At 43.5% G+C, this 57,820-nt stretch overlaps 1 protein-coding gene across 2 annotated transcripts; it reads right to left on the bottom strand.

The window, feature by feature from the left end:
• Positions 1-460: 460 nt before the first annotated feature.
• On the bottom strand, positions 461-44,229 carry ABTB1 (ankyrin repeat and BTB domain containing 1). 2 transcript variants are annotated; one of them, XM_065407298.1, is made up of 12 exons: positions 44,109-44,229; positions 38,509-38,571; positions 36,651-36,706; positions 31,043-31,187; positions 28,557-28,716; positions 27,367-27,412; positions 26,100-26,216; positions 16,912-17,027; positions 10,925-11,023; positions 10,169-10,336; positions 6,560-6,760; positions 461-4,728 (listed from the first exon to the last, which is right to left on the bottom strand). In XM_065407298.1, exons 1-12 carry the CDS (start codon positions 44,162-44,164, stop codon positions 4,522-4,524), a joined length of 1,434 nt encoding a protein of 477 aa, XP_065263370.1. In that variant the 5' UTR covers positions 44,165-44,229; the 3' UTR covers positions 461-4,521. The 2 variants fall into 2 exon arrangements, with proteins under 2 accessions (XP_065263370.1, XP_065263369.1); XM_065407297.1 differs by lacking the exons at positions 38,509-38,571; positions 44,109-44,229 and adding exons at positions 34,462-34,582; positions 36,830-36,940 and having other exon boundaries at positions 31,043-31,212.
• Positions 44,230-57,820: the final 13,591 nt, after the last annotated feature.

A 57,820-nucleotide genomic window follows, 5' to 3' on the forward strand; every position in this document is an offset into this window, starting at 1 on the left:
TTAGAGATGGAGGTGGATGTGGCTGGGATACTTCTGTGATCTTGAGGTTTCTTCTGTGAAATTATTTGTGCCTCAGGGAGAACCCCCAAAGTACATTGTTGTCAAAAATCATCTCTGGCATAATTCAATGGAGTTACACCAGGGATGAATTTGGCACAGGCAGTGCAATAGTAATAAGGCAAGACATTCCAGGGATGGGGAGAAGAAAGCCCATATGTGGAGAAAAAAATTAAAACATTCTCAATTGTTTGCTGTTGTGTTGTATCAGGGATTATCTGACTGGCCCACTCGGGAGTGGAAACACACGTTTTCCCCCATTGCTCGAGAGCAGAAAAAAACCTAGCTATTTGATGGGATGGGGAATGCAGGCTAAATGTACCACCTGGGTCTTTTCAGAAATAAAGTCACGCAGACATCATTAGGGTCATTAACAAACAGGCCGCAGCAGAGACAAGGCATAGTGAAATATACATTTTTTTATTGCTGCACACATGCTCACACATTACATTTTTAAATATTTTTATTATAATATATTGCTGCTCTGATAAACTTTACAATTTTCTTATTTCAACAAATTGCTAATAGTAAATGAAGAAGATGGGGATAGCAGAACAGAACACAAAAAAAGACTAACAGAAGAGAAATCCTAATTTTTCATCTGGCAATAAAATTATTTGCAACACTAAAGTGAGTTCAACTCATGTTACAAACTAGTTTATTTATTTTTCAATTAAGGAGCTTGTTCTGTATGTTAAGCACCTGCTTATCTGTTTTTCAGAGAGATGAAGGAGCCCTAGATACTCAGTAATTGGACAATCCAGTTTAGTTCAGAGATTTAGCCACTAAAGTACAGCTGGATAGAAAAGGTGTTCTGAATTCATCCAGCACGTTTAACAGAACTGCATTACCAGAGAGGAAAATAAAAAGGCCACACTGACCTTTAATCCCACAAGTTACAACCTTCTAAGTGGTTCCCCACTTAAAGGGACAGGAATGGACACATTTAAGAACAGCTGCATGGAAAATACTTACAAACTGCGTGGCTGCCATTTCACCCATTTTTGTACCACTGTCCTTTTTACTTTAAGAGTTAAGATACCTGCATGGAAAAAGGATAGTGTGTTTCTCAACAGTCCTGCTCCTGAATCTTACTTCCAACACACACAAAGGCCAAATTCACTGCTGGTGTAAATCCATCTAAGTGGTGGCCCGTAGTCTTCTGGGGAGGGGGGGGGAAGGAATGTCACAACAGTTGCTGTGAAAAGGAAGGTTGTGTTGCAAGAAGGGTGATTGAGAAATTTATACAGCAGGAGCAGAGAAGAGGTGATAAAAACCTGAGCATCGTGCTTATATACAAAGTCATCTTTAGTAATAAAGGAAGGAGAAAGGCAGGTGAATCGTACCAGTTTAGATAGAAGGGTGTTTCTGAATAACATGTTTTGCGGGATCTTTAAAGAGCTTACACCTCAGAGGGTGAGACAACACTCACTCCTTCCCCTGACACAAAATACAAGGGATTTAGCATTAGTCCAACCAGCCCTTCCTCCCACATCTTAAATTGAGACACGCTTCACCAGCTCAGGTTACTTTTTGGCTCTCAGAACTTCATTGTCCTGTCATTCTGTCCTTCAGCCAAAGTTAGTCTGTGCTCTGTAGATGGACACTGAAGTACACAGACCTAGGGTGTTCTTAAATACACACATTTACGGAGCAGAACATACAGTTCCTCTTTCCATGTCACTATTCTGATACAGGACCAGGCATGCATGCATGCACACTATGGAACCAAGATACTGGCACCTGCCTGCAAAAAGCAAGCCAGAAAACTCACCTGTTTCCCCAAAGGAATTTCTAATAGAAATAGAGGCAGATACTGCTCGAATAGCTCAACACCCTCCAGAGACACCCTCTTTCCCAAAGACGCCTGGTCTGCAGGAGACACCACATAAATATGGATAAGAAGAATCCGCTGGGGGTTGGGAGAGCCAGTACATAGCTGAAAACTCTCAGCTCTGACAACGCATCTCAGTCCTGACCTGCTACTCTATTCTTGGGCTTCCATGCACAACTCTGCCGATGTAGCTCAACCCCAGCAGGCAATACCCACTACTCTACCGACACTGAGCCTTTTTGAAGCACAGTCTCAGCCAAACTATGTAGCAACTTCATAATCATAACTAAACCAAGACCATCAAATGTGATTTCATTAGCTGTCCAAGCCACTTCAGAAGCCAGGCTAGCAGATGGGAAAAGGACACAGCATAAAGCCCACATAACAGTCCTTGCCATACAGGCGAACTTAAATCCGTTCCCTTATGTTGGAAAAATGCTACCAGAAGCATGGTCAGAGGAGCTGTTGGGGACCCAGATCACCTATCTGCATGAGCAATGCACAGGGCCAACACACGAAAGCACAGGTCACTGGGGTGTGGTTTTAAACCCCCTGTATCATACAGTTACTGTAAACAGCAACATCCACCAGTGACAGCAGCACCAACATTTTGATAGGATTCCCCATGCAATTAATACAGCCCAATTTTCTCCCTCCCAGGCCCCAAGTACTGCAGAAAGAATCCACTTCCCTTCCCCTGACAAATCAAGACTCATGTAGTACATAATTCTGAGGAGACTTAGTAACACAGAGCACGCGAAGTCCTTGGCAGCATTAGATTTCCAACATTACGATACTTCCTCTGTCTCCCACCATTAAGCCACCCGCTTTCTATGACTCTCTAAAGGGTCAGAGCAGTTAAGTCTCCATGCTTTGCTCTTTGGGAAAAGCAGACAGTGAATCCTTGGGACTCTGACGACAACTCTAGAAAGTCTAGCAACCATAGTGCATCCTTGTGACAAGAGGCAGGAGATTTAAGAAGAAAGAACAAAATCTGGGTGTAGGCAAGATTTTGTGACTGTAGATCCCCTTCCTTTCTTTGGCCAACACCAAGAAAATAGCCTGACCTCACTCACAAGTTAACAAAGAGAGGATGTAATTGTCCTGCACTCTGGCAATACTGTCTCTTTGGAGTATCACCCAGTATCAGCACACAGAACCACTGAATCCAACTTGAAGTCATTTCATAGTCCGAACATCCGGTAAAATTGCAACTTCCAGCCATGCTGTCACACAAAACAGAACGACAAGTAAAACTCTTGCTACACTTCCACCTCTGAGGGTATCTAGAAACAGGGCAACACTAAAGAGGGACATCTAGTGAGACAGGATGGGTTTGCTTACAGGGCAGGGCTGTAACAGCAAGGGAGCAGGGCGTGGAGAACTAGTCCATATGATTAGGTGTACTTAGTGCAAGAGTTGTGGCCTGCTGACTGATGCTGAGAAAAGAGGAAAAAACAGCACCATCCCTCTCTAAAAGCCAAGGGACACCGGAGTTCTAAAGATAATGATATCTACTGCAGAGGAAGAATCCTCAAACATTTGCAAGGATGAACAATTAGCTTCTTGAAGAACAAGGAACTCAAGGTTTTTAAGCCTGAGTAAAGTCAGAAGACGAAAGAGCAGGGCAAATGAACTGAGACAAGCCTTGTAAAGCTCCCTTTTCCTTGTCACCCACCCTTAAACTTTGATAAGTCTTTCCTTCATCCTGACACAACAGGCCAAAAAAAGAATACGTGGCAACTCTGAGAGGAAAGGAGTTGCTCTCCTGTTAGAGTGAGACAAGGGCAGTACCTCTGCATCAGTGCCTTTGAAAAGTTACTGGCTCTTTAGGAGACTGCGTCTCTCTCCTGCTGCTCTCTAATGTATTCCTACAGGTTTATATTTGGGACATGCATTAAACAAAGTATCCAGAAAAGAAGTCATTCAATTTAGCCATGTCCCCCTGATCAAGGATACACTGTCACAATCTGTCAGAATATGGACTTAAAACCTAAACTTTCACACTACACTGAGGGTGTAAATCCAGGTGTCAATACTTGGAGGATCCCAGTAGTTTGTGACTGAGAAACAAGAAGAGCAGGTGAAGTCAGCTAGTGCCCCATAAGGCTACATTCCTGTGCCCCATTAAAATGCCATCCTCTCCGCTAACTCCCCATAATACTGACAGCGAAAGACCAGCCAGTTTAATTCTAACAGATTCCTTTACACTCAGCATAATCCATTTTTGTTCCCTTGATAACTATACAAGAACCCTGGCTTGAACCAGTTTCAGAAATGCATTGCTGGCTAAGAGAGTGGGGCAGCTCCTGGGGCCAGATGTCACTGAGTCCGTTAATACAGCTCCATTAGCCACATGGTTGGCAGTTCCCTCTCAGTGCTGTATCGTACAAGCAGTAACTATCAAACTGGGCTGCACTTTGGGATCCTATTAACAGAAGGAAAAAAGCAAACATGTGAATGTCCAGCCATGAATGAATTAAAAGGAAACCATGCCCGGGGGTGGGTGGGAAGGAGGAAAGAAAAAAGAAAAGTCATTTGACTAAGACTCATATGTTCTTGCACTCAGAGGCAACCCACTGGAGGTCACACAAGCTGCTCTCTGCATCCAACAACAGGATTTACAGACTTCAGCACTCGAGTCCTATACTGGCCAGGAGGTTTTCCAGTGCCTCTAGTTTCTGGTTGGCCTCCTCGATGGCACTGTAAGTCTGCACATTGCTGGTGATGTGGAAGCGGATGTCATCCACCAGGGGGATGGAATCAGTCTCCTGCCGTTCCTCCACTGCCTCAGCATTCTCTTTCACAGCAGCCGCAAACTCCTCTAGCTCCACCAGCTGGAAGGATGAAGACAAGACATCAATTAGGGGAGCTGCAAGGCTGATGGGAAGTGGCAAAGTGATGTTCAGCCTTTTACCACTAAGTCGCCAGTTCAAATCTGGCTCAGGCCGGTAATGGGTGAAAGTCTGGAGAGTTCAGGAACCTGGGTTTGTGAAATGAATTCTCAGCTTAGTTACCACTGAGAAAATGACCAAAACAAGGTCATCCCCATAGTTGGCCCTTCTGATGAGACTTCCAACAAGGGGGATACAGAGTGCCAAGGACTGAATTCCCCTTTCACACTCTAGAGGGATCCTTCCAGGTTCAGCATGAGGCACACCAGCAAGGGGCAGCCCATAGGAAAAGTTTGACCTGCCAGTGCCAAGACTGTATCTGCTCTACGGATAAACACAAGGATCAGTCTTCAGGGCTGTCAATCCTGCACCTTTAACCAACAGGAAAAAGACTCAAACGTTTAAAGAGCAGATAAAACCTGTCAGTAGGCTGCAGCCCTCCCCCCCTCAGTGTATTATTATAAACACACACTGACCAAATGTCTATCACGGAGTGTTTGGGCACCGTTTACATGAACTCACAATATTTCCCCCAAAGCACAGAGAGAGAAACCAGGAAACAAACCCCTACAGGGAAAGCCAACAGCTCCTGTCATGGCAGAGACAGACAAGAGATGTCCATTTTGCAATGGAACTTTAGGCCTGGTCTACACTACAGTGTTTTGCCAAGAACTTCCCATCATTGCCCATACCAATTCAGCTCTCCTAGAGAAAGCACTACTGCAGACAAGGGGCTGACATCTGCTGGCAATCTAACTACTGGGTCATCTCAACTTGCTCTGTGCACCACTAGACGACACAGTTTGGGGTCCCCTGGAGCCTTCCCTGTACCCGCACTTCCACCGTTCTTAGCACTAGTAAAACAATGGGGGAATGCCCTAAAATTCTTATCCTACGCAAAGCCCCAGTGGCAAGAATTCAGTGTTCCCGATCACTGCTTCTACAGTTCATTCAGCCATTGGATAAAATCCCCTTTCCAGAACCCAGTTCTGGCCATATGCTGATCGGTTGGTTCCCTAATTTATATTGATCAATGGCACTTTTGAATGAGAAGAACTGTTTGGAAATTATTTTCTTCACCGTTTTCACAGGCAGGAAAGAGTTTCACACCTTTCTCCGAGCCTCTCAGCTGCAGGTAAAGAATGTTACAGCTCATGTGGGAGTGTTAATTAGAGCCATTTATATAAAACTACTGACCCCGCTAGGAACCAAAATACTTAGTAGAAGAACTGAACTGTCTGTGCCATATGATCACTGTTTCCCTGCAGACATCACTGGCTCCTGGACAGCCAAGCAGCCATCAGAGAGAACAGACAAAATAGCAGTGGGAAGGAATGTTCAAATTGATCCTTGTAAATAGGATTCCAGTGTAATAAGATTTGGTATTTAGCTAATCATCAGTAATAAGTTTTCCCTATGGAAGCCCCTATAATCTGCTTTTGGGGGGTTGTAATGAATTTGAGGTTACAGTACAAAAGAATTAATTGCACCAGGAAGAGTCATGTATGGAGATGACTACTCCCACATACCCCCTTCACACAGCACCCCAATGCACATCAGTCATGATCTGCTATTCCATACCCGCAGTCTTCTTCACCAGTCATGTCAAACTGCCAGGTGGGTCCTACTGAGGACCAAGGTGTGACTACAAAATTCACTTCACTTATGACCCAACATCTTCAGAAGTGAAAAGTGCATACATTAAACCATGGCAACACTTAGATGCACATTTAGTAGTCGCACCTGAAACATCTTAGGGAAGGGTTTTGCATACCTTCTCAATGATCTTCGCCATGTACTCCGTGCACTGGTCCTCCAGTCGGGTCAGCTGGAACAGCTTTGCAATCCTCCAGATGTTGACAACATTGTCCTCATCAAGTATCTGAGCCAAGGTTCTCCCGCACAAGCGTTTGAGGCCAGGCAACAGGTACATGTCTGCTACACACAGCACGTCATAAGCATTCTCAGGGGACAGCTGGTAATGCAAAGAAGAGAGTCACCATAAAGAAAGTCCTGCCTACACCACGTGCCTCTGGCACAGATAGATTGCACTGAGATTTAATTTCAGACATAATTTCTTGCAGTTAGGGGAAAACCACCAGTGCAGGAGTACTAACCCTGAGGAGAGTGCTCTATGCCACCATTCGAGAGACTGCGGTGTCTACACTACAGCGGCACAGCTACAGCACAGCAGCGCTGTAGCGTAGACACTTGCTATTGCAACAGAAGGGGTTTTTCTGTCACTGTGGTTAATCCACCCCCACAAGAGACGGTAGCTAGGAAGAATTCTTCTGTTGACCTAGCAATATCTACACCAGGGCTTAGATTGGCTTACCTATTTCTCTCAGCGGTGTGAATTTCTCACACCCCTAAGCGAAAATACTAGGTTGACATAAATTTTGTTGTTGTTTTTTTTAATTTATTTAGGAAGTTTTAACAAGTTTACAAACCCTTGCCATGTAAATATGGGAAACAAAACAATAGTTACAACACTTGTCTTTTTAAACAAAAGCTATTATACACATATTTAACAGACTAGGCACGTCAATCAAGATATTTGGTTACCTTTTATTCAATACTCAGACAAAATACATTCACCTGCAAAAATAAACCCAGCATACTGGTCTAATTTTTTTTTTTTAATTTCAAATACTTGATCGTCATGCCCGGGCTGTGTTAAATATGTGTACACAGAGTTTTCACTCAGTTTAATGAAATCTCTAGAAATGAAGTAAGTGTTGTTATGATGCTTACTCTGTAATATGGCAACAGATGGTTAAATAGCAAGGTCTGAGGACTATATTCCTGTAGAATGTCTTTTTAAACAAAAAAAGGTCACAGTCTTAAACCTTGTTCAGACTTTTCTCTCTCTTTTTTTCCTGGCTGGTCAAATCCTTGACATTTATTTTAATCAATCATCTATGTCACTAATCTGGAACTAGAGTTCTCTTCTGTGCAGTTTTGCTATTGCTAATATGAAAGGAATTGTGAAGAGCACTATTACCCATCTAGATTTGTGGGACATGGCATGCACATGCTTAAGAAGAGACCAGGTCATGTAGGATTCTGAGGAGAACGAAATCTTGTGTGTTTATGCTAAAAATCTTCACAGTTGCAAGCTGCAGTGCCTCCACACGAGCCATTCTGGGCCAGGTGCAGTGCAGCCCACATCCACACACAGATACAGATGATTATTTCAAAGTGGGGTTGCACTAGAAGGATTAATTGCACCATTGCAGCTGCAGTGCTTGCATGGCTATCCTCACTGGTACTAGAGTAAACAAGATCATTCAGAGCAAGTGTGAATTGGAATGTGATTGGAAAGATGAAGGCTCGTTTGCCACAGTGCACAACTGTACATAAGAATGCAAGGTGCATTAGGAGGCACGTCAGAGGCTTGCAACAGTTGTTAAAGTGCTGTAACAAAGCTATGCAGCAGCAGCAAGGTTGTCATGGTTATTCATCAAGTGCTGTTACAGACGCAGGTCTCCCAGATCTGTGCTCCCTCTCACTTTACTTACAGTCCAAAGCCATGTTTATACCTTTCTCAAGTTCATGACTTTTGCACATGAGGCTTGCACATCACCTACCCCCTTCCTTAGGAGAATTTGACCACACACTGCTTGAGTTTCACCCCCCCCCCCCAGTAACTGCAAGTCTCTCTACTGTAGCATCTAATACAATGCTTTGGGAACCTATAAGGTCATGAGCATTTGAATTGGATTGAATTGAAAACACCAATGCTCGATTGATCACTGTCCAATAAGAAAACAGAATCAGTTTGATGTTCCTTTTCAAACTTCCCATATATACACAAACATATACACACACACACACACACACACACACACACACAAGTTCCACTCAGCTGCTTATTTTTTCCACTCAGAAACCACACGAACACGGATAACATGGGCTGCTGTGATGGACACAACAGTGACAGAAATGTCAATCCTTTGAAAAAGGTGAGGTCAAACAGCATGGGGACGCTGGTTATGTCGACACTAGACTGGACTTAAGCTTGGGAAGAAAAAACACTGTACAAAGTACTGAACTTTGAAAATCTGCCAGGAAAAATAATAATTTTTCAAACAGATGGCTTCTTTCCACAAAAGCTCAGTTGGCTTGAGACTCAAATAGCCACTGGAAAATATGAGTAACGATTTTTTAATGACAGTAAATTGTTTTTACTGAGGTGGGCCATCAGGCATGTGCACTGAACAAACAGGTAGCATCCAAAGAGCCATTTGAAAGGGAAGGCTGCAGCTACCGCTCTGGTTTGGAAACACTTCTACTTAGCAACAATAGAGAGTTAGCCAGATTCTGGAGCGTCAAAGAGGTGCAGCGGAACTGGATCAGGCTGCAGGGTTGTGACAAGATTCTGATGTGCTTTAGGGCTCCTCACCTCCCACTCCACCTGTCCTCCAAAGCGTAGACAACAGGAGGCTGTGAGCAGAATGAGTTAATGTGAGGAAGTTCTACAGGGTATTAATGACAGCCTCAGCAGGCTAGCCAGTGACTTCCTGTCTGATAAATCATCTCCCTGCCTACCACAGATTCTATATTGCTGCCTGTAGCCAAGCTGGTCGGCAGGAATAAGGTCACAGCTGTGCAGGTGGTCACAGCAAACCAAAACCAAACGGTAACCCAGAGTAGGAATGGTACAGTCTCACTCATACAGGAAAGCCTTAAGCTTTGGAGAGGACACAAGCCAGCTCATCAGCATCATTAATCCCTTCAGTGCTGCCAAAAGATGTATAGTGCTGGCTGCACTTTTAATTAGATTGTTAGTTCTTTGAGGCAGGGGATGTCTTTTTGTTAGGTGCTTAGCACAATGGGTCCCTAATCTCTGAGTGGAACATCTAGGCATTCCAGCGATGCAAATAATTTTTGTTTTAAATGCAAAGATAGGCTGTAATGCCAATAGTAAATGAACAGGCCTCTTAACCTTAGCACACGGGCAAATCTGTTTTCAGCCGCCATCTAGTGGCAGAATTCTGACTGTGTGCCATTGAGAGCAGTCAGTGCTGCACAATAGCATTCAGTGGGGAAGAATACACAGCCACACAAATCATGCATTATGTATCTGGCCTAAGTAACATGTATCCTAATTTACAGGATATGAATTTAGGATGAAAGATACACAAATGGCATATAGGAGCAGTTGCATTGATATATTCAGGAAACAAAGTCCCAGCCTAGCCTACAACATGGATAAAATGGAGATACCAGTATTTGGGTTACTGAGGTTCTTCAAGCCAGGTGGGAGAATGGGTGAGTGATATTTAACAAACCAGCAGTAGAATGCTATAGGATGACACTTCTGCAAAGACATTTGGGCATAACTTGAAGGCGATGAAAGGAGAGAGTAGGCTGGTCTCACCTCAGTGTCATCGCTGTAGATGTAGTAGAGGACCCTGATGAAGATGTCTTCTGAGATGTTATGAAGGGTCACCACAGGGATGGTGGGCTGAGTCTGCAGCTCCTCGCTCTCACTGAAATGATCCTCAAGGAGGGCTTTGAAGTAATCACTGCGGCCACAGAAAAATGCCTGCATGGGAAAGGAAAAATCCAACACTAGCATCTCCCTTTCTGCTGCACTGAGCCAAACAGCACTAGGCAAGGGATCAACTTTCAGGAATTCATTAAGCAAGTTCCAAAGCACCGAGTCAGTAGCATAACCTATGCCGATGCTCTGTGTTTTTATCCCTAGACTCTGATAAACTTGTCTTTTTTCTTATTTCTTTCATGTCTTATTTTTACACATTACTGCCCTCAAAGCAAAAAAGAGATATTAACTAGAGTGACAGTTAATCTAGAGTAGCAATATAGTTCTAGTCAGGATTCCTGAGTTCTGTTTCCAGTTCCACCCTTACACTGAGTCATCCTGAACTATTAAGGATCCAACACTTCCAATGACAGGCTCAGATTTGTTGCTGACAGCATGAGACACAATGTAGATGCCTCTTACTGCAATTCACGAATCTCCTTACCCTGTAAGGGAGGCAGGCTGGGTTGTTTCATTAAGAAGAGTGCTTTAAGTTTAAGCTTACCCTTGCAGTATATCTAATTATCTCGTACTAAGTGCATGGGAAGGACATGTACATGGACCCTGATGTCTCTAAATGTATGCGCATACCTTATGGCATAAAAAGTTGTAATCCGTCACTCGAAAACACACATCAGGACAGCTGCTAAAGTTGTCAGTGCTGTCAAATGGCAACTCCCCAAAACCCACCTAGAAAGACAAGTTAAAAGATAAGAAATTTCTGCAGTTAGCATCCATGGTATAAACATTAGAGGTGTTGACATTGATCTATAAAGTCCTGTGTGTCTTGGCTATCTGAGACACCCACCTTTACCCATTTACGCCTCAGCAGCAATGGAGATCACCAGAGATGCCCTTCCTGACTGATCCTAGATATGCAAAAAGAACAGGAGTACTTGTGGCACCTTAGAGACTAACAAATTTATTAGAGCATAAGCTTTCGTGGGCTACAACCCACTTCTTCGGATGCATATAGAGTGAAACATATATTGAGGAGATATATATACACACATACAGAGAGCATGAACAGGTGGGAGTTGTCTTACCAACTCTGAGAGGCCAATTAAGTAAGAGAGAAAAAAAAACTTTTGAAGTGATAATCAAGATAGCTCAGTACAGACAGTTTGATAAGAAGCAAGTGTGAAAATACTTACAAGGGGAGATAGATTCAATGTTTGTAATGGCTCAGCCATTCCCAGTCCTTATTTAATCCTGAGTTGATTGTGTCTAGTTTGCATATCAATTCCAGCTCAGCAGTCTCTCGTTGGAGTCTGTTTTTGAAGTTTTTCTGTTTTAAGATAGCCACCCGCAGGAATCTGACATCAGGAATCATAATACTCAAAAACCAGTGGGAGAACACTTTAACCTGTCTGGCCATTCTATGACAGACCTGCGGGTGGCTATCTTAAAACAGAAAAACTTCAAAAACAGACTCCAACGAGAGACTGCTGAGCTGGAATTGATATGCAAACTAGACACAATCAACTCAGGATTAAATAAGGACTGGGAATGGCTGAGCCATTACAAACATTGAATCTATCTCCCCTTGTAAGTATTTTCACACTTGCTTCTTATCAAACTGTCTGTACTGAGCTATCTTGATTATCACTTCAGAAGTTTTTTTTTCTCTCTTACTTAATTGGCCTCTCAGAGTTGGTAAGACAACTCCTACCTGTTCATGCTCTCTGTATGTGTGTATATATATCTCCTCAATATATGTTTCACTCTATATGCATCCGAAGAAGTGGGTTGTAGCCCACGAAAGCTTATGCTCTAATAAATTTGTTAGTCTCTAAGGTGCCACAAGTACTCCTGTTCTTTTTGCGGATACAGACTAACACGGCTGCTACTCTGAAAACTGATCCTAGATATGAACATCTGGGAGCTCGATGCCTGGTATTCTCAGTGGAGAGGCTTCTGAACTGAAATTTCGCTTCCCAGTTTGTCCAGCAGAGCCAAATGACCTTCAAGCTAACACTGGCAGGCTCATAACTCCTCTCGGACTTCTAAATGAGGAGGTGGATTGCTGGGTGGGTATTTAGTTTACATCGTGGGATGGGCATCTTCATATTGACACCAGTCAAGGAAAGGCATGTTATTTTAACCAGAGTATACGTAAAAAGTCATTTTATAGCTTAAATAAAGGAATGCACAGATCTGAAACAATTTAATTGAAACTACAATCTCATTCAACACAATACAAAGCTTCCCATGCACAGTTCAATTTCTTGTCACTTTGCCGTCGAAAGAAATTAAAGTTAAACTAATTCACTAGACTATTAACACAACTCCCTCCAATCCAATGTGCCAAGCAAACCAGCATAAAAGTTTGTGGGCTTGGTTTTTTTTAAAAAGATAGCATTATGGACACAAGGGAATCAATTGTGTGAATCTATGTTCACAGCCATGTAACCAGAGCAATTATCCCCTGAAAACAAGAGTTTCCTCTGGTTTCTCCTATCTAGGTATATACCCTGAGCAGCCTGGGATGAAAAGTTTGATCCCTACCACAAGTCTTTCCTCTGAGCAAGTCACATCAAAAACTGGCTCTAGGTTTCACCAGGTGCAGGGGCTGGAAGCCAGGAAGTTCCACATCCAGTGGAAGAATGGCAAATATTATCTCCTACCGAACCGCACTAGCAGAGAGCATTGGGTATAGTGGGGAATTAGTGAGATGTATCAGGCTCCCCCTCCCTGCAATCTGACTCAGCAGGAAACAAACAGAGATACATGCTGCTTTCAGTACCATCAGGCAAGCTCAATTCATACACAGTGGGGATTCTCTGGCACTCCTGGTCCCAGGCTGTGGCGAGCCACTGAGCTAGCAAAGGCTCTGAATTTCACACTACTTCGGAGCATGGCAACCTGGCCATACTCTCTGGGCTTTCTGTCAGTACTCATCACGATTTGGCAGAGTGGTTTCTAATTATAGTACAACTAAGCCTAATGATAGTCACAATTTCTGGGTGATTAAACAGCAAACCCACCTTCCCAAACTCTGCAGCAACCCTGCTTGGTCTCTCTCGTCTATGACTTTAGTTACAACCTATTTACTCTTTCTTTTTGTGGGGAGCAGGACAAAGGGAATTTTTACAGCTCCTGAAAGTAAAAGATCTGTAGCACTTCAGAGTATCTGTCTCACCCCATCTTATCCCCATGGCTTTTCACTTGCTCTGTTACAGCACCAGAGGAGACATGCGTGGCACTTCAAGAAAAATTGGAAACCTAAGTCCCTGCCCCAAAGAGAGTGCTGTCTAAATTCAGACAAGAACAACTGGCGGGGACAATAACGTGCACAACCAACAGGAAGAAACAATTTGCTCCTAGATAGGAATAAGCAGAGTAGAAAAATTCAGCCGTAAATAATTTATGACAACCTACAGAGGTCCATTATACCCTAACAATCCATAATGGTATTGCCAGCGGAGAATCAGACTCAAGATTTTATATCCAGCTGCATGTTGAGTCATCAGGGTTCTGTGACACAAGGAACAAATTAGAGCATCTACAAAAGCACAAAGCAAAGCACCAGAAAATGTACTGTAGCAACAAGCCTACACTGGTCAAGGGAAAGACTAGGTCTTTTGCATCTCTAATTTCTAGGAATTAAAAAAACAAACAAACATACTAGCACAGTGGCCAAAGGTGTAACAGATGTTCACAGCTCACCTGCAGCACCAAGCTGGGTGGAGAAAAGTGATTTAGTTTCATGGAGGATTTCAATATTTTGAAACTTGGCTTTGTTCCAATCTGGAATGAAAACCAAAAATTTCAAAATCTTCCAAGAAATGGAATGGAGCCCCACTCCGAGACAGTCTATCTGGCAGGCTGACCCAAAGCAGCAGCCCCTGAAAGCGCGGGCATTCCCGACTCTGATCGGCTACCCTGGAGGTGGGCATGTGAGCTGGCAGCAAGCTAGGCAGGGTTCCATCAGAGTCTTGCCTGGGTACTGCTGGAACTTGATCAAAATTCAACTACTTCCATAAAACATTTAGATTTAGATAAGTCAGCAAATTTGAGTGACAAAATGTTTCCTCTGAATTTTTCCAATCATCGCTAATCACTACTGAAAACATCATATTTCCATACACAAAAAGCAATGGAGAAAAGGCAAATTTCAAGTATAAGCAGAAATGACAATTTAAGACATCAAGATTTTAACTGCATTTAACTTGTAGTGACTTTGTTTAAAGAAATTGCTCTTATGGTTTACCAAACTATAAAATATATGGGTGTCTGAAACAGCCTTCCAAAAACTAATACACCCCACAAATAGCTTCCATATATTCGTATTGTGCAGTGCCATGAACTGTACTAACACTACACAGCACTAGAGAAGATGTCTCAAGTATTGCAGCAGAATTTCCAGGTATTACTGTTTTATATAGAAAGAAAATTGTGAAAGCTCAAAGAATAGACAGTTTTCACTTAAAAGACAGAAAAAAATATGTGGGATTATAAAATTCTACATTTAATGTCCAATATCAGAGTATCAAAAGTTCATATAACACAAAGCTGCATGCTGTCTAGTGACTCCGAACTTTGCTTTTGTAATCAATCCTGTTTGTTGCTTAAAACAAATTTGGTTTGTATCTTATAACCATGTATTGTTTGTTGTTTCACATATTCCAGGAAGCGTTTGGTAACTTATTACAAGAAACGTCATGTTTGTGACTGACTGGTAAGTGTTCTTTGGCCTCGTAGAGTAAGTTTTTTGTATTATATTATTTGTATGGTATCAGAATCTACTAGTGAGGTTGCAGAATCGCTGCTCCTGGGACTCAAATGCCTATTTCATGGGATGATCACAGTAAACGAAGATTTAGACGAGATGTAAATGATAATTAAGCAGTAGAAGGCAGATTAAAAGGCTACAATCCTGTCTTTAGGATCTTTATAAATGGCCAGGAAAAAGAGCTTTTAAAATTATCATGTTAAAACAAGGCAATTAGGGATAATATGAACCCTGATTCCATGGTTATGGGTGCCATGCAGATGCTCTAATAATTTTTTTCCCAATCCTTCCTAGCATTCATGAAAACACACACAAAGTAGGACAGTAATATCAGTGCAACATGTTTAGATTGGATTATGGTGTACTTTTTTCTAAGATACATAAAACAGCTGGAAAAAAAAAATCAGGAAATTTCAGCAATGCTAACTCATTATTTTATGCAGATTCTCATGATATTTGGGGTTTTTCTTCCTTAAAGAACCAGTTCCCATACAACTATGGAGGAATCTCGGTTTTCATTTTTAAATAAGTGTGTTTCTAGCCCTTACGATTTTGGAAAAAAGCTTGAAAATGTGACCCAAGTGCACCCTAAAGGCTCAGAAACCAGAAAATAAAAACAAAGAACCTGATTTTTTTTTTAATTGCATGATTTTTAAGTCAATCTCATTGTATTTGGGCACCCCACTCATGATTTTTAAGCGCTTGGGGTTGACACTACTGGAATTCATTCTACACTACTCTCCGGTTTTTGATTTTTCCAAGTACCTAATGATAAACAAAGAAAACCACAACAAAGGTATACAAAAAAAGCAGCTTTCTGCCTTGACAGAGGGAACATCAATGGGCAGAATTCCCTCTTTAAATCCCTCAGTACTTAGAATAACTGGATCACTAAGAGCCAGCACAAAATACCTTGGCACATCTTGCTTAAGAAACCTAAGCCACCAGCACATAAAAAAAAAAAAAAAAGACACATAACAGAGTTTCTACCTTGCTTCAGACATTTCCTTGAGCTCTGCATCAGGCAGTTCTATTTCACGCAAGAAAGCAATAAGCTTTGTTACACTGTTCAGTTACACAGCCCACAGGCACAGAGCTGCTTAAAATGAGTATGTTATTAGTTTTACTACTCAATGTGAAGAAACTGGGACAAACATATTAAAGGAAGGAAAATATAAGATGCAACTATCGATATTACAGAGATGAACAAAGGCAGGAAGAACTGGGGTCCACCAATATCTGCCCTGTTCACTTGCATCGCTGGGAATCGATTGTGTGGAATACACATAGCTGAGTCTAATGGGTAATTCCTGACTCAATGCTTCTGAGAAAAGTAACAAACCAACTCCCTGCACCACCACAGGGGTCGATTCTTAACCAGGGATCAGTTAAGCTCTGTGGACCGATAATCCCCATTAGGCATCCCATTCCATCTATACATATCCGAAGGTACTGCTGTCATCCAAGGAATTTTTCCCCCCTTTCTTGCATCCCAGTGATATATTCAACTAGGGGCTAAATCTTGTCCCCATTGAAATCAATGGGGAAACTTTCATTGACTTGGATGAGACCAGGGATCTGACCTCTACAAATCTCTGAGGGAGGAATAATCTCGCTGCAAGAATGAAAACCGGCAGCCTGGTTATGAGATTTACAGCATTTCCCTGTGCTATACATGGCTTCAGTGTTTGGAAAGTCAGTTTGTGCCATTAATACCAGCAAACAAGTGACCACAGAACCCAACAGAGAAATTGAGCCTAAATGTGTGTGAACATACAGCTCTCCCTGTGGCTCAGTCCGTAGGTCCCAGTGGAGTGTGGGAAGAAACAGAAACACTCCCTACCCGCAGTTCAGCCGGCAGGGCGCAGTCTGCTAGTAGAGCCAGATCCTCCTGCAGCCGACAGTTACCTGGGGGCTCAATCGTCAGCACTTTCACACAGGTCCCTGGCTTGGAAGAGACTGGAAAAGGCAAAACAAAAACAACAAAACAAAAAGGTATAGATGCCTAGAAAAAACTAAATCTAAAAACTTTCCCTCCTGTTAAAAAAATCTCTCTGAGGAATGTTTGTTTGTTTTCTCTGGCTCTTAGTTTCCACTAAAATATAAAAACATGTCCTTCAGAGACACATACACACGCATGCACCTGCTAGCAGTGATCAGGGCTGTAACTACCACTGGGGAGGAAGAAAGAGGACACAGATTCCACCGTTTCCCCTCTTAAGGCTCCACTCATCCCTCGCCTCCAGAACATCAGTTACAGAGACCATGGTGAGGAAAAGGACCAGCTATGTGCCTATTCTGTCCTCCTCTCTGCTTCCCCTCCCTACAGACATGATCGAGAACTGCCTTATGGAGGCTGCTTCCCAGCCGCTGGAATCGGCCCTAGGTGACACAGTAATAACGGAAGATACATCCCTGCTAGGCAAGGGGGCGAAGCGTATTTAACTACAGACCCGCTTCCACGCCACTGGTGCCCCCATTGGCTATTTATTTAGAGTGAAGTCTGGCTTATGCTTTCCCTCTGCTGCACCACAACTCTCCTGGATCAGGTGCTAGTAGTGCTGCTGTGATTTAATCCCATGGGGAAGAGGATTTATAACCTTTAAGACCAAGTTCTTTGGGGCAGAGACTGTCATTTTCTATATATTTATATAGAGTCTAGCACAATGGGACCCTATATCGATTGGGGCCTCTAGGTGCTACTGCAATGTAAGTCTTAAATGCTAATAATAGCCACCACCAGCAAATAAAGAAAAGACTAATGAAGAGTAGGTCTGGGACGCTCCTTCTCAGTTATCCTCCTGGCTAGAAACCTCAGTTTCTGGTCCTGTCAGGGTAGCTAGTTAGTCTACCACAAGGGAACACAGTAAGTGCTCCCCATTTTGGGAAACTATGGTATTCCCTTGATCCAAATCACACAAAGGGCTCCCAGACAACACTGCGATGGGCACCTTATAGGCAAAGGCCACAACAGGAGACTCAGTTGAAGCTGGTCTGGATTCCCTGTAGGGGTTTAATTTAAAATCTCTCCTCTGGCCCTTCTTCTCCAACAGCTTTGTCTCTTTAGAAAGAGCTGCCTGCCGTATCTTTAAACTTTTTGTTCCACTGGCAGGAACGATGAATGCAAGTAGTATGGCAGGTCCCTAGCAGAACAGGTAAAATTAAAGGTCTCAGAGGTCTTCACAACCTCTTTCAGGTACAGCTGCATGAGCACAGATGGGAAGGAAAGGCTTTTAAAAAGTTAGAAGCACTATCAAAGTGTGTACGTGCATTACTGTGTGAGCTTATTATTATCTTTCCTCTCCATGATCATTTATGAACCTCGTTTGCTGTCTCAAGTCCAATTTAGATTGGACTTTGCCAGATTTTGAGAGCTTCTTAGCAGGGAATGCTTGTAAAACACAAAAGTGCAGTTGAAACTATGAACGTTGCTGCAATGAAATCTTATGGATTCCATTGGGAGCATAGTGAAAGAGACGTTAACGATCGGTGATTAAAGAGTTAAACTGCACTGTACTGGGTGTTACAAAGGCTTTTTGACAGGCGTGATTCACTGCATTAAAACCCCTCTCTTCTCAGGTGAATCACATCACCATGAGACCTCATTTTTCCTGACATTTTGCTCATCATTATATGGGCTTCATCAGATGACTCCATCAGATGGTGGGCGAAATGAGACCGAGATGTGCCACAATATGAATCCTCCGCCCCCACCGCCAAGAAAGCATTGCACCCATCAAGACGGGCCACCATGACACCTGAACTGGCTGAATATCCCAAATGGTACTGGAAACAGTAGGGTGCATAAAAACCCAATCCACCAATTAAAGAGACTATTGATTCTATGATCTATATCCAGAGAGGTGCCCTGGAGAACAAGCTATGCAGTTTCTATTTATAGGACTGAATGCGGATGCCCTTGTCTTCAGCAAACAACCATACTTACTAGAGGGGCAGGACAGGTTTGGCATAGACCCAAGCCGAACTGACAAAGCTGTCAGAACAGAGTCCCACAGAATTACAGATCCGCATAAGCAACTGAGAACACTTTGTCCCTTTAAGGTAGGTCTTCACTGCAGAATTAACACAGGCTCTTACTCAGGTGTTTCCCCTAATCCCCCTGCTGTCCACACACAAAATCTTCTCACCCAAGTTCAGTGATGCTTACAGACTGGGCTTGCTGGCTTGTCTGGGGCTTGCTGGCTAAAATCTGAGAGGCACTTTCACTCAGACTGGTAACCCACCCACTTTGCAGTGACAATGCAGGCTAAAATCATTAGAGTGCCAACACTCCTCCAATGCCTTCCCACAATTTACCTGCACAAGTGTGCCTAGAAGGACAGACAAGATCTTCCAAAATTCACTGGCAGAGAATCAGAGTGGCTCATCTTATTGCAGCACAAAGAACCACGGGATAGGCCCCCAGAAGTCCTAATACCACACATGGGTAAGTGTAGCACCAGTGAGGACACTAACTCTGGAACGGCTTCACAGCGTGGCTGCTTACGCCCAGCCCAGGCTAACTCAGGTGCTCAGACCTGGCCACCGATCACCCACGTTAACTCTGCAACTGAAGACATACACTTCGACTAGATTTCTACCCCTCTGTGAAGACAGGTTACGGGGACTGTGTGATAATAACGATCTCTTCTATGGGTGCCTTTCATCAGAGGCTCTCAAAGCACTTTCCACCCATCAACCTTTGATGAACACAGAGGTCTTGGCTAGACTAGAATAAAAAAGTTTGTTAGAGCATGTTCACTCTTTTTACCCTACTGTAGATAAGGCTGGCAAGAGCTTTGTGCTAGTTTAAAGCAGAGGTTGTGTATGTAATTGCTCTAAAAACATATTTTGTGGGCGTCAACCTACCAATCCCACCCAAGAGACATCTGTGAACAGCAAGTGAGATTAAAAGGGTCAAACAGAGAAACTATCTGAAGCTCCCTTGTAACTGAAGAACTCAGACATCATGGTGAAGGGCACACTATAAAAACTTGAGAGGAAGACAGAATTGACCAAGAAATCCTTCCCTCACACACACAAGGCTCATACCACATCAGATGTGCCTACTCAGGGTTATCAGCCAAGAAATATGGCAGACACAATGGTAAGTATCCACACCCTAGGTTCTCCAACATAACTAGGCACTTCCATAGTAACTTGAAAGAATCTCTGATGATGCTCACACCAGAAACAGTGGGTTTTGGATGATAGTGTTGTCCGTATAAACCAATTCAGACACTGCATATTTCAAATGCACGGGCGCAACATTCCACTGCTACAATTTTTTTTGCTTCTAAAAGGATGAAAGAGACAAGATGAAAGAGACAAAAAATAGATTGTTGGCAGCCGCAGGCAGGAGGGTCCATCATCTGATGTTTGTGAAATGCAAGGAATTCAGAAAACAGCAAGACAAATAATAAAAGGAGCTGGAGCGACTTATCTAGCTAGGAAGGAAGATTAAATGAAGCAAATCCATGTGTAGCTCAGCTAAAGAAGAACAGGAAAGCACGCTAACCTCCTGCAAACGTTTATCAAGTATAAGCACCGAGGAGGGACAATAACCATTTAAAGCGAGCTAAGGAGTTGTAATAGGTCTGAAATGAAGCAAACAAATATAAATTGAGTATTTGGGAGGAGAGTAGTAGAATGGTCTCAAGAGAAGACACTCAAGTCTAAAAAAAGGTAGGCCAAAGCACTGGCAAGTACACTGTAGGGAACAGTCCTGCACTGCCTGGAGGGAATATACTGTGTAGTCATTAAACTCCCTTCTGGTACAGCTGCACAGTACATCACTGACTGCTTCATAATCGGTCTTTGTTCTCGGCTCGCTTAATACTTCTTTGTAGTCTTTACTAATACACCACTGGCTTAGCTGGGTTGAAAGAAAACTTTCCAAGATCATGCAATACATGGACATCTGCATTACACATGCACTTGTACCATGCTGTGCATAACCACCGCCACTGGCCCTTTAGATCAGGGACCTGAGGTCTGAAAATAGGTGTTCACAAATCCTGACCTGAATTCTTATGCTTTGCAACATACAGAAAATGCTCCTGAACTTTTTTATTTATTTATTTATTTATTTTTAAATGCCCTCCAGTTCCATAGCAAGGATTATGACTTAATCTGGACAAATCCTGTCTGAATTCTTCCAAATAGTGTAACAGGTTTTTGTGGCGATATCCAGAGCATGCAGGAAGGGGAAATATGGAAGTAATTACACTCAGCATAGCAGATGCCTGTCTGCCGGCCAGCCTCAGATATAATGGAAGACATCAGACCAGTTCCTGCTGTTGTTGTTGTCGTCTTTTTAATACTCCTCCACAGCATCAAGATACAAGGTGCTTTAGAAATATGGACTAGACTTAGATAATGAGACTAGAGAGAAGTGTCTGCCGTGCGATTACGCCCTGGAACTGCACTGGCTACAGTGTGCATTTTTGCTTACATTAAACATGTTGGATATATTTTTGTACCATGGACGGTGACACTGGACCCTGACCAGAGTAATTAGGCCAGACACCCAGACTGGGGGGTGGGGGGATAGCTCAGTGGTTTGAGCAGTGGTCTGCTAAACCCAGGGTTGTGAGTTCAATCCTTGAGGGGGCCACTTACGGATCTGGGGCAAACTCAGTACTTGGTCCTGCTAGTGAAGGCAGGGGGCTGGACTCGATGAGTCCCCCTTCCAGTTCTAGGAGATAGGATATCTCTATAAATTTATTATTTATTTGTTTTACCTGAACCAGATGCCTATTTTCTAGAAAATATTCTGAGCAGAAACTTCTAAATATACAATAGGGAACAATAATGTTTTGGCAAGTAAAGGACACCAGGTGACCCAACAGGGCTTTCCCATCCCTTAACTTCTATGATTCTTTCATATTAATTCTCTCCTGGGGATTCAACACTAGTTCCCCTGGTTCACCTAGAACATGTCTGATTTGACAGGCAAACATTTAATGTTACTAACCACAACGCTGCCAATTCACCACAGTCCTGCTCTGCCACAAACACATAACCCCTATCGCTTATATCAGTGCTTTGCAAACACTGATTAAGCCCCACAATACCCTTGTGAAATAAAATCATCATCCCCATTCTACAGAGGGGAACACAGAAGTTAAAGTGATTTGCCCAGTGCCATATAGGAAGCTTACACCAGGGTGGGATTAGAAACTATATCTGACTCCCACTCAAATTGCTGCTGCTATGAGGTAATGCTTCTCGTGTTCCTCTAATCCTGGGGCCCAATGCCTCAATGCTACTTGCAGTCTTTTTTTTTATTTCTGTCCTGACCCTCATGAGTAGAAGTTGCCAATCATGCCAAACTGCACAATGGTTTCAGAATATATACAAACCGTAACACTAATAGACCACCTTAACCTTATTTAATTTGCCGCCTAATAAGGGATTGTATTGTGGGCTTTTGGAGAAAATGGTCACCACACCAATCAACTGCAACACCATAAAGCTGCCATCTAGTGACCCATTGAAACATTTCGGTATTACAAGATCCTGTAAATTGTAACATCATTTTTGTTATCTGACGGTCTGACTTAGGGTGTTGACCACAGCCTTTTCTTTTCCAGCATACAGTTGATACGTCAAGTGAAATCTTCTACCACTCATTACAAGCAGCAGAACAATTCTTTCTTCATGTGTTTAAATATTTTTGTATACACACATACATATCACAACAAGAAAAAAAAATGCAATATCTGTGATGCAGCTATAAAGCTAACTTTGCACTATGGGAGGACTGTCACTCCAGGCTACATATGTAATCATACAAAACTGGAAAATATGAATCGACAATTAATATTTAAAGTAAAAACCTGAGCAGCTACAACAACCTTACCTCTTAGATCAGAGAAAGGACACGATCAGATTAAAAACAATGAGCCAGATTCTGCTTTCACATCAGAAGTAACTCGACTAAGTCAAAGGAATTATCTACACTCTAGGGGAGCCGCAGACCCTGTGTGATTTCAAACTACATGTTTCCTTACCAGTTAAACCAGTAAATTATTACATCTGAAAGCAGTTCATTTTCTAAATTTATCTTACTTCGCTATATTTACACAGTTAGAAGACTAGTATTCCACCTGCTGGTTCTCATTCAATGGCCCAATGCTGTTGTGTTTGGATCACGAACACTCCAGAAGAATATTCAAAACCCATACAACTGTTTGTATTTTTAAAAACACACATAAAGCATTTTTATATTAACTTTGTGTGTGTGTGTGTGTGTGTGTGTGTGTGTGTGTGTGTTCACACACAAAACACAGCAAGTCTAAATTATCTGACTGTTCCACTTTAAGTCAGGCATAAGAACATAAGAACGGCCGTACCGGGTCAGACCAAAGGTCCATCTAGCCCAGTATCCTGTCTACCGACAGTGGCCAACGCCAGGTGCCCCAGAGGGAGTGGACCAACAGGTAATGATCAAGTGATCTCTCTCCTGCCATCCATCTCCATCCTCTGACAAACAGAGGCTAGGGACACCATTCCTTACCCATCCTGGCTAATAGCCATTAATGGACTTAACCACCATGAATTTATCCAGTTCTCTTTTAAATGCTGTTATAGTCCTAGCCTTCACAACCTCCTCAGGTAAGGAATTCTACAAGTTGACACTGCGCTGCGTGAAGAAGAACTTCCTTGTATTTGTTTTAAACCTGCTGCCTATTAATTTCATTTGGTGACCCCTAGTTCTTGTATTATGGGAATAAGTAAATAACTTTTCCTTATCCACTTTCTCCACATCACTCATGATTTTATATACCTCTATCATATCCCCCCTTAGTCTCCTCTTTTCCAAGCTGAAGAGTCCTAGCCTCTTTAATCTCTCCTCATATGGGACCCGTTCCAAACCCCTAATCATTTTAGTTGCCCTTTTCTGAACCTTTTCTAGTGCCAGTATATCTTTTTTGAGATGAGGAGACCACATCTGTACGCAGTATTCGAGATGTGGGCGTACCATCGATTTATATAAGGGCAATAAGATATTCTCAGTCTTATTCTCTATCCCCTTTTTAATGATCCCTAACATCCTGTTTGCTTTTTTGACCGCCTCTGCACACTGCGCGGACATCTTCAGAGAACTATCCTCGATGACTCCAAGATCTTTTTCCTGACTTGTTGTAGCTAAATTAGCCCCCATCATAGTGTATGTATAGTTGGGGTTATTTTTTCCAATATGCATTACTTTACATTTATCCATATTAAATTTCATCTGCCATTTTGTTGCCCAATCACTTAGTTTTGTGAGATCTTTTTGAAGTTCATCACAGTCTGCTTTGGTCTTAACTATCTTGAGCAGTTTAGTATCATCTGCAAACTTTGCCACCTCACTGTTTACCCCTTTCTCCAGATCATTCATAAATAAGTTGAATAGGATTGGTCCGAGCACTGACTCTTGGGGAACACCACTAGTTACCCCTCTCCATTCTGAGAATTTACCATTAATTCCTACCCTTTGTTCCCGGTCTTTTAACCAGTTCTCAATCCATGAAAGGACCTTCCCTTTTATCCCATGACAACTTAATTTACATAAGAGCCTTTGGTGAGGGACCTTGTCAAAGGCTTTCTGGAAATCTAAGTACACTATGTCCACTGGATCCCCCTTGTCCACATGTTTGTTGACCCCTTCAAAAAACTCTAATAGATTAGTAAGACACGATTTCCCTTTACAGAAACCACGTTGACTATTGCTCAACAGTTTATGTTTTTCTATGTGTCTGACAATTTTATTCTTAACTATTGTTTCGACTAATTTGCCCGGTACCGACGTTAGACTTACCGGTCTGTAATTGCCGGGATCACCTCTAGAGCACTTTTTAAATATTGGCGTTACATTAGCTAACTTCCTGTCATTGGGTACAGAAGCCGATTTAAAGGACAGGTTACAAACCTTAGTTAATAGTTCCGCAACTTCACATTTGAGTTCTTTCAGAACTCTTGGGTGAATGCCATCTGGTCCCGGTGACTTGTTAATGTTAAGTTTATCAATTAATTCCAAAACCTCCTCTAGTGACACTTCAATCTGTGACAGTTCCTCAGATTTGTCACCTACAAAAGCCGGCTCAGGTTTGGGAATCTCCCTAACATCCTCAGCCGTGAAGACTGAAGCAAAGAATCCATTTAGTTTCTCCGCAATTACTTTATCGTCTTTAAGCGCTCCTTTTGTATCTCGATCATCAAGGGGCCCCACTGGTTGTTTAGCAGGCTTCCTGCTTCTGATATACTTAAAAAACCATTTTATTACCACCTTTGGAGTTTTTGGCTAGCCGTTCTTCAAACTCCTCTTTGGCTTTTCTTATTACATTCTTGCACTTAATTTGGCAGCGTTTATGCTCCTTTCTATTTGCCTCACTAGGATTTGACTTCCACTTTTTAAAGGAAGTCTTTTTATCTCTCACTGCTTCTTTTACATGGTTGTTAAGCCACGGTGGCTCTTTTTTAGTTCTTTTACTGTGTTTCTTAATTTGGGGTATACATTGAAGTTGGGCCTCTATTATGGTGTCTTTAAAAAGCACCCATGCAGCTTGCAGGGATTTCACTTTAGTCACTGTACTTTTTAACTTCTGTTTAACTAACCCCCTCATTTTTGCATAGTTCCCCCTTTTGAAATGATTCAGGCGTTTCTAACATGCAGAGAAAACATGAGCCACCACTGTAACCCACTAGCTCTCTGATTATAGGGACTTTGAAACATGCTCCTCAGTGCTCTGCTGTGGTTGCTGGACTACTCAATAAAGCCTTGCTGCCAGGGTCCCCACTACTATGATGTACACTTGTTCACTGTTCAGACACGGAGTACTACAGAAGTTGCCCCACAAGGAAGTGAAAGACCTATTCTGCTAACAGCTGTGCATAGAACTACTCAGGGTTTTTTCCCCCCCATTAGCTTATGAGTGCCGCAGGTGCCCCATTGGTGGAACGTCCATTGTCATGATCTCCCTTCCCACTCCAAAAGGAAAAACAAACATAATGAAGAGACGCAGACATTAAAGGGGAGCTCACCAAATTCATAGACCTTTTTACACTTGATCTCCAAATCCTCGATGAGATCCTGAAGCCGACACTGTTTGGCTAGTCTCTTGCAATCATTCACATATTCTACATCAATGTCTAGACGACCTGCCAAAGAGAAACACCAAGATTCTATCAGCCAGTTCCTTGACCTCGCACCAGTCACCATTTACTTACTTAGGCATAAAAATGGCTAATCTATAGACAAGGGACTGGATTGCCTGAAGGATTGCTAATGAGCTATGCAGTCTCACTTCTGGATCACTGGTATGAATCTAGCTCAAGTGTCATTACAGCAGTGCAAATTACTATCTGTTGACTGCTGAGTGGCTGAACCAAATTTGGTGAATATCAGCTCAATTCCTCAGTTGTCCACACTGCAGCTGGACCCACACTTGGCAGTCTCAGCAAAGAGGCCAAAGACTGAATGGATCTTGGAGACAAAATTTCATTTTCTCTGGAAGAACAGAGATGAGGGGCAGGGCGGTGGAAGCCTGCATTGCTGCTGCCATCATGTTTTGGCGTGAGAAAGGACTTTGGTCTCAATCTTTCAGAAGCACCAAATTTACTAAAAAGCATTTTAAAGTGCACACTGAGGAAAGCTAACCCTAAAGAGATAAGCAGTTATTGTTTTCTGGTGAAGAAACTCAGATGCCTTAGTAACATTTCCCTTACAGTACATATTGGAAGTTTAATTTAGGGCACCACCCTGTGGTCTGACGGAATATTGCACTTGCATTCCCTAGAATACAAAATACTTGGTTAATACTGGCTGAAGGTTTAAGAACAACAACTTCTGCTGGAACAACAGTAACAAGTTGTAATCAAACCATTCAGCAGTCAGGGCTGCCAGTTACAAAATGCTCACAAGCCAGTGTACAAAGGGAATATGGCCACTGCTCAGCTTAGGAGATCATCCGCTTAGATGGCACATGTATTTTTATTATCCTAGAGAAGGTACATTTCCCACATCTGTCCACTCAACCAAAGTTGATTTTTATTGACTCCCCAGTTACTGGCAGAACCACAACTGGCAGGAGGTACAAATATGCATTTACACCAGCTTTCCACAACAACATGGAATTGCTCATACTCCTTATATCTGCCAGATGACAGAGAGATTGTGTCTAAGCCATGATTACCCACCCACCCAAACAAGCTTGTCTAGAAGCCTTTGCCACCCAAACAGTGCCATGGCAAAGAGGTGCTGACTACTGCATTCCAACATGCATGCACATGTCAAGCAGCAGCAACATACCTGTGTAAAGATACTGCAGGAGGGAGCCAAAGGCCGCTGGGTTGATCTAAAATAAGACATGAAAAGGTCACCTATATAAAGCACACACATTTATCCAAGGAGCTTGAAACGTCAATACAGACAGACAGACAGACAGACAGATGATAGTCTATAACTAAAGTGATAGTACATTACACACTAAGGTAAAGGTCAGGGGGTTATGTTCAAGAAAAGGACTCTAGAATGCAAGGGAGGTAAGTGAGGATGCCTCCTTTGTGGAAACTCCAACTAGTGCAATAATAGCATTTTGATTACACACACCATTCCCCTGCTCCCTCACATAACTAGTATTCCCACTCTATCCAGCTTACATAGATCTGTAAATATATTAACTTTTTGCTTTACCCACCCCCACCTCATGTTACACATCAGAGAATGAGGTTTCTTGCAGGGAAAGGCAGAGAATCTGTGCCTGCAGAGTTGGCAGGTAACAGAGACATTGCGGCTCACATCTAAGAAGGCAACTACAGTAGAAGCACTATCACAACAAGTCATCCATTAGTCCCCACCACTTCCAACCTCCCCAGTTAAAGAGGAACTCAAGTTACAGTCTAAAGGGAATACGGCTGGAAGGTGATGAAAACTAAGGTTGTCCTGAGAAACAGGAAGGATGTTTGCAACAGGAGAGAATCTGAGGTTTCCGACAGACAGCCAAACCACAAAAACATATGCTGGAGAGCTTTGGTAATGGACAAGCAAAATCCACTTATGGCCTATTTAATCCTTAGCTTTTCTGCTGAGGCAACAAGTGGGAGCCAATTAGTGCCAATTACAGTGGTGATTTCTGTGGTGTGGACCACCTGTCTACTGGGAATTAGACAAAGGCTCAACTCATTTCACAAAAGGGTCACCAAACAGCAGGCAGACAGTAACAGCTCTTTTATTACTGACCTGAGCTGAATTTGAACCAATGCCAGAGGTGAAATGAGAGGAATCTGACAGCATACAGCCTACAGCTTTCAGTGTATCGGAGTAAGAAGCCATTTTAGTGCACAAAGTGTTCCATCTCCCTCGGAGTTCTGGAACTGTTCTGTGTTATGGAAGGAGTCAACTATGGAAATTACCCCTGAAACTTCCTTTTCAACCTCACTTTCCTCAGAGAGAAAATATCTAAGGTGGGGGGAAAAAACCTGAAGCGTGGTTCTCCTCACCAGTGGGTGCTTTAATGCTATCATGTTCTTCCCTTTCCACTTGGTCTCAAACATTTCTGCAAAGTACACGCTGCGGGCACTAAGGATGCAGCGGTGGGCACAGAAGGATTTCCCATGGACGATGAAGACAATGTCGCTTTGGTAACCCTGTTCCAGAAGCCTGGAAGGGAAAAAGAAAGAGGGGGAAAATAAAATCAGCTGCACCGAATGAGGAAGGAGAAAAGTGAAGGAGGCGAGGGAAGCTTTCACACACTGGGGAAACAGGCAATCTGTGAACATCTTGCTCCTTAAGGAGACACTGTTAAGATTAAGAGAGTTGCAGTTTTTCTTCCGTACTTATATAGCCCTCATTATCATAAAATCTGAGTGCCTCACAATCTGTAATGCATTATCCATACAACATCCCCACAAGGAAGGCATTATCCCCATTACAGATGGGGAACTGAGACACAGAGAGGCAAAGAGGCTTGCCAAGTCCACACAGGACACCAACCATTGTACTGTCCTTCCTACTGATATCTCACCTAAGTACAAATGAAAGATGAATGAATTTACTTTTCAGCATTATTGCCATTTGTTACAATTTTAACTTTAGCTCCATTTGAAAAATGAACGTGGAACGTAGCCAGTTTCACCCTGGTTCTGGTGAATTAGCTCAACAATGCAACATCTGAGATATTTAAATCAACTTTTCAAAATTGTACTTACCTGGGGAGAGTAATTTTTTGCAAAAACAATCAAGCTATTTTTTCTGGTTTCCCTGCAGGGTTAAAAATGGAAACTAAGGGGGAAATTCCCAGCTCCCAATGGGACTCATTTGCTTCCAGTATTTGAAGGTACCGACTTTAAAATCATGATTTTTTTAAAAGTCTATTCAAATCTATTTTAGATCAGTTTTAGACATACTTATGGCTCCGTTGAGCCCCTTGTAATTGGATTCATTGTAACTAAAGTAACATAATATATAGAGACTATTAAAAGATTTTAAGATTATTGTACATTCTTTTTATGTTCTGTAAAGTAAATGGCATACAGTGAACACATAACAGTGCAGTATGAAGGTCTTATCATCTGGTTGGGGATGCGTGGCTCACTTGTGGATTGCCCATTTCCCCACTAATGTGAGCATCCCAAATTCATGCTGACAAAGCCCGTATGCCACACCTCATTATAATGCATTCCCTACATTTTTAGAGAAATGGGAGTACAAGGTGCACTTGGGAACTTTTAGTGTGTAGCAGCAGGGTCCACACAGACACTTAGGTTACATCTACACTATGAGCTGGGGGGGTGAGTGCCGGTGTGCATAGACATACTTGTGCTAGCTCTCATGTGAGCTAGCACACTAAATATAGACGTATAGCTGCAGTAGCATAGACAGTGGTGAGCAGTGGTACTCTGAGTACTCACCCTTCTGAACCCCAGGGGTACGTACTCAGCACAGCTAGCCTGTGAAACTGCTCCCCATGCTACTCCAGCTATGCTATTATTTTTAGCACACTAGAGCTTGATGAGCGCTAGCATGGGTATGTCTATAGGAGCTGGGAACCCCAACCCTAGCTCCACCACGGATACAGCCTTAGCGCACAGCATGCTACAGTGGGGAAAATTTACACCCCAGCTTGTCATGAACTAAGTGTTTGTACAGACAAGCCTTAAGCATTTCCATTCTAATGGGCCTTTTTCAGGTGCTTAGAACCTTCATTTATCTTTGAAGCTGAAGTTTTCCCCATGTTTCTTCTCAGCCCAAGAGCTATATTTTTTGGAAGACTGAGCAAAGACAATTCTATCATTTTTGAATACAAAAGAGAGTGGGGAAAATCCCACACATTTGCCATTCTAAAACAAGCTAAAATTTTTTGTTTGTTTGTTTGAAAATTTAGGTCAAGATTTTCAAAAATGACTCCTGATTTTGGCAGCCCAACTGGAGACATCTTAAAGGAGCCAGATTTTCAGGAAGTGCTTAGCACCTTCTTTCTGAAAATCAGGCTTCTTTAAGAGGCCACAAGTTGGGCACCCCCAAAATAAGGCACTTATAATCACTGCTCACTAGTGAAAATATTGGCCTTATTGCCGCAGCAGGTTAGGGGCGAAACTTAAATTTGTCTGACACGTCGTTCCAATTCACATGTGTGTTTCTTGGCAACCTGATGAAAACGCGTTTTGATTTGGCAGTCAAGGGTTCAAAAATGTACGTTGCATACGTCATGCTTTTACTATGCTCTCTCAACATTCCACTGGCCCTGCCTCTGTGTGTGTAAGCTGATGGAGGTTCCTTTCAACACCCAGATGTATGTGGTAAATGATCCGTAGGGTATGTTTTAAGCTTTGCCTAATTTGACAAGATATGTAAAAGTGTGTATAGAATGAGGCAGGGCTCTGATCAACCTGCAAATGGTTTAAGCCAGAATAGCAGATTCAAGTGGCCTAGCTGACATACAGGCTGGGATTCTGAAACGTGCTGAATAGCTGTCCCATCACCTTACCGCTGCAAGAAGACATCGTAATAATCTCTCTTCATGCACTTCGCTGTGATCTGCTTGTATTCCTTCAACACACGTCGGATGGCATCACTCAAAGCCCCATACAAACAACGCTCCCCATCAAAAGTGTTTGCTTCACATTTTGCACCTGCAAAATGGCAACAGGTGTAACACTGCAAGACAGACACAGCACATACACCTCTAAAAGATGGCTCCCTCGCTAAATAGAGGGAATTGTCCTATGGCTGACTATATGATTTACGAGAATCATCATCCCATACAGAACTGGAATTCAATTGCCAAAATTAGGCTCCCCACCCATCCACACTCCAAGTTTGACCTCCCACCACTACCGCGCCTTCATGAATAAGCCAGGAGATGTTTCATGTATCTTCTGTGACAGAAGGATCTGGGCCTCAGCCCTGGCATAACTCCGTCATTCCAGGAGGAAGAAACTCACTGTGTGAATGGTGCTATTAGCCACAGGATACTTAAAGACCAATTTTCTGTTTTACACAGAAAGCACGGGACCCTTTTTAAAGGTGAACCGCAAAAGTTTTACTAAAAAAGAGAATTAGAAGGAAATTTATTAGATTTCAAGAGAAATTAATAAGCTGTTTAAGTGCGTTAAATACAGCATTAATGACAAATCATCTCCCTGAGATCTTGAACTGCAAGTGCCCTGGTTTGTCTGCTAGAATGAGGGATGTGACAGGTGCCTTAGTACTGAATGGACAGTCACTCATTTTGGCACAGAAAGCAGGAAGTTTGAAGGGTGTTTTGGTTTGTTTTTAAGAAAAGCTTTTGCATTTAGACTTTGGGCTTGTCTATGCTGCCCGCTGATCCGCCGGGCAGCGATTGATCCAGCGGAGGTCGATTTATCGCGTCTAGTATAGACGCGATAAATCGACTGCTGAGTGCTCTCCCGTCGACTCCGGTACTCCACCAGAACAAGGAGCGCAAGCGGAGTCGATGGGAGAGTGTCAGCTGTCGACTTACCACAGTGAAGACACCACAGTAAGTAGATCTAAGTATGTCGACTTCCGCTATGTTATTCACGTAGCTGAAGTTGAGTATCTTAGATTGACCCCGCGTGGTAGTGTAGACAAGCCCTCAGACTTGCAGACTTTAAGGTCAGAAGGGACCATCGTGATCATTTATTCTGACTTCCTGCACATTGTAGGCCACAGAACTTCACCCATTCCTGAAATAGACCCCTAACCTCTGGCTGAAATCCTCAAATCATGGCTTAAAGACTTCAAGTTACAGAGAATTCACCATTTACACTAGTTTAAACCTGCAAGTGACCCGTGCCCCATGATGCAGAGGAAGGCAAAAAAAAACAAACCCAGGGTCTCTGCCAATCTGACCCAGGGGGAAATTCCTTCCCAAACCCAAATATGGCAATCAGTTAGACTCTGAGCATATGGGCAAGACCCACCAGGCAGATACCTGGGAAAGTATTCTCTGTAGTAACTCAGAGCCTTTCCCATCTAGTGCTCCATCTCCAGCAGTTGGGGACTTTTGCTACTGGCAGTCGCCGATGGGCCACATGCCATCATAGGCAGTCCCATCATACCACCCCCTCCATAAACTTATCAAGCTCAGTCTTAAAGCCAGTTAGGTTTTTTGCCCTCACTGCTCCCCTTGGCAGGCTGTTCCAGAACTTCACTCCTCTGATGGTTAGAAACCTTCATTTAATTTCGAGCCTAAACTTGTTGATGGTCAGTTTACAGCCATTTGTTCTTGTGTCCAGATTGGTGCTTAACTTAAATAACTCCTCTCCCTCCCTGGCATTTATCCCTCTGATGTGTTTATAAAGAGCAATCATATCTCCCCTCAGCCTTCTCTTCATTAGGTGAAACAAGCCAAGCTCTCTGAGTCTCCTCTCATAAAGTAGGTTTTCCATTCCTCTGATCGTCCTTCTCTGCACCAGTTCCAGTTTAAATTCATCTTTCTTAAATAGGGGAGACGAGGATTGCACACAGTATTCCAGATGAGGTCTCACCAGTGCCTTGTATAATGGTACTAACACTTCCCTGTCTCTACTGGAAATACCTCGCCTGACGAATCCTAGGACTGCATTAGCCTTTTTCATGGCTACATCAGATTGATGGCTCATAGTCATCCTCTGATCAACCAATACACCCAGGTCTTTCTCCTCCTCTGACATTTCCAACTGATCAGTCCACAGTTTATAGCAAAAATTCTTGTTGTTAATCCCTAAATGCATGACCTTGCACTTTGCACTATTAAATTTCACCCCATTTCTATCACTCCAGTTTACATGGTCATCCAGATCTTCTTGTATGATATCCTAGTCCTCCTCCGTATTGACAATACATCCCAACTTTGTATCATCCGCAAATTGTATTAGCACATGCTCACTTTTTGTGCCAACATCATTAATAAAAATGTTAAATAAGATTGGTCCCAAGACGAATCCCTGAGGAACTCCACTAGTAACCTCCCTCCAGCCTGACAGTTCACCTTTCAGTATGACCCGTTGTAGTCTCCCCTTTAACCAGTTCCTTATCCACCTTTTAATTCTCATATTAATCTCCACCTTCTCCAATTTAAATAATAATTTCCCACGTGGAACTGCATCATATGTCTTGCTGAAATCCACATAGATTAAATCTACTGCATTTCCTTTGTCTAAAAAAATCAGTTATCTTCTCAAAGAAGGAGATCAGGTGGGTCTGGCACAACCTTTTGTAAAACCACGTTGTATTTTATCCCAGTTACCATTCACCTCTATGTCCTTAACTACTTTCTCTTTCAAAATTGGTTCTAAGATCTTGCATACAACTGAGGTCAAACTAACAGGCCTGTGGTTTCCTGGATCACTTTTTTTCCCCCCTTCTTAAAAATAGGGAATATATTAGTAATTCTCCAGTTATAGGGTACAACCCCCGAGTTTACAGATTCATTAAAAATCCTTGCTATTGGGCTTGTAACTTGATGTGCCAGTTCCTTTAATATCCTTGGATGGAGATTATCTGGGCCCCCTGATTTAGTCCCATTAAGTTGTTTGAGTTTGACTTCCACCTCGGATGTGGTAATTTCTACCTCCATATCCTTTTTGCCATTAGCCACCCTGCCACTACCCTTAAGCTCTTCATTAGTCTAATTAAAAACTGAAGCAAACTATTTGTTTAGGTGTTGGGCCATACGTAGATAATCTTTAATCTCCACCCCATACTCAATACATAGTGGTCCCACTTCTTCTTTCCTTGTTTTCTTCTTATTTATAGAACTTTTTACTATTGGTTTTAATTCCCTTTGCAAGGTCAAACTCTGCTTGGCTTTTGGCAGGTCTTGTTTTATCCCTACACTTTCTGACCTCTAAGAGGAAGCTTTCCTTGCTGATCCCTCCCATCTTCCATTCCTTGTAGGCATTCTGCTTTCTCTTAAGTCACCTGTTCAAGATGCTTGCTCATCCAGCTTGGTCTGCAACCCTTCCCTATGAACTTTTTCCCCCTTGCTTGGGATGCAGGCTTCAGATAGCTTCTGCCTTTACATACCGTGTCTGGAGCAAAACTTCAAAAAAAAAAAAAAGAGAGTAGAAAGCCACAAAGGAAGAGAAGGAAAAAGCTCACCCAGGTGATTCATTGACTAAGGTGCAGTTCTGACATGATAACAGCATTACACTCCTGCAAAAGTCTGCTGTAACTGTAGGCAGCCCTCACCAGAGCCTCTAACTCACCAGCTTCATGTGGTGAACTTACTGCCACCAGGAAACCACCCCGCCCCCCCCCCCACACACACACACACAAAAACCTTCCCTGTAGGAAGCCCAAGAGGTAAGTGGTCTGTAAAGGGGACATTAGTAAGTTCAGCCTGACTGTGGAGTCCCACAACAGTCAAGGTTTTTTAATCAGAGGTTTGATTATATTATGATGTGGCTCTGCAGGCAACAGTTAAAGTGATACAGGCTTCTACACACATCAGCAGCAAATGATAAATGGAAAGCTAGCAATGGGACAGATACTCAAAGAGAACAAGTTAAAAATCACTTAGAAAAGTTAGATGCCTGCAAGTCACCAGGGCCTGATGAAATGCATCCTAGAATACTCAAGGAGCTAATAGAGGAGGTATCTGAGCCTCTAGCTATTATCTTTGGAAAATCATGGGAGACGGGAGAGATTCCAGAAGACTGGAAAAGGGCAAATATAGTGCCCATCTATAAAAAGGGAAATAAAAACAACCCAGGAAACTACAGACCAGTTAGTTTAACTTCTGTGCCAGGGAAGATAATGGAGCAAGTAATTAAGGAAATCATCTGCAAACACTTGGAAGGTGGTAAGGTGGTAGGGAACAGCCAGCATGGATTTGTAAAGAACAAATCGTGTCAAACCAATCTGATAGCTTTCTTTGATAGGATAACGAGTCTTGTGGATAAGGGAGAAGCTGTGGATGTGGTATACCTAGACTTTAGTAAGGCATTTGATACGGTCTCGCATGATATTCTTATCGATAAACTAGGCAAATACAATTTAGATGGGGCTACTATAAGGTGGGTGCATAACTGGCTGGATAACCGTACTCAGAGAGTTGTTATTAATGGTTCCCAATCCTGCTGGAAAGGCATAACGAGTGGGGTTCCGCAGGGGTCTGTTTTGGGACCGGCTCTGTTCAATATCTTCATTAACGACTTAGATATTGGCATAGAAAGTACTCTTATTAAGTTTGCGGATGATACCAAACTGGGAGGGATTGCAACTGCTTTGGAGGACAGGGTCATAATTCAAAATGATCTGGACAAATTGGAGAAATGGTCTGAGTTAAACAGGATGAAGTTTAACAAAGACAAATGCAAAGTGCTCCACTTAGGAAGAAAAAATCAGTTTCACACATACAGAATGGGAAGAGACTGTCTAGGAAGGAGTACGGCAGAAAGGGATCTAGGGGTTATAGTGGACCACAAGCTAAATATGAGTCAACAGTGTGATGCTGTTGCAAAAAAAGCAAACATGATTCTGGGATGTATTAACAGGTGTGTTGTGAGCAAGACACGAGAAGTCATTCTTCCGCTCTAATCTGCTCTGGTTAGGCCTCAGCTGGATTATTGTGTCCAGTTCTGGGCACCGCATTTCAAGAAAGATGTGGAGAAATTGGAAAGGGTCCAGAGAAGAGCAACAAGAATGATTAAAGGTCTTGAGAACATGACCTATGAAGGAAGGCTGAAAGAATTGGGTTTGTTTAGTTTGGAAAAGAGAAGACTGAGAGGGGACATGATAGTAGTTTTCAGATATCTAAAAGGGTGTCATAAGGAGGAGGGAGAAAACTTGTTCACCTTAGCCTCTAAGGATAGAACAAGAAGCAATGCGCTTAAACTGCAGCAAGGGAGGTCTAGGTTGGACATTAGGAAAAAGTTCCTAACTGTCAGGGTGGTTAAACACTGGAATAAATTGCCTAGGGAGGTTGTGGAATCTCCATCTCTGGAGATATTTAAGAGTAGGTTAGATAAATGTCTATCAGGGATGGTCTAGACAGTATTTGGTCCTGCCATGCGGGCAGGGGACTGGACTCGATGACCTCTCGAGGTCCCTTCCAGTCCTAGAATCTATGAATCTATGAATCTATGAATCTCAACACCCTCTCTTACCACTGGCTAGAAGATAGGATACAAGCTCCTCGTGTCCACAGAGACAAGCGTAGTATCTGTTAATTAACAAGAGAAAGAAAGTCAGAATTACAACAAGTGAAACCTTTGTTGCTTTGAGAGTGTATCACAATGCCTCAAGAGGCCCCTATTTTCCCCAACAGGCCCCACACTGCACTAACCTGTCCTTCCATCAATGGTGGGGTGCTTATGGCTCCTTCTGGGGCTAAACATTGGTCCTCTCTTGGAGAGAAAGGAGATTGCTCAGGAATGACCCCAGGTGCCCCCTCCATACAAAAGGCTGGACAGGTTCTGTTCTCAGCACACTCAGGTCCTCTTGGACTGCCAGGAGACCTCAGGGTCCAAACCCTGACTCAGCCCCTCGTAATGCCTCTAGGCTGCCAAACTTGATTCATTTGTTTATTTCACGTGCACCCAGCAATTCCATGCCCCACTGCCCCAAACACACTCCTGCTTCTTCAGCAGGCACATTCATTATTGCATACTTAGAATGCTGTAGGCTCAACCCCATATGTCAGATGTACAGTAAACCAATGTCCCCAATTCCCTTTTAGGATGGATTTATTTTCCTTTTGGCATCTTTTCACAACCCAAGTATTTTATGCTTCTCTTGCACCTTTCAGTTGAAGATCTCAAATTGCACTATAAATATCAATTAAGACTATAACCCCTCAATGTAGTAGGTATTATCCCTGTTTTACAGACAGATAAAACTGGCCCTTATAGAAAAGTCCTATAGACTGAAATACATGAGAAGCTTTATATAGGTGTTTTGAACTATCCAAAAAGCTACTGAAGAGATCTCAGTCTCTATTCAGTTCTACAGATCTTACAGTCATTTTAGAATCCTATAGGTGGTTTGGTCCCTATTGAATTCTAGAGGACTTTTCCATCAGGAAAGCAGGGAGACAGGAAATGACTTATCCAAGGTCACACAGCAAGTCAGTAACAGAGCTGGAAATTAAACTCATAAGTATTGACTCCTAATTCCCAATAATCATTAGACTATGCACTCCCACTATTTCACCCACGCTGGTCTCCACATCATCTTCCATGTCCTGTCTACCATGCCTCTGCTCTTTTCCCTGGAGTCCCTCTGCAACCACACTTCTGCCAGGAGGCCTGTAAACCTTCATCCTGCCTTCACAAAAACATCCAAAAATAGTTCTAAACTGTCATGGAACAAGACACATGCTTAGCCTCAACTTGCCTTCATTCTTATTGCATCCCATCTCCCTTCCTTTGTCTATAAGTTGCCTATTTGGATTGTAAACTTTCAGGGACTCATGTTTATTACGAGAGTGCCTGGGGACCAACTGAGATCATGTGTCTCACACACTTTTGGCACTCAAACACCACCACCTCCTTCATCTTTACTGCTTAACTTTTGTACAAGCTTTCTGGAAGATATTTAGTCTTCAGAATACACTGCAGATGTCTCAAGGCACTTTGGAATCAGCATATTATGTGCACAGAGCTCCCACCAGACTTCAATAGTGAACATGGTATTCTTCACTCCCTGTCCCACACTGTTGTGCAGAGTTCCTGTACACCTCTAAATCAGTCACTACGCCCCACTCCAGAGGCGGAGGCAGTGATCCATTGTCTGCCTTGGGATTCTTCTGGCACTTCCATAGCATGTCCCATTCAGATTATTATATCCACTACCTCAGTGGCTAGACAAGGGAGCACCTGGCTGCACAAAATGCACAAAGGGGAGAATAAAATATTCAGCAGAGCATCCAACCAGGCAGGATTCCTAGAGATTTCATATATGTAATCTCCCACCTTCCCCCCCACCCAAATACCTCACACTGGAGCTCTAGGCTGTAACACTCACAAAGGGGTACTGTCCCATTTATCCCGAACATTTATTTCCACATCTCTCTGTTCAAGAAGATATCTGAAAGAGAAGAAAGAAAAAGCTCGTAAGTTATAACTTCTTCTAGACACTTGTTATGTCACATTTTCCCCTCTAGAAGATGTAGTTTTGGGTTTGTACAGTAATAACTATCAAAAGGTTCCCTGGATTCTTTAACTTCCAACTGGGCAACCACCAGAGATGGTTAGAAAGGATCTCAGTTTAACAACCCACTTGAGGGACAGCAGCTGTACCCAGGCAGTCTGTCTCAATGATACTGCATTGTGGTGTCAGTGCTGGCTCTGACTTGAAGTTCTGATGGTGGACTCAAATCCACAACCTTCTGAGCCTAAGGTGACAAATCACTGACCAAGCCAGATGATTTAAAAAACCACCTCCAAGTTCTTCTGCAACAGTTGTTGCTGAGCAATTACTTATAGCTGACCACACACACACAAAAATCTTAAAACATAACATAGCCAAAACAGAATTTATTTTCTTCCTGCCCACTTCCAGAATTCTCTACTACAGTTGACAACAATAACATCCTCCCTGTCACTAGGGGTTATAATGGACTCCTCTCTCCCTTGCCCCACACATCCAGGCCATAGCCAAATCCCGCCACTTCTTGCTCCGTGACATCTCCAAGAGCGGTCCTTTTCTTTCCATTCCCACAGACACATCTCCTATTCAGTGTCCCATTATAGCCTGCCCCAACTACTGCAACATCCTCCTCTCTGGCCTTCTGAGCACACATCGGCCCCCTTCAGTACATACAAAACATTCAAGTCATTTTCCTTGCCCATCACTTAGATCACATCACTCCTCTCTTTGATTCCTTCCATCTGCTACTGCACCAAAAAGTTGATTCCTCTAACCACCTTCAAAGCTCTACATAACTCTGCCCTTCCTTACTTAGCCATTACTGTAAAGCTTCACATTACCTCCTCATCTGCTCCACTCTGCCAGCATTCCCAGCCTGGTCTACTTCTCCCACAACTGCCTCCAGGCCTTCCTTCATGCAGTCCCTGAACCTGGTACAATTTCCAAGAGCTCATCTGGAAGGCCCCACCACTGTCCACAATTAAGTCTCTCAAAGATCCACTTCTGCTGCGCTGCTCACAGTAAGGTGTGCTAACTTGTATACGAACGGTCTATTCTTGTTTCCCTAACCTCTGTCTATTTGCCTGTTTGTCCTCAGATTGTGTGCTCCTCAGAGCAGAGGTCACCCTTCTGGAGCATTTGGAAAGGACCTACGACATCCTGGGTACTCTCATAGATAAACATTAAAGTAGAACTGAAAGACATGAAACAAAATTATGGACTCAACTCATAATCAGTGCTGTTACAATCCATAACAAAATGTGGACCTATGGATTTATCATTATTTATCATTACAGTGAGCAAGGAAGGCAAAGCGTCACAAGAGCTGGTAACAGTACAGAATGCTTCCTTTGCTCTCCAGCTGAGCCTGGCTCTTAAATTAACGTATCCTCTTCTAGTTTTCTCTAAGGCTGAACAGTAGGGTGAACTGATTCACAGGGTACTGTGCTATGTGACCGTTTCATGTACAAGGGAGCAGATTTACTTTCAGAACTAAAGTAACTGACTTTAATACTGCTTGCTATAGAAACCACAGACTCTTCTCCATCCCAAATGTTTCTGTTGGGGATTAAAAGGCCTGTTCTTTCTTTTACAAGCATAACACCTGATTTAACAAGAACGTTGTTTCTGCTCACGAGATTAATAAATTATCCATTATTTATATTACAGCAGCACCTAGAGGCCCCAACTGAGACCAGCACTCCATTGTGTTAAGCACTATATATATATACAAAGTGGGAGACAATTCCTGCCCCAAAGAGCTTACAATCAAAATACACAAGACTAGGGGAAACTGGAGGGGAAACTGAGGCACAGAGTAATATAGCGCCTGGCCCAAGGTCTCCCAGCTGGTCAGCGGCAGAGCCAGGAAAAGAATGTTGGTCTGCTAACTAGTTCTGGGTCCCCTGCCTAGACCACGCTGCCTCACTACAGGAGAACAGACTTGAGCAATCTTCCCCCAGGTCAGATTGGCAGAGACTCTGGAGGGGGGACTGCCTTCCTCTGAAGCATAGGGATGGGTCACTTGCAGATTTGAACTAGAGTAAATGGTGGATTCTCTGTAACTTGAAATCTTTAAATCATGATTTGAGGATTTCAGTAACTCAGCCAGAGATTCAGTGGGTGGGTGAGGGTCTGTGGCCTGCAATGTGCAGGAGGTCAGACTAGATCATCACAATGTTCCCTTCTGACCTGAAAGTCTATAATTTTGAATTTAACATTCCAATGCTTCACAGAGTTACTCATACCATCAGCAAAGCAAATATTCAGCCTTTTCTTTAGATAATGGGACTGTGTTATTGATCATCATGCAAATATCCTAATAATCATTTTCCAATTTTGCAGTAAAAAGTAAATTATAATTGCACTGGTATGAAATCATTCTAGAAAAAGACCAGCTGGAGAGAAAAAGAGGACTACTAGAAACGGTTGCCATAGATTGGTTGCTTGTGAATGATGCACACTAGGACCAGTTGATGTGATCAGATGCTTGATCTTTAAAGAAATATATCAAACTAAAGCAAAGCCAAATACATTAGAATAGAAAAAACACAGTACACCCAACAACTTGGGAAAAACATGTTTATAATTTTAAAAAGTGACTTTCCCCTTTGCATCCATCTCTCTCTTGGTGTTTTGACTGCTATCTAAAGTCATCAGCTGTTTCAGGCTATGAGGTCTAGCTGATATCCAGGGCTAGATAAATTAAGAATTCTCATAAATGCTAGCTCCCATACTCTCCTGACCACAGACCCAGTCAGGAAGCAACATGGTAATGGTATATTACAGGGGTCGGCAACCTTTCAGAAGTGGTGTGCCAAGTCTTCGTTTATTCACTCTAATTTAAGGTTTTGCGTGCCAGTAATACATTTTAACATTTTTAGAAGGTCTCTTTCTGTAAGTCTGTAATATATAACTAAACTATTGTTGTATGTAAAGTAAGTAAGGTTTTTAAAATGTTTAAGAAGCTTCATTTAAAATTAAATTAAAATGCAAAGCCCCCCCGGACTGGTGGCCAGGACCCGGGCAGCGTGAGTGCCACTGAAAATCAGCTCGCGTGCCACCTTTGGCACGCGTGCCATAGGTTGCCTACCCCTGGTATATTACAAAGTCAGATTGTTAAATTTAGGCAGCCCAATTAAATGAGCATTCAGTAATAAAGGAAAAATGGCATGCTGTATAATAGGAGAAAGAACACATTTCTTAGTATCCTCTTACAAAATTCCTGGTCCATTTTAGAGTTATTTAATTAAAGCAAAACTAATAAAATAGAGAGGTGTAGAGAGAAATTCAAACATGCTCATGGTAACAAACTTTACTGTTACATGGAAACTATCCCAGAGCACTTTTTGTAGAGGAAGCACAACTCTGGTTCTAGCTAGCAGGGATAACACTGTTACAGATGCAAGGAACTCCTTAGAAAAGAGAACACAATCACAAGAAGTTGTTCTCTTTACACATCCATTCTTCTTTGTTGTGCATGTGAATATTTCTATATTAATATTTTGTGACATATCTATTTAATTAGAATCTTCTTTAGCGTCTCTCATAAGATATCAAACAGTTCATTCCTCAAAACCAGTGGAAACTAAGCAAGTATTAGCCCATACAGATGGGTAAGACAGACACAGAGTGTACGTCTATACTGAGATAAAAAAAATCTGCAGCATGGAGTCTCAGGTCTATATTGCAATTAAAAAACACATGGCTGGCCCATGCCAGCTGACTCGCCGGCTCACAGGGCTCTGGCTGTGGGACTGTTTAATTGTGATGCAGATGTTCAGGCTCAGGCTGCAGCCCAGGTGCTAGGACTCTGCAAGGTGGGAGGGTCCCGTAGCAGGGGCTGCAGCCCAGCCTGAGCCCGAACATCTACACTACAATTAAATAGCCCCACAGCCCAAGCCAGCCGCAGGGTTTTTAATTGCAGTGCAGACATACCCTGAGAGCCTGGTTCAGCTGACTCAGGTTCAGGGGGCTCAGGCTGTGGGGCTAAAAATAGCAGTGTACACATTCAGGCTCGGGCTGGAGCCCAGGCTGTGAGACCCACTCCCTCATGGGGTCTCAGAGCCTGGGCTCCAGCCTGACCCCAAACATCTACATTGCAATTTTATAGCCCCACAGCCCAAGCCCTGAGAGCCTGAGTCAGCTGACCCGGGCCAGCTGCGACCCTGCTGCTGGTCTTTTATTGCAGTGGAGACATACCCAAAGGGATTAGGTGTCTTCTCCAAGGTCACACAGTGAGTCAGTGTCAGAACTGGGGTAAGTACTCCGAAGTCCCTCTGCCTACCCATCGTACCTCAGAGACAGCATGGGACTAGGAGCCAGGATTCTTGGGTACTAACCACAGCTGTACAACTGAATCACTGGGGGTGACCCTGGGCAAGGTATTCAACTTTTCTGCGCCTCAGTTCCTGGGCTGTAACAGGAAAGTGTTGATGCTGACTCCCTCACAGGATGTGTTGAAGTTAGTGCACATAAAGCATTTTGAAGGGATGAAGCATTATAGAAATGCCTAGTAATATCATACCACTGCTTCAGCTCAGCCACCTCCTATTCCCTGTGCAATGCTCCCACCTCGCTGATCCCCAGCCTATTCCCAGAGGCACAAGGAGTTGATACTGGTTTTACGGAATGGTGAAAAGTCACATAACAAGAGTGTGCCACACACCTACCCCCTCTCGACTCTATATGTGGGGGAGGTGCCCACAGGTATCCCACAGACCAGCAGAACTTACTGGGAACAGCAAGCGGGACTGCTCTCTCCTGGCCCCTTTCCAGCTGTCTTTGCCACCAATGATCCCAGCTCCCTATTGCTCTTTGCAACCCCTACCTTCCATTTTCTGCTGCCCCTCCCCGCTTCTTTCTCTAGGACGCCCCCGGCCCTGGCCACCCCATGTCCTCTCCCACTATTCCCCTTCAGCTCCAACTTCTGCCCCTCTCCCTGTGCCCCCAAGGCCTTGCCTGTATCCCCGTGCCCTGGCCCATACCTCTCTCCCTGTGTCCCCACACCCTGGCCTTTATCCCATGGGCCCCTCTCCCTGTGCCCCCACGCTTTGGTCTGTATCCCCTGTGCCCCTCTCTGGGGGCCCCCACAACCTGGCCTATGTGCCCCGCTCCCCGGGGCCCCACAACCTGGCCCATATGCCCCGTGACCCTCTCCCCAGGGCCCCACAACCTGGCCTGTATGCCCCATGCCCCTCTCCCCGGGGCCCCACAACCTGGCCCGTATGCCCCGTGCCCCTCTCCCCGGGGCCCCACAACCTGGCCCATATGCCCCAGGCCCCTATCCCTGGACCCCCCACGGCCTGGCCCATATGCCCCAAGCCCCTATCCCTGGACCCCCCACGGCCTGGCTGGCCTGTATCCAAGTCCCAGCCCCGCGCTTCCTGCACCCCCTTTTCCCAGCCTCCCCATAAGGCCCGGCCCCCCGTGCCCTTCCCCCGACCGCTCCGGCCCCGGGCCCTGCCCAGCCTCACCGCACTCGGCTCACGTCCCCCTTCTTGCAGCTGGTGAACAGGTCGCTGGTGTCCATGGCCGGGGCGAGGGGCGGCGGCGCCGCATTGGCTCTGCCTGGGGGACCGGGCCGGGGACGGGACTGACCAGGCCAGGGCAGGCGAGCGGCGGCGGATGTAAACACTGCGGCGGGCGGAGGGGCGCTGACACCGCGAAGCCCGGCCCCGCTCCCCGCCCCGTCCCGCCCCGGCGCTCGGGCGGAGCGAGGAGTCCGAGAACCAACCCCTCGTCCCGGGGCGGGCGGTTCTAGAACGGCGCCGCTCTAGAACATGGCCGCGGGGGCCCTCCCCGTTTGTTCTAAACCGTGCGGGGCTGCAGCGAGCTCTAGAATGGGCTGGGAGCGTTCTGCTCAATATCGTGCCCCGTGGGAGGGGGCATTGCTCTGGCGTGCTTTATGTTGTACTGGATCTAAAACAACATACCCTGCGTGCCTTCAGCCAGCTGTAAAGAACCACAGATGTTCTCGAAAATGGGGGAATGGATGGGTCTGCTCTAGTCCATGATGTGGTGTCTAGAACATGCTCTAGATTAGAACACTGAGCATTTGGGCTCTACTCGACCTCCACACAGTTGTCTGCTCATTGGGTTAGAATATGCCACACAGGCTCTCCAGGCAACATTCTAGATAGGGGTTCTGTGTAAATGCTCAGGAACATGATGTTCCCCAAAGGCTCTATACAGTTTTCTCATGCGCTGTGCTCCTACAAGGCATATAGCTGCAGTCTATATAAACCACAGCTATCCTGCTTCACTCGAAGTTGATCTTTCAATACCCAAGATCTGACTTTGCTTTGATACACAAAACTTGTACTCTCTTTAACTGTACCAGTATAGTTAAAGCCATACAACTCCCCCTAGTGTGGACACAGTTATGTCAGTGTAAAAGTGCTTATGTGGGTTTAACTTATTCCAGTATGGGAAGGGGACTAAATTAACCCAGGAGTATGTCTACACTACAGAGACTACACTGGCATAGCTAGGTTCCCAGAGCTATGCCAGAATAATCCTGTAGTGCAAACGCAGCCTACAAAGACAGAAGAGGTGGGTTTTTCCTTCAGTGTAGGAAGACTACCTCCCCGAGCTACTATAACTACATCAACAGAAGCATTCTTCCATCAACATAGCTGCATATACACTGGGGGTTAGGTCAACATAGCTTCAGCACTAGGGGTGTGTGTATTTTTCACACCCCTGACTGGTGTCGCTATGTCAGCATAATTTGTAAGTGTAGACTAGGCCCTAGTGCAGTGGTTCCCAAACTGGGGTTCGTGAACCCCTGGGGGTTCGCGAAATGTTACAGGGGGTTCTCGGGGAAAAAATCCGTAATGGTGGACAGAGCTGTCCCTAGGGACCCCGGGCAGCACGGGGCCAGCAGCCTATAAGACTCCTTATAAGAAATGGAAAGGGAGGTGAATATTTTTTGCTGTTTTTAAAATGAAATAGGCAGCTAGTGTTGTTTTTAAAATTATTATGAAGAACAAGTTTAAGCTTTGTTGTACCGTGCATTGTTTGCCTGGACTGCTCAAGACCTGAATGCTTGTGTAGGAGGAACTCTTTGAGTTGACTTCTTAAATACCTTCCTGCTGTTTCACATCTCATACTCCTTGATGAAACATAGGAGCCTTGTCTTATAACAGGCTTATTCAAAGTGATACAAGCTACGAAAGTGAGATCTTGGAAGAGTGTTGCCGTTTTCATAATGTAATAAAAATACTGTAATTATAATAATTAATAATAAATAGTGTGTAATAATCATGTCATAAAAACAAATTGTGTATTTCCAAGATCACTGCTTTTATAATTTATACTCGGGTAAAGGAGAAAATCCCTGGAAATATTCATTTTTAGGAGGGGGTTCGCGAGACTTGACATTTTAGTGAAAGGGGTTCACAGGTGGTTAAAGTTTGGGAACCACTGCCCTAGTATGAGTACAGTAACTGTGTCCATGCTAGAGGTTTTACCAGTGCAACTATTACTCCTGTGGGAATTCTGTGCCACTGCGCATGCACGTAATTAATGAGCCGCACATATTTTTAATTTTTTGCACAGATAAAAGTTTCTGCTGGAAAGTTGCCCACCAGAGGGAGCTGTGGTGCTAGAACAGAGCAGCCTCCCCCTCCAGACCCAGGAGAAAAAACTTCGGCTGGAAAGTTGCAGCAATTCTGCCTTTTGCCCAACAGAGGGCGCTGTGGCAATAGAACAGAGCAGCAGCTACCTGCCAGCTAGGGAAGAGAAAGAGCCTGTAGTGCAATGGTTCCCAAACTGGGGTTCGTGAATCCCTGGGGGTTCGCGAAATGTTACAGGGTGTTCTTGGGGAAAAATTCCCTAATGGCAGACAGAGCTGTCTCTAGAGACCCAGGCACAGGGCCAGCAGCCCGGAGCCCCTGGACTTCCAAGAACTAAGCAGATCAAAGCAAGTATATCTATAACACTGAGGAGATTTCAACTTCAAGACTCCTTATAAGAAACGGAAAGGGAGGTGGATATTTTTTGCTGTTTTTAAAATTAAATAGGCAGCTAGTATTGTTTTTAAAATATTATGAAGAACAAGTTTAAGCTTTGTTGTACCGTGCGTTGTTTGCCTGGCCTGCTCAAGCCCTGAATGCTTGTGTAGGAGGAACTCTTTGAGTTGGCTTCTTAAATACCTTCATGCTGTCTCACATCTCATACTCCTTGATGAAACATAGGAGCCTTGTCTTATAACAGGCTTATTCAAAGTGATACAAGCTACGGAAGTGAGATCTTGGAAGAGTGTTGCCATTTTCATAATGTGATAAAAATACTGTAATGATAAATAATAATAAATAGTGTGTAATAAGCATGTCATAAAAACAAATTTTATATTTCCAAAGATCACTGCTTTTGTAATTTATACTCAGATAAAGGAGAAAATCCCTGGAAATATTCATTTTTAGGAGGGGGTTTGTGAGACTTGACATTTTAGTGAAAGGGGTTCGCAGGTTGTTAAAGTTTGGGAACCACTGCTGTAGTGCCTTCTTCACAGCGCCTGTCAGGCCAGGTCAGGAGACAGGGGCTATTTGGAGACAGACAGCATGGGTCTGCTGCAGGGTCAGACGGGTTCATAAGGGGTAGTGGGGGAAGAGAGACTGGGCCAGGGGCTAAATGGGCATGGAGGTGCAGGGCCACAGGGGGAGGCAGGTGCAGGGCCACATGGTGATGGGGGAGAATGTGCAGGGCCACATAGGGACAGGGGGTGGCTGAGTGGGGGCACAGAGACACATGGAGACAGGGGCAGAGGGTGCAGGGCTATATGGGGAAGGGGGGAGTGGGTGTTTGAGTGGGGGTGGAGGGACACGTGGACAGGGGGTAAAAGACACATGGGGGTGCAGGGACACATGGGGAGAGGGGCAGATGTGCCTGACTGAATGGGAGAGGCTAGGGGTCAGCCAGGGTCTGCATGGGGGAAGCTCCCTAATAGTTCCTCCCCGCCCTCCAAAAAAACCTGTCCCATTCTTTTCCCACCCATACCCAACAACCCTCCAAATTCACACCCAGGCTCCTTCCCAGCAATTACTTCCCTCTCCCTCAGCTCCTCCGTTATCCCTGACTCCCCCAAGCGTTTGCACTGCTTCTGAGGGGTGTGTGAAATACGGTTCTGTATTGTAGTTTAAATTAATTATTACTCAGCATTCTGTATCAATATGACTAGTAAGACATCTATTTGTCAAAAAACATTTCCTGAATCTTTTTTGTTGTCTGTATTGTTACAGACATACTCGCTGACAGGTATTTTGAAATAAATGACCAAAAATAATTGAAACTGGTGTGATTATATTGTGTTATTTTGACAAATAAAATATGCAGAATTTTACAGAATTTGAAAATATTGCATGCCGAATGTTTTTTTTTTTTTGGCACAGAATTCCCCCAGGAGTAAACTATATTGGTTAAAAAAAATCACACTCCGAGTTGGCAGCAATAGTGGCATAAAATATGTGCCTAGACCAGGCCTTAGTCTCCAGTTTAGCTTTCCCTCCTCAGAGCACTTAGGCTGGCCAGTCTCCCTACATTTTAATTCAAGTCTTTTTCTCTGAGGGATCATAGTCTTTTAGTAAATTCCCTTAATGAACATACATTCGTAGATAAGGCGATTATAGAATCATAGAAATTAGAGACAGATAAGATCTAGGTACTCAGATACAACAGTGTGGGAGCCATATAAACATGTAGATAGGTTGGTCAGTTTATCCATCCCCTGGCCAGTACAGGATCATTCTCTACAGTATACTCTCTAGTGCTTTGTCCTGTCCCATTTTGATGGATCATCCACCACTTCCCCTGTAAGATGCTGTTCCAGAGTCTGTTAGATCTCATTAGTAGACACGTTTCATGATGGTCTACATTTTCCTTTGCTTATTTTAGTTCCATCACTCCTAGTTATAGCCTCTGGGCCTTTCTAAATTATTCCTTTAGCTCCTGGATGTTTTGAGCCTTCAGATATTTGCAGGTGGGTTTCTGTTGTTTTTTAGCCAAGCAATAAACAATGTAACATACACGACATACATACATGTGCAATATGTATGCACACAGAGATGTGACACACATGTTCAGATCCAGAATGATTCCCCTATGATTATGAACTGAAACTTTGGAAAACCACAGATGCAATGAAATTCTATGTTTTACAGTTTATGCCAGAAACTGAAAAATCCACTTGCCAGTGGTGAGTAGGAAACTTTCCCTGGTAAGTGGGATAGAATTTAAACTTTGATTAAAAAAAAAAGTATCTAGCCCTTATGATTTAGAACATTGGCTCTCAACCTTTCCAGACTACCGTACTCCTTTCAGGAGTCTGATTTGTCTTGCCTACCCCTAGGTTTCACCTCACTTAAAAACTACTTGCTTACAAAATCAGACCTAAAAATTAGGACTGTCAAGCAATTAAAAAAATTAATCGCAATTAATTGTGCGATTAAAAACATTAATTGTGATTAATCGTGTGATTAATTGCACTGTTAAACAATAATAGAATACCATTTATTTAAATATTTGTGGATGTTTTCTACATTTTCAAATATATTGATTTCAATTACAACAGAATACAAAGTCTACAGTGTTCACTTTATATTTATTTTTTATTACAAATATTTGCACTGTAAAAAACAAAAGAAATTTTATTTTTCAATTCACCTACTACAAGTACTGTAATGCAATCTCTTTATCATGAAAGTTGAACTTACAAATGTGGAATTATGTACAAAAAAAAACTGCATTCAAAAATAAAACAATGTAAAATTTTAGAGCCTACAAGTCCTTGTTCAACCAATCGCTCAAACAAGTTTGTTTACATTTGCAGGAGATAATGCTGCCTGCTTCTTGTTTACAATGTCACTTGAAAGTGAGAATGGGCATTTGCATGGCACTGTTGTAGCCAGTGTAGTAAGATATTTACATGCCAGATGCGCTAGAGAGTCATATGTCCCTTCATGCTTCAACCACTATTCCAGAAGACATGCACCCATGCTGATGATGGGTTCTGCTGGATAACGATCCAAAGCAGTGCGGACCAAAGCAGGTTCATTTTCATCATCTGAGTCAGATGCCACCAGCATAAGGTTGATTTTCTTTTTTGGTGGTTTGGGTTCTGTAATTTCCGCATCAGAGTGTTGCTCTTTTAAGACTTCTGAAAGCATGCGCCACGCCTCATCCCTCTCAGATTTTGGAAGGCACTTCAGATTCTAAACTTTGGGTCGAGTGCTGTAGCTATCTTTAGAAATTTTACATTGGTATCTTCTTTGCATTTTGTCAAATTTGCAGTGAAAGTGTTCTTAAAACGAACAACATGTGCTGTGTCATCATTCGAGACTGCTATAACATGAAATATATATAAGTGGGTAAAACAGATCAGGAGATATACAATTCTTCCCCAAGGAGTTCAGTCACTAATTTAATTAACGCATTATTTTTTTTAACTAGCATCATCAGCATGGAGGCATGTCCTCTGGAATGATGGCCAAAGCATGAAGAGGCATATGAATCTTTAGTGCAGTGGTTTTCAAACTGTGGGTCACGACCCAGTATCAGCCAATGGGAGCTGATGGAGGCAGTGCCTGCCGGCAAGAGCCACGTGGAGCCGCTTGTGCACCTCCACCAAGCCAGACCTGCTGGTGGCCGCTTCCGGGGCGCAGCGTGGTCCACGGTGCCAGGACAGGCAGGAAGCCTGCCTTAGCACCCCCGCTGCACCGCTGCCCAGGAGCTACCCGAGGTAAGCCCACGCCTCAATCCCCTGCCCCAGCTCTGAGCCCCCCCTAAACCCGGATCCCCTTCCTGCACCCCAAACCCCTCATCCCCAGCTCCACCCCAGAGCCTGCACCCCCAGCCCAGAGCCCTGACCCCCTCCTGCACCCCAACCCCCTGCCCCAGCCCTGAGCCCCCCCAAACCCAGAGCCCTTGCCCCCATACCCCACCCTCTGCCCCAGCCCTGAGCCCCTCCCACACCCCAAAATCTTCATCTCCAGCTCTGTTGAGAGTCATGGGCATCAACAATTTTCTTCAACTGGGTCACCAGAAAAAATGTTTGAAAACCACTGCTTTAGTGCATCTGGCACGTAAATATCTTCCGATGCCAGCTACAACAGTGCCATGCAAACACCTGTTCTCACTTTCAGGTGACGTAATTAAGAAATGCGCAGCATTATCTCCCGTAAATGTAAAACAACTTCTTTCTCTTAGCAATTGGCTGAACAAGAAGTAGGACTGAGTGGACTTGTAGATTCTAAAGTTTTACATTGTTTTGTTTGAGTGCAGTTATGTAACAAAAAACCCCTACATTTGTAAGTTGCACTTTCATGATAAAGAGATTGTACTACAGTACTTGTCTGAGGTGAATTGAAAAATACTATTTCTTTTGTTTATCATTTTCACAATGCAAATATTTGTAATAAAAAATAATATAAAGTGAACACTATGTATTCTGTGCCTTATTATTATTCTGTGCTTTGTATTCTGTGTTTTAATTGACATCAATATATTTGAAAATGAAGAAAAACATCCAAAAATATTTAATAAATTTCAAATGGTATTCTATTGTTTAACAGTGCGATTAATCACAATTAATTTTTTTAATTGCAATTAATTTTTTGTTAATCGCGTGAGTTAACTGCGATTAATTGACAGCCCTACTAAAAATACAAAAAATGTCACAGCACATTATTACTGAAAAAAATGCTTATTTTTTCATTTTTATCATAAAATTATAAAATAAATCAATTGGAATATAAATAATGTACTTAATATTTCAGTGTATAGTATATAGAGCAATATAAACAAGTCATTGTCTGTAAGAAATTTTAGTTTGTACTGACTTTGCTAGTGCTTTTTATATAGCCTGATGTAAAAGTAGGCAAATATTTAAATGAGTTGATGTGCCCCCCGGAAGACCTCTGTGTACCCGCAGGGGTACATGTACCCCTGGTTGAACACCACTGGTTTAGAAGAAAATCTTTCAAATGAGACCACGGAATTCTGTTTTCCTGAGTCTGCACACAGGCAGCTCCAGTGTCTCTGCTCCTGCTCATAACTTTCCCAAGAAGCATCAGTTTGATGTTAACACCTTTGTGGTGAGTTTCAGTGCTCTGCTATTCAGACCAGTATGCAGCAAGGAAATTAATGAGAATTATGTTAATTTCACTCTGCAACTGCTACTTTAGAAAGCCCGGAGCAGGATCAGACACTGAAGCTATTCATGAGAAAGGATGACCCAAAAACTAAAGGCTGAGGAAGAGCAGTGCCATATAGACTCTCTCTGTAAGGAATAATAGGCAGACAGCTAAAGGAACAATAGATTAGCAGAGACACTCTGTACTTATTAGCAGCCAGGAGGCTGGAAGAGGGATAGTATAGTTATTCTTCTATCCCAGTAGATAGGAGGCTGGGAACATTGGTGGGGTTGAGAGAGCAGCACTTCCACGCGTGGGAGAGGAAGGCTTTATGTTTATCAGCCACCTATGAGCTGGAGACCCATACGAAAGATAGAGCCCCTGCATAGGATCCATGAACAGCACCCTGGGAGGAAGTGTGACGCCTTCTCCCTTCCCACCTGGTGGGGAGTAAATTGAATGGGCTTCTCACTAGAACATTTCCACAGATTGTGTTGATGTGTCCCATTCCCTTATCTTTTATCCTGGACTCTGCCTAGGAACGTTAGCCCTCTGGTTAATAGGTGCCTGGTAAAAAAATTTCAACCTGTACATTCTGGCCAGTCAGACAGGGAGCCACAGAGATTTCTCCATTAGCCTTCTGATTTTGGAGATCCCGTTTGAAATCCTGAAATAAATTTGGAAAGGAGTTTACAGGATCATCCTAATCCTTGGTCCTGTAGATATCTGTCCACACCATAAAGCCATCCCAACAATATACAAATATCAATCTTTACATGAACAGGTTCAGGCCCCCTGTGATGCTGCAGCCAAAGCAGAAGTTGTATTAGCAGAATAGCGCAGAGGGGTTTGCTGAAGAGCTGCCTCTCTGCTCTGTAGTGGGCCTGGGCTCTACCTTTTGTGTTTGTCACTCCCACAAGAATTAAAATCACTCCCACATCTTCTTCACGTTAGTTTACAGCTGTGCTTGAAAAAGAGACCAGGTGGAGACATTGCAGCAGCATCTCTCAGCTTCTGGTGGCCCAGGCTATGGTGTTGGGGTGGCTGGAAGGGGTGAGCTAACACTGTACTTTGGCAAAGGAAAACAAAGAAGTAACCATTGTAAAGTTAGTTTATTTAGTGGAATGGTGAGAACACAGGAGAGCAGAGACGAGAGCTGCAATGCAAACCACAGTCCAGACTGTGCATTTGCTGCAGAAGATGATCATAATCCCCTGGAATACAGGCAGGGAAGGGGTTAATGTTACCAGCACCCAGAGACCCACTGAAGTCAGACCTTCCAAGCCATGTGGCAGAGCGGATAGGAAAATCCCTTTGCCTGGTGAAGGAATTATAGGATGAGAGGCGTTCCAGGCAAAGTTGTATGGACAGAGCCATATGTTTGTGTTTGAGGCATGAGAGTTAGACTGGATGGTCCAGTAGGTATCTTCCCACTCTATCCCCTAGAAGCCAAGCCTTTGAATAAAAAGGATCATAGACTCATAGACTTTAAGGTCAGAAGGGACCAATATGGTCATCTAGTCTGACCTCCCGCATGATGCAGGCCACAAAAGCTGACCCACCCACAACAGAATCTTCCAGCCTGCGACCCCTGCCCTATGCTGCGGAGGAAGGCGAAAAACCTCCAGGGCCTCTGCCAATCCACCCTGGAGGAAAATTCCTTCCTGACCCCAAATATGGCGCTCAGCAGTACCCCGAGCATACAGGCAAGATTCTACAGCCGGACCCTCATTTTACCCGCGATGGCACGTTAATGCCTAATTGACTAAAACCACATTATCCCTTCAAACCATTCCCTCCATAAACTTATCAAGCCTAATCTTGAAGCCAGAAAGGTCTTTCGCCCCCACCGTTTCCCTCGGAAGGCTGTTCCAAAATTTCACCCCTCTGACGGTTAGAAACCTTCTTCTAATTTCAAGCCTAAACTTCCCCACGGCCAGTTTATATCCATTCGTTCTCGTGTCCACATTACTACTGAGCTGAAATAATTCCTCTCCCTCCTTGGTATTAATCCCTTTGATATATTTAAAGATAGCAATCATATCCCCCCTCAGCCTTCTTTTGGTTAGGCTAAACAAACCGAGCTCCTCGAGTCTCCTTTCATAGGAAAGGTTTTCCATTCCTCGGATCATCCTAGTGGCCCTTCTCTGTACCCGTTCCAGTTTGAGTTCATCCTTTTTAAACATAGGAGACCAGAACTGCACACAGTACTCCAAATGAGGTCTCACCAGCGCCTTGTATAACGGAAGCAGCACCTCCCTGTCCCTACTAGAAATACCTCGCCTAACGCATCCCAAAATCGCATTAGCTTTTTTCACAGCCACGTCACATTGCCGACTCATAGTCATCCTACGATCAACCAGGACTCCGAGGTCCTTCTCCTCCTCCGTCACTTCCAACCTATGCGTCCCTAACTTATAACTAAAATTCTTATTAGTCATCCCTAAATGCATCACCTTACACTTCTCACTATTAAATCTCATCCTATTATTTTTACTCCAATTTACAAGGCCATCCAAGTCTCCCTGCAGAATATCCCTATCCTTCTCCGAATTGGCAATACCTCCCAACTTTGTGTCATCCGCAAACTTTATCAGCCCACTCCTACATTCGGTTCCGAGGTCAGTAACGAATAGATTGAATAAAATCGGACCCAAAACCGAACCTTGAGGAACCCCACTGGTGACCTCCGTCCAACCCGACAGTTCACCTTTCAGTACTACCCGCTGCAGTCTCCCCTTTAACCAGTTTTTTATCCACCTCTGGAATTTAATATCGATCCCCATCTTTTCCAATTTAACCAATAATTCCTCGTGCGGGACAGTATCAAACGCTTTACTAAAATCGAGGTAAATTAGATCCACCGCATTTCCTTTATCTAGAAGGTCTGTTACTTTCTCAAAGAAGGAGATCAAGTTGGTTTGGCACGATCTGCCTTTCGTAAACCCATGTTGTAATTTGTCCCAATTGCCATTCACCTCAAGGTCCTTAACTACTTTTTCCTTCAAAATTTTTTCCAAGACCTTGCATACTACAGAAGTTAAACTAATAGGTCTGTAGTTACCCGGGTCACTTTTTTTCCCCTTCTTAAAAATAGGAACCACATTAGCTATTTTCCAGTCCATCGGTACCACCCCCGAGTTTACAGATTTATTAAAAATTATCGCCAAGGGGCTTGCAATTTCTCGCGCCAGCTCCTTCAATATTCTAGGATGGAGATCATCCGGTCCGCCCGATTTAGTCCCATTTAGCTGGTCAAGTTTGGCTTCCACCTCTGATACTGTAATGTCAATCGCCCCTCCTTTATTCCCCTCTGTCCCGCTCCCTCTATTCCTAAGCCCTTCATTAGCCTTATTAAATACCGACGCAAAATATTCATTTAGATATTGTGCCATGCCTAGATTATCCTTAATCTCCACTCCATTTACATGCTTCAGCGGTCCCACTTCCTCTTTCTTTGTTTTCTTCCTATTTATATGGCTATAAAACCTCTTACTATTGGATTTAATTCCCCTCGCGAGGTCCAACTCTACACGGCTTTTGGCCTTTCTCACTGCATCCCTACATGCTCTGACCTCAGTAAGGTAGGTTTCCTTACCGATCTGCCCCCTCTTCCATTCTTTATACGCTTTCTGTTTTTTCTTAATCGCCCCTTTGAGACGCCCGCTCATCCAGCTAGGTCTAATTCTCCTGCCTACTAACCGTTTCCCCTTTCTCGGGATACAGGCCTCGGACAGCTCGTGCAACTTCAGCTTGAAATAATCCCAGGCCTCATCTGCCTTTAGCTCTCTAAGTATGTTAGCCCAATCCATTTCCCTAAGTAGTTGCCTTAATTTATTAAAGTTGGCCTTTTTGAAATCGTAAACCTTAGTCACAGTTTTATTTCTGTTAATCCTTCCATTTAGTTTAAACCGAATTAGCTCATGGTCACTCGAGCCAAGGTTGTCCCCTACTATCATTTCCTCAACTAGGTCCTCACTACTCACCAGCACCAAATCTAAAATGGCATCCCCCCTCGTCGGTTCAGCTACTACTTGCTGAAGGAATTCATCTGCTAGCACGTCTAGGAACATCTGAGCCCTATTATTGTTACTAGCATTTGTTCCCCAATCTATGTCTGGGAAGTTAAAGTCCCCCATGATCACACAGCTCTTATTAGTTTTTACTTCCTTAAAAACATTAAATAGTTCTCTGTCCGCATCCAGGCTAGATCCCGGCGGTCTATAGCACACCCCAAGCAGTATCTCAGGGGAGGCTCTAGTAGTTCTTTTACCCAGTGTAATCATTGCCCAGACAGACTCTGTCTTATCCATTCCATCACTTATTATTTCTTTACATTTTAGTTCATTATTGACATACAACGCCACACCCCCACCTTTACCTTTTTTCCGGTCATTCCTAAACAGCACATACCCTTCGATACCTGTACTCCAGTCATGACTACAGTTCCACCACGTTTCGGTTATTCCTACGATATCAGGTTTCATTTCTTGGACCAGGAGCTCCAGTTCCTCCATTTTGTTACCTAGGCTTCTCGCATTGGTGTATAAACATCTTACCGTATGCTGTCTGTCCTTTCTCCCATTAGTTATGCACTAAAGAGCAGAAACAGCGTACCTAGCTTTGAGGGTTAGTTAATGTAACAATCATTTCAGCTTAGAGGAACTAAGATTTGGGTAGCTTTATTTTTTGTAAAGAAAACGGGTGTATGTAAATGTCTGTATGCAGATGCAAGAGAAGCCAGTTGAAGCCGGGGTGATCAAACATGGATTCTCACACCCTACTAAGTGTTCAGACACCCGGAAGGTATTTTTATTGTGTTTAATAAATAAACAAATCACCGCCACAATCCTGCCCATTTAAGGGTCAGCCCCAAGGGCTTCTCAGGGTGTGTCTACATTACAGACACCATACTGGCATAGCTATATTGGCATAGCTCCATACTGGAGGTACAGCCTACACCAACAGTAGTTTTTCTGTCAGTGTAGGAACACCACTTCCCCCAGGAAAGCCAGCTGTGTTGATGGAAACCCTCTTTTGTCAACATAGCTGTGTCCGGGGGGGGGGGGGAGGGGGGGAGAAGGGGGGGATCTGATGGCATGGCTATATTGCTCACAGAGGGGTGTGGTGGTTTAGGTTTTTTACACCCCTGGCTGATGTAGCCGTGCCAATATAATTTTTCAGTGTAGACCAAGCCTAAGCTTTCTTCAGCCACGGCCCCGAACAAATACCAAGGGTGGCTTGCTGCAGCCAAGTCCAGCAGGAACAATGAATTTGAGAACACTCGCTGCTGTCTACGCTAGAGGCTATTGGCCCAATTTTCAGCGGTGAAGAGCACACACTGCTCCCACTGATGCAATGGGAGCTGAGGGTGCTCAGCACCTTTGAAAGTCAGGCCCATGAACCCCAACCCACTGCACAGGAGAAACTCTTGCTGCTGTATTGCCGGGAACTTTGTCTGTGGACAGGATACAGGTTATTGCCACAGAGAACAAGCAGCAAAGGGTAAAAAGGATCCATTGTTGCTCTCAAAATAATCATTCTAATAACTTCTATAATAATATCCCTACATTTTATGCAGCATTGTTCATCCACAGGGTTCTCAAGGCAATTTACAAACTATAATTGCTGGCTCGCTACTGGATACCTTCCCCACACTCTACACCTAGAGATGTAGCCTATAGCTATGACAAGTCTTAGCATACATCTTGATCCATTTGGTTTCATCTCTAGCTTAAACAACACGGTGGCCACAGGTCCCGTTCCAGACACCCCTGGGCTACATTTGGCTAGAGGGCTGTACTTTGACCCCCCCCCCCAATTAGATTTTACCCCACCAAACATACAGGCTCATTATGTTTCTGGATAGCCATTCTTCTTTCTTCCTTCCTACTTACCCATCACTCCAGTCAAGCAACAACTCACATCTTTTCTTCATGTATGCTGTTCACCACCAGAGACAGCTATTTTAAAAACCTCCTTTATTTCCATGCAGATGCATCTCATTTATGGGTACGTGTCCTGTGGTGTACTGCAACATCTACTGCTGTCTATAG

The sequence above is a fragment of the Emys orbicularis genome, chromosome 7 (assembly GCF_028017835.1).
Source record: "Emys orbicularis isolate rEmyOrb1 chromosome 7, rEmyOrb1.hap1, whole genome shotgun sequence".
Taxonomy (NCBI): domain Eukaryota; kingdom Metazoa; phylum Chordata; order Testudines; family Emydidae; genus Emys; species Emys orbicularis.

Bases quoted from the DNA above. Each gene is read 5' to 3' on its own strand.
- ABTB1 (XM_065407297.1), bottom strand. From the start codon at position 36,940: ATGGAGGGGGCACCTGGGGTCATTCCTGAGCAATCTCCTTTCTCTCCA. The intron at 34,583-36,650 runs GTAAGAGAGGGT...TTTTTTTTGAAG, and splicing joins ATCCTATCTTCTAGCCAGTG to TTTTGCTCCAGACACGGTAT. The intron at 4,729-6,559 runs GTATGCAAAACC...TCATCCTTCCAG, and splicing joins TGGCGAAGATCATTGAGAAG to CTGGTGGAGCTAGAGGAGTT.